Here is a 72,089-nt window from a genome sequence, read left to right as displayed (position 1 = left end):
GGGGTAAAACTACAGCTTTTTTGGTTGTACAGCAAATTCTTTCCAACCATGTCAAATAAATTATACTGGCTTGCAAACTAAAAATGGTTTGGGCATTGGAGGAATTCCCAGCAATAATATGCAAAGGTTATTACCCTTGATAGTTAGAGGGTGTTATATTTTATAGTTGGTGCTATTTGAATATTTCCTTCATAGGATGCTAGCAAAGCTACATTCCAACCTTGTACTTTAGTAAACTATAGACGAATTCCTTCCTCATAGAATTCGTTTTAGTCCTTGTGCTATGTAGGTATATCATGTTTTGTTCATGAGCTCTGGCATGTTTAATATACACATGTGTATATACAGTTATTAATCTTGATGTTATACATTTCCTTTAGGTGGGTGATCATTTGTTATTAAATTATATACCTCTATTAATGCCAAATCTTTTAATCTACTTTGCCCTTCATTATCAAAATTGCCTCTAATTACTCCCTAAGCCAAACAAAATTTCAATATCACAATTATTTAAGTCCTGACTATTTAATTACCAGTAACCTTTTACAAGTGTGAACATATTAAACTGTAGAATAATTCCTAAAGAATTTGTGAAGTTAAATTGAATGCTTTCAGAAATTTTAAACAGCAGCCAGATGCCAACCACTAGAACTTCTAGGTAATTTTGCCTCCTTAATAATTTGAAAATAATAATAAATACCGTAAATAAATTATAGATATAGATATATCACTTAAGGAAAGCTGAGATCTACACTAATTGGAAAACTAATAAGAACTTTACAGAAATAAAATTCCTAGCAGGCTTATTATTTAAAACATAGCAACCAGGATTGAGTTGTTGTTTCTGATCTTTAATTTCTTTTGTTTCCCGTGTAAGCTGATGCTCATCATTTTTACAGCCTGTCAAGTGTACAAAAAAGCTTCCTGAAGAGCTAGTCTGACAATATTATATTCCATGTCTGCCCTGAAAACTTGATGTGTAAAGTCATGGAAGTCACTAAAATTACGCTCCCAGGGTATGTGCAGTCAGAAAGCAGGATATATTTTAAGCTGGATTGGGCCCTAAAGTGTTATAAAAAATAGCTTTTCCTCCTCATTTTTTTTATCACTGCAAGTCCATGCAGGCAGAATCAAATTGTTTATGTGAAATCTACTGTTCATGCCTTGCAATATGGTTTCTCATTGGGCCCTTGAGTGTAGTTCACTTTTTGTAGTATCATGAAATATCTGTTTGGGCTTTTTTTTAAAAAAAAATCCACCCTTCCTTTGTTCTCTAGTTTGAGATCACCTATTTTTAAAATTAAATTTAAGAACTGAAATAAAACTGGAACAGATTTCATATATGTTGCTTTGAAATCAATTGCCTTGTATTTTGACCTTTAAAATTAATGAACATGCCTAAATTAGGTCCATTAATGTCAATACACCTACTCTAAGTAAAACTTAGAGTTGAATACCACCCAGTATTGGGAATAACTACCATTGAGTAGAAGTGCATAAGATCCAGCTGCATGTTCTATTTATTTCATGGTACTTTCATGTTGGGACACAGGTGGCGCTGTGGGTTAAACCACAGAACCTAGGGCTTGCTGATCAGAAGGTCGGCGGTTTGAATCCCTGTGACGGGGTGAGCTCCCGTTGCTCGGTCCCAGCTCCTGCCAACCTAGCAGTTCGAAAGCACGTCAAAGTGCTTTCCTCCAGCGGGAAGGTAAACGGCATTTCTGTGTGCTGCTCTGGTTTGCCAGAAGCAGCTTTGTCATGCTGGCTACATGACCTGGAAGCTATATGCTGGCTCCCTCAGCCAATAACACGAGATATGCGCCGCAACCCCAAAGTTGGTCACAAAGGGACCTAATGGTCAGGGGTCCCTTTACCTTTACCTTTACTTAAGTGTTCTTGTCCCTTTTAATGAGTTTTCAAATTGGTGATGGACTGTGGCCAAGGTCATATAGTTTTAGTCCTTGCCCCAAGCACATTGCAAGTCATCCTCCAGTGAACTCCATATGTATTTTCACTGCTGATTGTAATACTGTGAGTCCTCCATCTTTGGCTCAGGTTGCATATACAGTATGTGTAAATAAACCATATATTTTAAAGACACCACAGTCTCTGCTGTATTTCATTTCGAAAGGAAACACAAACCCTCGGTAAGTGCCTGGAACCCCTGGAATCTGACAACCCTTGTGGAGGTTTGTCAGAGGTGGTGTTTGACAGTATGTATGTTTGTTTCTAATATATGCAGGAATTCCTGTTTCTGCTGATCTGTAGCTTATGGAATTGTGAATCATTATGGCTTCACATATTAGACTTCATGTCTAAGAAAATGTTAACCAAGTCTGGTGCTGAGTTCATTCCCCTCTAACCACAGAGATAGCTTAAGGATGGATGCCATAATGGCACAACATTCACATTCTCTATTATAAGATGCTGTGTAAATGTTTCAGTTGAATATGTAGGCTGCCTAATTAAGATTTTTGGTCATAATGTTTTCCATGGTTGTCTTAAAACACTAGTGGAACTGAACATTTCATTCACATTTCTGCTGAGCACAACATTTAACACAATAGTTCTCTTGTTGATAATTGCCTAATCAGCATCATTATAATTTGCTACGCTAGCAACATCCTGAAACCAGAGGTGGTTCAAAACAGTTAGTACTAGTTTTATTGTGGCTGATTCCCATGTTCATTCTCATTCATTCTCTTATGTTAAGGGGTGGGGGATAAATGACAAGATGTTCTTATATAGTTGGTGTTTAGGTCTTTCCAGATGATATAATACAAAATTTTATCTTTAGTGGTGTATTTGCATAGGCATAATTCCAGTGCATCTTTTTCATATATTGTCCCTGTATAGTGAGTCATTTAATTTCCAGTAAGTGCCTTGGAGAAGCACAGTGGCCTTATATCTTGGCAAATTCCCTTACTCATCTTCTTAAGGTGACCCCACTAAATGAAGTCTGGTGGGTGCTTACCAAAGAAAGGTTACCAATTGGCAATGATGCCCCAGCTGTGGAATGCTTTTTCCAGAAAGGCTACCTGGCACCTGTGATATGGTTTTTTTGGCACCAGGTGAAAGAGGCCTCTTTCCCCAGGCATTTAAATATCATTATTTATTCAATTCTATCCTGCCATTCCTCTCAAAGGAGCCCAGGGTCTTAAACAGCAAATTAGTAAAAACAAAACAATTAAAATAAAATAAAAAACATTTAAAACAACTGTGAACATCTAAAGGTAAAGGTACCCTTGACCATTAGGTCCAGTTGTGGACGACTCTGGGGTTGCGGCCTCGCTCTATAGGCCGAGGGAGCCACCGTTTGTCCAAGGACAAAGGTCATGTGGCCAGCATGACTAAGCCCCTTCTGGCGACCCAGAGCAGCGCACGGAAATGCCATTTACCTTCCCGTCAGAGCAGTACCTATTTATCTACTTGCAATTGATGTGCTTTCAAACTGCTAGGTGGGCAGGAACTGAGACTGAGCAATGGGAGCTCACCTCGTCGCGGGGATTCGAACAACCGACCTTCTGATTGGCAAGCCCTAGGCTCTGTGGTTTAAACCACAGCACCACCTGCGTCCCTTCTAAAGCTATTAAGAACACCCAAAACCCTCTAAAATTATTTTATTGTTATTGTATTACTACAATTTATAACCCACCCTTTACCCTAAGGTCTTAGGGTGTGTTACAGCATTTAAACATAATCTTATAAACAGTTTAAAGATCTTTAGGGTATTAAAGTCTGCTGTGCTGGTTGCTACAGGTGGTTTTATTTATTTTCATTTTATACTGTAATCATTTTACACTTTATAATATTTAGTGTTTCGGGGTTTTAGTCAACTAACGTTTACATAGAGTAGAGCCATTGAAATTAATGGCAATGGCTAAATTAGGTCCATTAATTTCATTGAGCCTACTCTGAGTAAATGTTATGCAAATACATCCCTAAGTTTGTTTTTATGTTTGTTTTTGTCTTATTAACAATCCAGTGGACATGTGTGCTATACAAATGCACACCATCTATATATTGAGAAACCAAGTTATTGTTATTCTGTGAGGCTTTCAACTTAACTGGTGTAAAGCATTGCAACAAGAAAAATATATAATTTACATATTAAAGGAATATCCTATATGTACAGTAATCTACCTACTCTTTTGGAAAAGAACATCTATTCATATAATGAATTAATATTTGCAACAGAATCATTTATAAACTTTGCAGCAGTCTATCTCAACACAGAAACTCAACTATATACAGAGAAACAATTACTGGTGCTGTTTGTGAGTCATAATGAAAGCAGGCGCAGAGAATGGGCTTTGAACAGGAAGCCCTTTATCCCAATTTCTGAATTGATGTATGACCTCGAGCGAGTGAGTCTAACCTTCTGTTTATATCTATAGCTTTAAAACGAGAACATTGTTCTTCACAGGGGAATTATGAAGAGTGAAGCAGTTACTATGAATATTTGAAGTGTGTAAGTGTTTTTAAATTACATATTTAGATCATATTAATTGCCTGAGAAAAAAACATAAGAAAGCAGTCAATTTTAGCTTTTGTATGTGCTAGCATCTAAATCCAAAGAGACAGGAAATAAATATAATCAAATAATTTATTAGGCACATCTGCTAAAATGCTCACAGCTAGACAACCTGTAGCTTAATTGTTCCTTGTACAGAACTGGATTTATGGATAGGCTTTCTGGCCCCAGTATCGAAAGAAGGAAGCCCTGCCTCAGGCAATGACAGTGTCATACAAGGAACATAGGTAGCACAACTCAGCTGTGTCAAATTAATGTTTCTATCATGGGACGCACAAGCATAATGAAGGAAGACTAAGGGCATTAAGGAGAGCTAGTCCTTCACTAGGACATCCCCTTAGATTTCATCTTGAGTGCACAGAGAAATAATTTCATTTTCCCCCAAAGTGAAAACAGTGGGTTATAGATTAGCTTTGGTGAGAAATGTGACCAAAGGGGACTTGGCATTGCATATTGTTTTTGCAGGTGTCATCCAGTTTGTAACTGGGATGATTTAATGAACATAATAATTCTCTGAAACTTAATGGCACACTAGAAATTGTAGACCAAGAAGAATTCCCAGTTTATACCTTGTTTGCTAGGGCATTCCCTCCTCTGGCCCGTGAAAATTATGTAAAGATAAAGACAATTTAAAGAAAATACTACCTATTTTTTTTCCTGTCAGTAAATCATAATCAAGAGGATCTCTTTGTGTACTTTATTTATAAGATATAGGCATCTGATTATTTTCTTTGATTTTGTTCTTCATAATATGATTTTTCCTTCTGTTCTGCTTACTTACATGATAATGTAATTCTTACACACATCCTGCAAATGGCCATATTAATGCCGTACACTGGATTATCTTGGATTTGTGTGCAGATTTACCTTACAAAGTAGTGATAATTACATAAACCTGTTGTAAGGTTGTCTACACATTACTATTCACTCCAGTTCTAATGTGCTCCCTCCTCTGGTTTTTGAAGCTGGGTACACATGACATTAGCCACCATCCATATGTATCCTGTACTTTATTGGGAAATACTGCTGTCTGGTGCATCTGATTTGAAAACATAAACCTCAAGCTGAGGTGTGTATACTTTAGACATTCTTGATTCCTGACAGCTTGATTGAATAGCTCAAGGGTTGGCAAACTAAGGCCCATGGGCCAGATGTACCCCCCCAGGCTCATAAATCTGGCCCACGGACCCTGCCGCCTGCTCGGTCACTCCCCGCAACACTGGCACGACTTTTGGGCATGCGGCGCCACTGGTGAGGCTTCGTATTGGCTGCAGGAAGTTCCTGCAGCCAATCCGAAGCCTTGCCGCCCGCCCGCTGAGGTAAACCCAGCGCAGGCATGGACAGAGAGGCGGGCGGGCGGGCTGCGGGTCTGGGCCTTGCTATGGGCATCATGACGGGCGTATCGTGGAGCTTCAGCTGGAGCTTGGTGCGCCTGCTGGCTCCGTGCCCGGCTCAGCACTGCTGCTGGCGGCATGCTTGGTGCAGCTGGAGGGCAAGCTGTGCGTCGCCTGTCCAGTGCTCTGCGCACGCCGCCTGGGAGTTCCTGGGGATGGGCCAATAGAGCGGCTGCTGCTCGTCAACAACACCGGTGAGCGGGCACCGCCGAGATGCGCTCCTGAACACGTGCACAAGTGTGTTCCTGAGTCCAGAGGCAGCTGCGGGACCGGCTTGCAGGGTATTTATATTTTTCAAAATATAGTCCCGCCCCCCACAGGGTCTGAGGGACAGTGGACCAGCCTAATGGACAGTGGACCCTAATGAAAAAGTTTGCTGACTCCTGGAATAGCTGTTTGAGGGAGTAGCAAGTGCAGGGGAAACAAATCAGGTAATGATGCATACAGCGATGTAAAATGCAACTTGAAGTATGTAGAGGAGCAAATGACCTCACTGTGTGTTAAGCTGCTCAAGTGTACGTGCCCTAAGATAGCCACTTACAACTGCCCGTATCTCCCCAAACAGTACTAAAGTTGCTTAGTACTGGGCTATGCAGCTGGCAGTTGTAATCCAGGCTTGCATGCATCCTATATAATAATGTCCATGTTGTCCCTGCGTCCAGTTGTCCCGTGTGTCCCTGGGTCACTGCGCATGTGCCCCAGGGATACAGGGATTGGACGGAGGGACAACGGCCAACCGCCGCTCCGCCAACCGCCGCTCCGAAGCCCAGTCTCATGCTGGAGGTGCGCGGCGAGGCGGCGGGGGAAAGAAGCGCTCCCCCCGGCAGCCTTGCCGCGCACCTCCGGCATGGGACGGCGCTTCCTCGGCCGAAGCGGCAGCGGGCGCCGAGGGAAGCCGGCTTTGGCTTGGCGGCGGCGGGAAGAAGAGGAGGAATTCCTCCTCTTTTTCCCGCCGCCGCCAAGCCAGTCCCCAAGCCGAAGTGCGGCGCGGCGAGGGCTTTTCACTGTTGAAGGGAGGCAAACGGCGAAAAGCACCCGCCGCGCCGCACTTCGGCTCGGGGACTGGCTTGGCAGCGGCGGGAAGAAGGGGAGGAATTCCTCCCCTTCTTCCCGCCGCCGCCAAGCCAGTCCCGGAGCCGAAGTATGGCGTGGCGGGGTTTTTCGCTGTTTGCCTCCCCCTGGGGGGAAGGCAAACGGTGAGAAGCCCCCGCTGTGGGGTTGCCGGCTCTGTCGGGTGGGGGGGAGGGAGAAGCAGAAGATCTGATCGGTCTTTGGCTTCTCCCTTCCCCTGCCCAACAGAGCCGGCATTTGGCTCTGTCAGGTGGGGGAAGGGAGAAGCAGCGGATCGGATTGCTTCTCCCTCCCCCCACCCGACAGAGCCGGCAACCCCGGGATCTGTGCTTTCTGTCGGCGGTGGTGGGAGGGGAGGGGAAGGGCTGCTTTCTCTCCGTTCGTTCCTCTCCCCTCACCACCAACAGAAAGGGCTGTCGGCGGCGGAGGGAGAGGAAGGAAGGAGGAGAAAGGGCTGCTTTCTCCTCCTTTGTTCCTGTCCCTCTGCCGCCGACAGCAAGGACAGGTCCGTGGCGAGGCGGCGGGGGGGGTGAGAAGCGCTCCCCCCCGCCGCCTTGGCACGCAGCGCCGGCATGGGACGGAGTTTCGGAGAAGATCTCCTGCCCCCCCCCTCGCCGCGCACCTCCCGCATGAGACGGGGCTTTGGAGACCTCCGAAGCTCCGTCCCATGCCGGCGCTGCACGAGAGCAGCGTTCTAGCGCCCATTTCTAAACGGGCTGAATTCCACTAGTCATACATAAAATGGACCAAATTATGACCAAATGCAAAACTGCTTCAGAAATTTCACACATTTGAATTCCATCCATCTATGGTCTTTCCCAGGATACTCCCTTCCTGGTTTTCCATTTTCCCACAACGGTGAGTCCTTATTCCATTGTTCCCTAGTAGAGCCAGCCCAATATATTTTTCTGCCTGAGGCAGAGCGGTAAATAGCATCTCACCATCATAAAACATGTACTACCCAAGGCAACCAAGTTAGTGTGGATCCTGAGGTAGAAAAATGTCACAGGCACTTGTCCTTGTTCTTGACAGTAAAAATACAAACATGATGAATTAAATAACTAACAATTTTCTGCCATTCCATGATACCCAAAATCGGCTGCCTAAAGTGGCCATCTTCCAGAGCTGCTTAATAGAGGCAGACCTACCACTAAGCACGCTCCGTCTGCACCCAGTTTCCTCACTCACCCCACCTCACCTGCCTGTCTCCGATGCTTCCTTCACTCTGGAGCATGCGCAGTGTATCAACAGTGTGATGACAGAATAGTACAGAGAGAAAATTCTGTCAAAATTCAGATTGAGTTTTATATTGGTACCACTCCATAGACTTTTACAGAGGTACTCTTGGTGTATCATCATGGCCCAATATGAAAGGACAAATTATGTGGAAGAAATTAAACAAGCAGCTCTATTCCAAGCAAACCAGAGAAAATTCGGGGGGGGGGGGGTTGAGTAGCTGTAGGGAATAAACTTGCACTACAAGGGAGATAGGAGTACATGATTTCCTGCTGCTGATGAATGATTACAAAAATAATGCCATTTTCTGAATGTTGTAACATTTGCATCACAAATGTAGGAAATAGACTTAGGGAAGAGCTAACAGATTGTCATTGCCTGAAGCACTGTTGTACCAGTGATTGCTCCAAAACAACATATTTAAATATATATTTTTCTTAACCCTTCTTATGCCTTCAGTACAACTTGGTCAAAAACCAGCTTCATGGACGGTGAAGAAGTATACTTTAGACAGAGACCAGCATAATTTGAACCAGTTATATCAATCAATTTTCTTTCTTTCTTTGGGAGTGGTATATGGAGATATGTGGTATTTTCAGAGTCACTTTATGCATTATGAGTTTTATGTGGATCACTTCATTCTCCATGCTGTAACAGCATTCAGATAAATGCTTTCATATGTGTAACTATTTATACCATGGTTGAGTTAACTACAAATCCAAAGCCCCTTACCTGTGAGGGGAGCTATGGTAAGCATCTGATCCATTTGTATGCATTGTTTTTTTTTTTTACACTTGCAACAGTATTTGCGACATGACTGGGAATTTGCTGTGTTATGGGCATGTTTGGTGGGAATGACCAACAGTGAGGTTTGTATATGGGAGAGTGCTATGGATATGTTTGGGAGATGATTTTGTGAGAAGTGCAGGCACAGCTTCTAAGTAAGTTATTTTTTTTAACTGCCAATGATGTTTTAATATGTGGATTTTTTATTGTATTTCTGTATTTTACTTTTACTAGTACTGTTTTTGATGTTCAAGAGAATGTTTTGTTGAAGAATTGATGCTTTTGAATTATGGTGCTGGAAGAGAATCTTGAGAGTCCCATGGACTGCAAGAAGATCAAACCTATCCATTCTGAAGGAAATCAGCCCTGAGTGCTCACTGGAAGGACAGATCCTGAAGCTGAGGCTCCAATACTTTGGCCACCTCATGAGAAGAGAAGACTCCCTGGAAAAGACCCTGATGTTGGGAAAGATTGAGGGCACAAGGAGAAGGGGACGACAGAGGACAAGATGGTTGGACAGTGTTCTCGAAGCTACCAACATGAGTTTGACCAAACTGCGGGAGGCCGTGGAAGACAGGAGTGCCTGGCGTGCTCTGGTCCATGGGGTCACGAAGAGTCGGACACGACTAAATGACTAAATTGAGAACAATTTATTGTAAATACAGGAATACTGGAGCACCCCCTTTATTTACTGCATATATCTCCTTAAGACGGAACTACAAACAACTATTAAAGAAGAAAAAACAAAAAGCCGAGCGAATCGCATGGCAAAGCCTGTTCAAGGCTTCGCACGAGAAAGACCCAACTTGCTTTTGGCATACCATATCTGGCCTACTGGAACAGGAGTGTAAAAGACTCATCTGTACCGTTGAACCCAGAGAGTGGACCCGATATTTTCAACCATTGTTCTATGATAAGGAAGCTCAATATAACAAGCCAAGCATTCAACCAGAGGTTTTACCTCACTGGCCACCTGTAACCACAGAGGAGGTAGAGAAATTAATTGCACAGCTAAAGAACAACAAGGCCCCAGGCATAGATTATATTCCCGCAGAACTTTTGAAGACCAACATTGTTTTTTAGGCCCCCCTGCTGGCAACAATATTCTCCCACATTGATTCAACGGGCCTACTTCCCGAAGGGTGGGCCGAGGCGATAATCATCCCAATTTATGAAAAGGGCCCCACATCGGACCTGGCGAGTTATAGACCTATTTGTCTTTTACCTATAACTAGCAAATTATATGCAAAACACCTCTATATCAAATTAAGTAGCTGGATGGATGCTGAGGCAATCTTGGTGGAGGAGCAAGCTGGATTTAGGCAAGGCAGATCTACCATAGATCATTGTTTTGTCTTAGCACATCTTATCGACAAATACGCCAAGAAAACCCTTGGGGTCCTATATGCAGCCTTCATTGATTTGAAGGCTGCCTTTGATTCAATTTCACGAGTAAGACTCTGGGTCAAATTGAATACATCCAGCATAGATAAAAGATTATTATTTTTGATTAATGGCCTATATAAAGATACTGTGCTGTATGTAAGATGCTCCACAAATGGTCAACTCATTGGCCCTGTACCAGTCACCAAGGGGGTTAAGCAAGGCTGTATTCTAGCCCCGGCTTTATTTAACCTATATATTAATGACTGAGTCAAAAGCCTAACATCTCTGGAGTTCCATGCTCCAAAATTGGCCGCAAAACCAATCTCAGTGCTCTTATATGCTGATGATGCAGTCCTCCTATCCAGAACAAAAATAGGCCTAAAATAGGAGAATTCTCAGCATACTGTACTACTAAACAACAAAATACTACTTTAAATGTGAATATTTATTGCATTTTTGTATTTGATTTTATTTCTAATGTAAATTTCATTTGATAGTTAGAATGTACATGTGAAAGGACAAGAATTTCTATATATATTTTTAAAAAATAATTTTTCTAATATTTATCCAATATTACCACAGTTTTGCCAATTATACAGATTCCAATTAATATCAAAATAATTCGTTATTTCCAAATTTATACAATTTAATCAAAGTGGTTTCCCGTGCTCCTTGATCATTTTTTTTGTCCAGTTCTATACTGTTGTGGTTCATATTTTTTATATCAGTATATTAATCACTAAGATAACAGTTGCCTTTTTAGCAATTACTATTCATGTTAATACCTTATCTAACTTTCCATAGGATTTCAAATTGGGTGCTCTAATTATTTTCCTTTCTTTGCATTTGTCAATCGGAATATGTCCAATTATAAAGTCCTTGGCCTTTGTCTGCTGTCCCATTCTTGAAATGCTTCCAGTTGCCTCTCAGCGTAGCTGGGGTGGGGCTATAATTCTCCCATCCCATCGTGCTCTCAGCTTGCTTGGTGTTTCCGGACAACATACTCCCAACAGTCCACTCTTTCTCACTACTCAGTCAACATCTAAAAATTTCCACAGCCTAGGAAAGAGGGATCCAGCTTCCGCCGCAGGGGATCTTGGAGTACTTTTATTTTCATTAATCACCATCAAAGTTTCCATGCCTCCCTTGTCCATGGCACCAAATTCCTTTCATCTTTATGACTGCATTTTGACCAAAGTCCACTTAAGTTGTATCTATTTCTGTTGTTTTTAAGGTGGGTAGAGATGGTATACACTCTAATTTTCCCAGATAATCTATTCCAACATTAGAGCTCTCCCCCATCTCTTGAAGCCACACACAGCTAACTGTTCTTTTAATCACAAATTTTATTCCATACTGCAATCCAACCTCATTTTGAATATTTAAAATGTTGCATCTGGAGTGGGTTGCTGAATCATTACCGGTAATAAAGAAACTCAAAGTCAACAGGAAAGCAGAGGCTCCCCTTTCTGCTATCCACTACCCACACCAAATAAAATATTTTTCTGAGTTCCAAACCTCAGATCAATGCAACTGGGTAATTCTGCAGTTCTGATGCCAACATCTCTCAGAGCATGTCTGACTTTAAAGCCAATTAAAAAATCCAATTAACAGGAGAACCTTTGCTTCTTAATGGTGGCATAGGAGGGTTTTCGCTAGGCAAAGTGCTTTTATACTCAGTGCCTCCCTGCCCCCCACATTCCTTGCAGGAGCAGGAGCCGGAGCCAGGTAACAAGACAGACTGCAAGTGAAGCCTGTTCCTCCCTTCCCTGGGAGGAATTTCCAATGATGATTTACCCTCTTTCATTCTTGTTTTTCTCCACCTTCGATCCCCACGATGTCATGGGGGCTACATCCATTAAGGCAGATAGGAACCGGAAACCCAAAGGACAGGAATTTCTGACTGAAGTTCCCTGTGGTTGTTAGGTTGCTATTCGTTATTTGCCTTCACTGTGGCTGTATAAGGTTTTTGTTTTGCGCTTTTGTAGGAATTTCAATGGCAATTGGCATGGCTTTGTGTTTTGCCTAGAATTGCCTAAGATGGAGATTGAATTTAATGAGGAAACCTCTGCCCATTTTACTTTTATGCCTGTTCCCGTGCCCTCAGAGCAATTGTGACATTTCTACCATTTTTACTGATCAGAACAATTATTTATTGATATACATATGGTGAGATGGGGTACACCCTTGTAGAGCCAAGTAGGAATGAAGAACAATACAAATAGATTGTGGGAATGATGGTTTCTCATGGCATCCCCCTAGAATATGAAACACAGAGGCAAAATAACAGCAGAAATTTCAACTAATTAATTCATGTGCATAGATAACAGGATTGTTGTTAGCTGGCTCTGGAACTGGTGAAGAAAAAAAGGACACCACCCTGCAAAACAGCTTTCTCAGCTGTGTGATACTAATTCATCAATGGACATTAGTTTGGATGTGGTAGATACTGAAGCTTGTGACACCACATGCTTCCCTCTCTTTGCAGAATTATATCACCTTTAGGGGAAGACTATAAGTCAGTAGTAGATGATCTTGCTTGCTTACAGAAGGTCCAGGTTAATTTCCCAGCATCTCCAGGTGGAACTCTCTGAAACCCTGAAGAGCCAATACCAGTCGGTGTAAAGAATACTGAGCTAGGCTGCCCAATGGTCTGACATAGCATAAAGACAGCTTCCTGTGTTCCTACCTTCCTCTACTTCTCGCTTACTGCGAATCTTTGGGAACCCAAAATTGATTTAGCTCATATCGTACATACCGGTAGGAAGAGCCCTGATGGTTCGGTTTGTGGCTCCATCTAATCATCCTGTTTCCATTTCCTGTTTCTAGCCATGGCCAATAACTGGCTATAATAAAATGCATGAACTGATACAGAATGAATTAAGAAATTTTTGTTATTATGTACGTAGGAACAAACTCTGTCAAAGGCGAGGGCACAACCCCAAACTTAAAGTGTTAATAAAGGTCACAGTCCAAACGAATAAGATAATCAAGGAGTACCCAAAGAGAAGAGGTGCAGCAGGTGTAGACCAGGTACTTGTAGATCCAGTTGGGAAAAGGGCGTGGTGAGCCCAGGTCCATGAGATGGCAGCAGATGTATTCAATGGTGCCAGGTCCAGCAAAAGAATACTGAGCTAGGCTGCCCAATGGTCTGACATAGCATAAATACAGCTTCCTGTGTTCCTACATTCCTCTACTTCTTGCTTACTGCAAATCTTTGGGAACCCAAAATTGATTTAGCTCATATCGTACATACCGGTAGGAAGAGCCCTGATGGTTCGGTTTGTGGCTCCATCTAATCATCCTGTTTCCAGCCATGGCCAGGCAAGCGTTGAAGCAGAGCATGGAGGTAATAATTCCCTTCTGCACTGACTTGGAAACATATTGAAATCTGTACTCTGTAGTTTAAATAGCAGCACTCTAAAAACAAATTTCCTTGCTAGAATGGAGACAATACAAAAAATGTGTGTGGGCATTATTTTCCTCCCTAAATCCCATACTGAGGGTTTCTTTGTATGGTTTGAAATGCTGACATAACAGCCTCTGAACTCAGCTTAACTTCTGATTTGTTCACATGTTGACGTGGTGAATCAGAATTGGGAGTAAGCATCCACCAGGAAGTTCAAGATGCGAGTTCGAGCGGATGGGAGTTTCTTAAAGGTGAAATATTGAAGCACAAAGGCAGACAATTCCAATAAGAAAGTAAAATGGGAGACACCTAAAGAAATCAGCGTGGCTGCATGAGGAGCTTACATATAAAGATATATTTTTGTAGTGGACCTTTAAGTGAGTCACCCCAACACCTGCTGTAAATACTGTATTCAGAGAGAGAATAGGAGGTGGCATGCAAAGAGAATAACTACAAAGCAGTCTCCAAAAGAACAGCACCTATGTTCACAGGACATCAGACTTGAAATAAACAGTTTTTTATGGCAATAATTTGTAGTTATTCTGGTACGCTTTAGAGCATGAAAGGCTCTGTGGTTTTATTAAGAAACCTCAATCATGAAAAAGTCTTCACTAAGTAGTCCGATTAAACTACTCCAGAATAGTTTGGACAAAACAGGAATGTCAAAACTGGCCATTTTCCTTGAATCAGCTGCTGAAAAATTCCCATGTCTCACTCACAGGTAGAAAATAATTCCCTCTGTTTCTAATGCTCTGATGCTGTTGCTTATGTAGCTAAAAGAGGATGGTGTCAGCAGGGTTGGAGGAACCCTGAGGTTTGTCAAAGAGCAAGAAAAAATGGGGGGGGGGCCAAGAAGCTGACCAACAGGGGAAAGGCTATAGCTCAGTGCTAGAGCATCTTCACTGCATGTAGAAGTTCCTGGGTTCAATCTCCAGCATCTCCAGGTAGTTTTGAGAAAGATTCCCTGCATGAAACCCTGGAAAGCCACGGCCAATCAGTGTTAAACAATACTGACCTAGATGGGCCAATGGACTGACTCAGTGTAGGGCAACTTCTTATGTTCTGAAACACAGACGAAGGATAGTCAGTGGTCAGAGAATGCTGGCTGGGGTGGGTGCAAGAGGATAGACAAGAGAATGGAATGAAGTCTAGCAGATAAGGGCTTGGCTGGCTGAAACGAACAGCAAATGGGAGCACTACACACTGCAACGTTTTATTGCCTCTCCTACTTGTATGAAATTCCAAACTCACCAGGAAAGCAAGTAGCTGTTTGACAGGACACCGGTAGACTAAAATGCTATGAGTGGAAATAAACGAAGCTTTCAATCACCTGCAGCTCCTCCCTACAACCATTAAATTATGGCCATTTTCAATTGACCGATAGATGGCAGTATCATACTCCTTTTTGTCCTACCAGGCACATTCTCCGTTCAGCAGTTGCACTAGAACCCTTTGCTATGTATCTTAGTTTCTCATTAATCTTTTGTTACAACTTTCCAATCTTCATTTTTGTCCAGTTTGTGCTTCTGCACTTTCAATTCTTTAAATCATGTTTTTAAAAACACTTAATTACTGGGAGTTTTAGATAAACACTGCCAACCCCTGTAACATTTTCACAATGGAATCACATTTAAAATGTGTCTTTAAGCCTACCTATGCTACATTTATCCACATGGGGTAAATTCATGTTTTATCTACATGGGATCCTGCATAGGAGAGAAACCTGGAGAGTGCCAGTTGTTACTCAAAGGAAGGTTTCTGTCCAACATAAGCCATGCATTCAAATTCAAGATGCTGTAAGTACAAATACTGGTTAAGCCATCACATTTCAAACAAACTTAAGTGTGTGTGTGTGCTCACAGCTAGTTGCTTTTACACAGAATAAAGCACATGTGTCTTTGGGTAGCATTATGGAAGGTAGGATGCAAATGTAATGAAATCTTTTTAAAAGATACAAAGGTATTTATATATGTGTGCATGAATCAAGGCACATCCTTGATTCTTTGTTGCTGCCCCATAGCTGCATTCATCAACTACACAGGCCAGTCAGAGGGGAGAATCAGGACAGACTGAACCATGCCTTGTATGGAGTGGATTAATACCCTTAATAAACCCAAATGGACCTTGAGTGGACATGTCCTAAGAGCTGATTCAAACAGCCACTTTTTAAAAAAAAAAAATGATGCTTTTCCTGAAAACAATTTCCTGCATTTTCCTGAGCAGAGAAATTAACAAAAGAGAACAGAAACATGGTAGGAAGAATACAAGGTCAGTATATCACTAAAGGGGAATGTGGTTTTGCAATTTAATCACAAACAAATGTGATTACAAATGTAAGTCAGTCTGATCAGAATGAAATGCTTCATTATCCACAAATGAGACGATTGGCTATCAATCTTCTATACAAGAGTTCAAGTCTAGAGTCTCTACCTGCTGATTGTTTTCTTGTGTATAGAACTCATTAAGCCCATTTTGTAGCTGATTCAAAATGCATCTGTGCTGGAACGAGCCTACTCAAAAGGGGTGTTGAATACCAGCTTTTGCCACCTGAGGGCTCATTCAGCATATCCACATTACACAGGGCCGACTCAGCCCATTTCACAGCCTGAGGCGAAATGAGAAGGTACTGCTCCACCCACTTCTGGCCCAAGCCTTGTTTACTGAGGTTACACAGCTGTGGCGGCTTGCCACTGTCACACAACCCCAGTGCTCCATGAGCACTGCCCTTCAGGATTCTGCTGCCCATAATGGCTGCTTCAGTCCACCTCATGGGTGGTCCTATGCCCAATTAATGTGGGAGGAAGATAGCACCACTGTACCCACAACTAATATGAACATCCGGTTTCAGTGTAAAGCCCTCCTCCCCAATTTAGAAATGGCACACTGTGCGCAAGTGCATTTTGCATGCAAGCCCTCTAGATTCCATCTAGAGTAATAATAACAATTTCATTATTTGTACCCCACTCCTGGGACAGGGTTGCCCCAGCCTGTGAATTCTGTATGGGCTCTTGGAGTGGGTCAGTGTGTGCACCCCTTAAAGTCCTCTTTGACTGAGTCAGCTGTTTGGGAGGATGAGGATGCTGAATTCAGGGCCCTATTTTTCTTCTGCCCTAGCAGGTGATGGGCACCATTAGAGCTTACTTGCAGAGATCTGTGTGCACAGCAGAGTGTGAATAGCTGGTGCTGTACACAAGGATATATGGATTGGAGCCCTGAACTACTGAGAATTAGTCTTTTCAGCCAAGATCCGATCAGGTGTTTCTTCTCATGATTTACATACACTACTTGAAACTCTATAAGTGTCTATATTTGTGAGTGGAGCCTCCTGTAAATTTATTGCTCTAGGCATCCTCCTGCCAGAATTAAATTGTATTTGCTAGTTTTTATTGCCTGTTCTGGTCATAAATCTGTGGCCTAGTCATTCTGGGCATTGTCTATCACTGTTGTTCACACTTTTATTACAGGTTGGGGATTATTATTATTATTATTTCTTTACAGTAATTCTGACAGAGCCTTAACTTGTGCAGGCTTTCTCCTATATAATTTATATCTTTGATATAAAAACCTGTACTTAATAAGCTTGTTACACGTTGACAGTCTTATTGGAATCTCTCTCTGCCAATATATTCTACTGCGACCCTTCTTGCTTCTAGAAGTGTATTTTATTTTCAAGCAGTGTAACTCCAATAGTATTAATGGGGGTACATGTGTGAATTCTGCATGGATTTATAACTGGCAGGGCACTGGCTAGCTCCAAAGATGTGCAGTGCTGTAAATGGTGCTTCTCGGGCTCAGATGCAGTGGCAAAGCTCAAAGGCCCCTGCATCCTCATTACCAAGTCTATTTGGCGGCCTTCTTGAATGCAGCCATCTAATCACTTGGTAGCACAAACCATTCTTTTTATATGGGTTATAAAGGCAGGAAACATCTGTGAAAAAGCAAGTGATGGATCTGCCGATAAATAGAAGAGGAAGCTTCAAGTACTAGAATTAAAATGCGCAATTGAGGCATTCCATGGTGTAAAATGTAATTTGTGGGATGTAACAGTTGGGCTACAACACCATTAACTTGAGCAAGCATCAGGTTTTGAAGATTGAAGCAATACCTAATTTTATTATGAGTCTGGGTAGATAAAGCAACTATCGCAGTCGGTACTTGCAAATAGAGGATACCAGATTGGAATATATTCCTCCGCTTGTGTGTTGTTGTTTTTTTAATTTTCATTGTCTCAGTTCTTGATTTGGAAGGGATTTCATTTAGGCAACCCAAGAAACAATGGGTTATGTTCAACTAAGTGTTACTTAGCATAGACCCATTGCAATTAATGGACTATGACTACTCAATACCATTAATTTCAATTGGTCCAGTTTGAGTGATACTTAATTGAATACAACCCAACATTTGGATTGTTTGCATTCCTGCATCTCTTTAATATAAGAAAGAGTGGAGGGGTCAGTATAGTCAGCACACACGATATCACAATCTGTGCATTAATTGTTGATTTCCTCTTACAGAACCATACATGAAACCTCATTAGATGGGTACAAGTGTTGTTGTTTTTTGCAATTACACAGCAGTGTTGTTGTCTGTTGAATACAGGTCACATCCACTCCATACATTTAAACCATACAGCTTCCCACAAAGAATCCTGGGAACTGTAGTTTGTCAAGGGTGCTGGAGTTATAGCTCTGTGAGGGGTATACTACAGCCACATGGGAAACTGCTAGTCATCTGTAGCATATTCCCATATGTCAGAATAATTTTACCAGACTCCATCCCCAATCATAAATCTGGAGAAGCAGAGGCATGATAAATTTATCACCATATGGGTGGCTACCATATGAGAGCCAGTGTGGTGTTGTGGTTAAGAGCGGTAGTCTCGTAATCTTGGGAACCGGGTTCACGTCTCCGCTCCTCCACATGCAGCTGCTGGGTGACCTTGGGCTAGTCACACTTCTTTGAAGTCTCTCAGCCCCACTCACCGCACAGAGTGTTTGTTATGGGGGAGGAAGGGAAAGGAGATTGTTAGCCGCTTTGAGACTCCTTTGGGTATTGATAAAGCAGGATATCAAATCCAAACTCTTCTACTGCAGGCAACAAACTTCCTGTCCACAGCAGGTAGTCACCATTTGGCAAACAGCCGAGAGACCACCACTATCCTTGTGTGGATCTGCCACAGCTCCAGAATAAATGAATGCTGCATGCCTCCAATCATCGACATTGGATTCATTTGGCTCCCTTGGCACCCAGAATCACCAAATTCCATAGCACAACATTGCTCTTTGTCCCCCTGCTTTCCTGCTACTTGGATATTGGTCCCATGTACAAAATCATTTAGCACACAAATGAAGTGCTGAATACAATTAAGCATGGCTTTCTGTGAGTAGTTTTAAACAAGCCTACTTGTGGCTTTATTTGCTCCGTTCTTAAGCTCGTCGACATTAGCATCTGTCATTTTTATACTCATTTAAAAGGAATTTCCTTGTTGTGCATCTAACTGGCCTGCATGTTTATGATTAGAAATGAAATGAAGTGAAATTTGCATTTGTTTTCACACAAAAAAGGCTTCTTCCAAAAAAATTGATTTTAATAAAGTGCAAATGTGCAAATATGCAAGCTCTGTTGTTTTCTTTATCCAAACATACATTCTTGGCCCAGAAAATCAATGTTGAAAATTATTTTGAGTTCTTCAAACATCCATGTGCTTATTATTAATATATATGCAATGCATATTGTACAGATTAGTAACAGGCTGAGTGCTGAGTGACTGAACAAGGGTGTTAAGTTAAAACTACACAGCAGAAGACTGGCAAGAACAGGTGCTTCCTTGAATGGATTACAATGAAGTAAGTCTGAAAACAAAATCCCTTTTCTTAAAGCCTCGTGTTGATCCTGTAGTGGACCCTTCACAGTTCTCCCAATATCCAAATAGTCCAAAAGGACACTGAGTGCAATGGAGCTTATTTGTGTTTGTTATTTTAAAAAACCATTTTTGCTCTGCCTTTCCCATTGTTCAAGGGCAAAGGGCAGAGCAAAAAATGGTCCTCTTCTCACCACTCTATTTGCAGGTGGTAAAAAACTGGAATGGGGGATTAAATTGAATATTCTCTGGGGGAATTCTCCAGTGGGATTTTTTTTTTTAGGGTGCTGCTGTTGCAGTATTAGCAGCAGCAGAGCTTTTTTCTTTGTCACAACCTCAAGTGATAGCAAGGACAAAGGTGTTGGAGGACTGGTGCCATTTTGTATCCCATACAATGCTACAGAGATGGCATTTTCCCAGGGCATCGTGGGAAATAATTGTAATTCTGTGGCGGTTGCCAGTTTCCCCCACAATGCTGCTGAATGGCATTAAGAGTTGTATCCAATAAAGTTGTACAATTAACACAAAGACTTTTGCCTACGCAGTGGCATGTTGTTGGAGATTCATTCCCCATGTCTGCAGTCATGAGATTGTTGTCTATCACATGACGGTGTATGTTTTCATTCCACAGAGTGGGACGTGACGGAGACAGGAGGTTTGTGTTACTGTATTCCGTGAAATGGGATTATTCTCCGTTGTTCTCTCTTTTTGCTGTCTGATGCTAGAGAGAGAGGGAGCCATGTTGCAGTGATCCGTGTGTGTTTATATGCAAATAAAGTAGATTAGTCAAATGCTGAGTTGCTGAGGTCTGTTACGTGAACTGCGAACACTCTGCAGATCCCTGAGTGTGATGAAGTCAGTTGGCATCAGTCGCTGTGGTGTTCGGGCAGAAGAAAGCTTTTGAAGCTCCCGAACGATCGACCAGGAGGGAGAGAACATGCCAGTCGGGCATGTGTCTCTGCCAGGGTCCTACACGAAAGTAGAATAATCCTAACACATGTATTCTTCCTCTCCTCTCCTGTGTGTCCGCTAAAATCTGTTCTGCATTTCCCTCCAACTATCTGGAGCAGATTTGGGTGGGCAAGGGGGGTGGGCACAAGGAGACAGATGAAGTTGCATAGTCTGAGGCATTGTGAGAGGATACGAAATTATGCTGTTCCTCCTGTCAAATGGGGAAGAAAAGAAGCCACATAGCTCCTGCTAGTTGTGACCTCCGACCCCCCAACCAACACCCCCCACCCATATAAGATTGTTTGGTGCAATAACCTTTCATGTGTGTTTCTGTGTGTGGAGCGGTATTGTTGCCCCCACACTCATCTGAGGACTTTAAGCTTAGTTCTAATATAATGCTTCTCTGCTTGGTTCTGTAAATCAAAGATAACTGTGGGCTGGTTCCATACTAACATTTGCCATCTGCACATTTGCAGGTGAGAGAACATAAGAAGCTTGTTTCGTTTCATTTTTTGTTACGCAGGTTCTCTCTTGTTCAGATTTCTTCAGCAGTTTGTTGATGATGTTTTTAATGCTGCTGCAATGTTACTGTATTTCAATCAGAAAATTCAGGGATGTATAACTGATTTTGCAACTTGCCTTGAGTGGTTCCATGTTTAAATTATAAAGGTAAGATCTAAGTAATTCTAATAAAGAAATATATATACATAAAGACATCCTCTGGGGATTTAGGCACACCTATGCTCTGAAATGAGATGAAATGGTTAATGATTGGCTTAGGCCTCTTACTTTATTCTGCCAATGCATTCGCCTTTTGACAGGGTTCTCAAGCTGTCCACCATCTGGGTGCTACTCACCCATCTTGGCTGTCCAGAATTCCAAATGAATGGAGGCCCACCTACAACCAAATGTCCACACATTTTGCAACTTCAGTATGATGCATTATTGAAAGTTGGAATTTTTTTGCAATATCAGTATGATCAGACTCAACGATTTCTGTTTTAATTCCAACTTTCGCTATGGTATCTCAGCAGCTCGGATTTGCCATGTGAAAGATTCTGAAAACTGAGTATGATGTATATACACACACACACACACATTTCTATAATCTTTATGATTTCCCAGTTGTTGCTGTTGGGTTTTGTATGATTCTGGGTAATACACAGCCTGGAGTATGACACTAGTTTGTGACTCATGCCTTTGCTTGTTTTATTCTGCTCTCTGGGGGTTGTATTGGTGATGCACAGTTAAAGTAGGAGGTTGAGCTTTACATCATTAGCACACCCAACCTGTTTATTTTATTTTATTTTATTTTTTAAAGATGATTAAACTTGCCAGCATCAATATCCAGCAACATTTCAGATCTGCCAAACTGGAGGTAGAGAATCCAAAAACAGCAGATGCAGGTAGTGTTGGTCACTGTGGCAACTGGACCATCCTGGTATGGAGGGGAACCAAGAACAGTCCATATTTTGCTATGAGTAGGAATGATGACTCCTGAATTCATATCACAGTTCTGGTGAGCTGATTTTGGCAAGTCTACATCTTCATCCTGAAGGCAGAGTGGGGACTTGCCAAATGCAAGGTGGTTCTTTTAAAATGAGATTCAGAAGTAATACAAAACACAAGTGAGTGAGAAGATTAAAGGTTTTATTCTAAACAGCAAACAATATATATACCAAGCATATATACTTCAATCTGCCACTTGGAAGCCCTCAAGAAGCAGCGACGTGACTTCCCTAGGTAGCCGTCAGTCTGTGCACGAGCCTGTGTGGCTTGCTCAACTGGCTACGTGCAGATCATTCATTGCCACACCTTCCCAATGCCTCACTTTCTCAAAATAATGTCCAACATCAAAGAAGGTACCTAGCACTATCACTGCCTCCCAATTGATTAGGACATTAAAGGCTGTTCTCATGCCACCCAAGAACTTAAATGTGCTCAGGGAGCGGGAAGGAACAGAGGCAGGAAGAGTAATCATGTCAGATCACTAATTCCTCAAAATACAATTTATCTTCCGGGTAGATTGCCCATACAGGTGGTAATATTGGATGGTCTGCAGCAGCAGCATGATGGAAGGAAGGAAGGAAGGAAGGAAGGAAGGAAGGAAGGAAGGAAGGAAGGAAGGAAGGAAGGAAGGAAGGAAACTACTGTAGCCCTGAAACCGAATAATAATAATAATAATAATAATAATAATAATAATAATAATAATAATAAATTATTTATACCCCGCCCATCTGGCTGGGTTTCCCCAGCCACTCTGGGCGGCTTCCAACAGAAAAATGAAATAAAACAAACTATTAAACATTAAAAGCCTCCCTAAACAGGGCTGCCTTCAGATGTCTTCTAAAAATCTGGTAGCTGTTTTCCTCTTTGACATCTGATGGGAGGGCGTTCCACAGGGCGGGCGCCACCACCGAGGAGGCCCTCTGCCTGGTTCCCTGCAACTTGGCTTCTCGCAATGAGGGAACCTCAAGAAGGCCCTTGATACCGGACCTCAGTGTCCATGCAGAATGATGGGGTGGAGACGCTCCTTCAGGTATACTGGACAGAGACCATTTAGGGCTTTAAATGTCAGCACCAACACTTTGAATTGTGCTTGGAAATGTACTGGGAGTAGCCAGATCTGAATAATCCCATTTGTGTTCACCTTTCAGAAAGTGGGCAATATATAAGAAAAAAAGCTGGTATAAATAAATGCAGTTTAGTACGCATCTGAACAGAACAATTAGGTCAGTGATTCAGAATACAGGAACTGTAAAGTTCAGGCAATAAATGACATTAGTTTACATGGCAGGAGCCACACCATTTTATCAGCAATGAATCACATATTCTATGATAAAGAAAATGCCATCCAGTCATCTGTTGTGCACTATCTTTTGCTGACATTTGGACACACCACATTCTGCTGATCAATGTCCAGCAGAATCAGTAGCCCTAGAAACAGTGAGCCTATCTGAAAAGTTTGTGTCATCGCCCTGGCCATGAGTCCCTCATGCTTTTAATACATCCTCATCTCTCTGTGTGAGAACAAAGGTGACAGATGGACTGAAGAATGAATCTCTTCTATCTTTAACAGCTGGGTAAGAGCAGAATTCTGTGTAGATGTGACTTTTGCCAAGAGAAAAGCTTATCAGGAAACAGGGGCGTACCCAGGATCAAAACTGGGGGGGGGGGTGTCAAGCCATGGTCGTTCAGGTTGTGACATTTCAGCACGGAGAAGGCAAATGAAACCAAAATTTTAAGAAAATTATATATAATTATAGCAGTGCTTTATTACGGTACTTATTACAATTATTTGCTCGAAATTTTTTAAAAAAATTATTCTAGTTACCGGTACATGTCTTATACTAATATCATTTTTCTTGGGTTTGAAGAAAACTTGTTCAAAACTTTCGTTTCAATCCAGTCCTGATTTTCCTTGAAGAATTTCCGACTAACGCTCATCAAACACAACCCAGTCAGTCTGTCCTCTCCCATTGTACTTCTGAGCCAGGTCTTTACCCTTTAAATTTTAATTTTCTACAGAAATTACTTAACTTACCTTTTTGGAACCAGTTTCTTATATCCATTTAGGCAGCCTCGTTGTCTTCTAAATGTAAATAAGAAGGTAAACTAATAGCAGACAGCTCGGTTTAGTGACGCGGAACTCACTAGACCCCTCTAGAAGATTCCCTCTTCTCTCTGCTAGAGCCTGCTAGAGACCTCTCCCTCCCTTGAATCCCAATGGCTGGCTGACATAGATTCCTCTACCAGTTGCTAGGTGGCTCTAGATACTTCTCGGTTTTTACACCATTTCAGTGTGGTAAACAACTGATTATTCACCATCACCCTACCTAATTTTGTTTCGTTTCATCACTTTATAACCCCCCCTTTTTTTTGCTTCTAGGGGGGCAGTTGCCCCCCCCGCCCCTCGCTGGGTACGCCCATGTCAGGGAAGCTGCTTTTCATAATTCAAAACTGGCTTGTTTGCTCAGTCATGTGCATGCTTTCCCTCCTATGTGCGTATAAGTTTTATAGAATTAGATCATTTGCCTCTAAATACATATATAATCATTTGCTACAGTTTCGAGTTAGAAATCTGGTCCAGAAAGATAACCCACTCAAAAGCAATCTCTCTATTTATCTCACACACTCTAGTTTGGAGTTAAAAAATGCTTCTACCACCATGGCACCCTTGACATTTTAGTAGCTTTATTCTGCCATATAGTAACATCTAGCTCAGTGATGCCATCCATATATTTGCTGTACTACAACTCCCACCATCCCTAAACATTGGCTATGCTGGCCAGGGCTTATGGGAGCCAGTGTCCCAAACACCACATTGGCTGCCGCAGATCTGGCCCCGTTCCATTAAGCTGGCAAATCTGTTGCCTAGTGGAACGTTAGATCCAGAACCTTGTTTTAATTATTCCGCCTCAGTCAACACAAGCATCATATTCATTTGTCTTCATCTATAGCTTTGGAATTATCTCCATAAATTCTGAGGTTATCAAATGGGAATTTGAAGTTTTCAAACATATGCTCAGAGATCAGCTCTTTAAGCTATGCAATAACTCAAGGATGTCATCATCATATCTAAGCACCCTGAGCATAATTTCTGATAGCAACATCATCAAGGTGCCAGAAAGCCTTTGGCAACTGAATACAATTAAAGTATTTTAAGCAGTCAATCCAATTAGCAACAAACAACTTGCTAGATCCAGTGATCTCGGAGGACTAGGAGCCGTGTTGTATGCTTGAGAGTAGAAAAGGAACACCCACTCTGAATGAAATATGGGGATAAAACCAGATGGGATATTGGAAGAAGATGCATGAACAGATCTGTCCCTGAAGATTTTGAAAAGGTAAAAAAGCACAGTGTCCCCTGAATTAAATCAGGGCTGCAATGCTTGGAAGAAGGGTTAAGCATATTCACTGACACAATTTCCTCAGTTCAAATTATCCAACCCTCTCTAAAGTTGCTATCACATCTGCAGAGGAAAACTTACCAGTGAAGGAGAAATGGGACTTTCAGTCTTCATCTTCATCTTCATCCCCCTTCTTGCTGGATGCTGCTGCAGATTATATGAGGCCCAGGGGTTTTGACCTGTAGCCAGAAGAAATGTTTGGATGTGGTTCAGATCCAGAGGTAGGTTGCCTGGGCACATCTGCTGCTGGTGGTAGTATCTTTATGAAGAATACAGTATGATGATTGCCAGCTGCTGCTATTGTCTCTTGAGCTCATCAAACATTTCTTTGTATGGTCTCAGAGTGTCTGCAGTCCCATAGATCACCTTGAGGCTGCATTCCATGTGTTAGTATTACGTTTTGGTTTAAACTAAAATAGTAGGTATTTAAAAAAGAGAGTTCTCTGGATGACAAGATCCAGGTTTAGGGCAAGTACAGTACTCTTGGTAAGAGAACCCCAGCAGAGATTTAAAATCACAAAATATACAGTAAAGTAAAGCCTTGAAATATAGGCTTGTTGTTGTTTAGTCGTTTAGTCGTGTCCGACTCTTCGTGACCCCATGGACCATAGCACGCCAGGCACTCCTGTCTTTCACTGCCTCTCGCAGTTTGGTCAAACTCATGTTCGTAGCTTCGAGAACACTGTCCAACCATCTTGTCCTCTGACGTCCCCTTCTCCTAGTGCCCTCAATCTTTCCCAACATCAGGGTCTTTTCCAAGGATTCTTCTCTTCTCATGAGGTGGCCAAAGTATTGGAGCCTCAGCTTCACGATCTGTCCTTCCAGGGAGCACTCAGGGCTGATTTCCTTAGGAATGGATAGGTTTGATCTTCTTGCAGTCCATGGGACTCTCAAGAGTCTCCTCCAGCACCATAATTCAAAAGCATCAATTCTTCGGCGATCAGCCTTCTTTATGGTCCAGCTCTCACTTCCATACATCACTACTGGGAAAACCATAGCTTTAACTATACGGACCTTTGTCGGCAAGGTGATGTCTCTGCTTTTTAAGATGCTGTCTAGGTTTGTCATTGCTTTTCTCCCAAGAAGCAGGCGTCTTTTAATTTCGTGACTGCTGTCACCATCTGCAGTGATCAAGGAGCCCAAGAAGGTGAAATCTCTCACTGCCTCCATTTCTTCCCCTTCTATTTGCCAGGAGGTGATGGGACCAGTGGCCATGATCTTGGTTTTTTTGATGTTGAGCTTCAGACCATATTTTGCGCTCTCCTCTTTCACCCTCATTAAAAGGTTCTTTAATTCCTCCTCACTTTCTGCCATCAAGGTTGTGTCATCTGCATATCTGAGGTTGTTGATATTTCTTCCGGCAATCTTAATTCCGGCTAGGGATTCATCTAGTCCAGCCTTTCGCATGATGAATTCTGCATATAAGTTAAATAAGCAGGGAGACAATATACAACCTTGTCGTACTCCTTTCCCAATTTTGAACCACTCAGTTGTTCCATATCCAGTTCTAACTGTAGCTTCTTGTCCCACATAGAGATTTCTCAGGAGCCAGATGAGGTGATCAGGCACTCCCATTTCTTTAAGAACTTGCCATAGTTTGCTGTGGTCGACACAGTCAAAGGCTTTTGCATAGTCAGAAATATAGGCTATTGAACCTTTAAAATATCTCCTTCTAAGTTGCTTCTATAGTTCCCCTCTTCCTTTAGCATAGAAAGAGACCACACATGTGGTAAGTTAAAAATGGTTTACTTACAAACTCTTCAAAGGTCAGATTCATGTGCTTTTCCACACTGCTTTCAGAAAACACAGGCAGTAAAGCTTAGGTTGCAAAGTGATTAATGTTTCTAAATTATTTGTATAGAAACACAAAGCTGGCTTTGTAGAAAAGCTATGTGGTCTGAGTTTGGAGTAACCAGCCCAGACCTCTTTACATGTTGGAGTTCACATGGTAAACTGGCGAAACAATAGATTCCCTCCCAAGGTGAGGGGGAGTGACCTAGCTAAGCCTGGCAGAACAGTTTACTCTGTGGCATTAACCCCTTCATGCAGTAATTAGACTTAAGCATGCTAGTTATATAAGGCTGTTTATTCCACACCATGGAGGGGGACAGTTCATTTGTGCACTTTATGACTTGGAAGAGTTGAGAATATTTGTGCAGCTTCCTTACCATTAATTCACCACCTCCCAAAATCATCACCATCATCATCAGGATTGTTTTTCTTCCTATACAAATAAGTATTCTTACGTCTCATCTCTCGTCTCCTCTTGTCTTGGAATCAGTACAAATTGTGAAAGGAATCAATAGCCCTGAATGCAGATTCACCTGCTGTTGAGCACCATAAAATGTTCACCATATGCTCCAGAAATACGTACTGGTGGTACTCCACATTAATTTCCTCCTTTCTCCTTTCTCCTCTCCTCATACTAGTAAGAATGGAAACTTCAGCATCTTTCAGGCTTTTAGTATAAGGGCCCCTAGAATAGAATATCATTATACTTGATAACATCCTGCAAACCACTTTGGAAACTGGTCTTGTTTCATAACATGATGCGTCAGTGCCCAGGCACCATGGTGATGGTAAGTGCCTAGGTCTGACCTTTATGGTAGATTTATTCGTGGGTAAAAATGCATTCATGTCAGTGGAATTGGTTTTGAGTTGCAGTGGTTTATCAACATAAAAAAAAAATGTTTTCATCAGCATCTCAACCAGTGTTTCTAATTTTTAAACTAAGAGCCCATTGCAGAAGACCTTGGATATTTTGTTGAATAGCCACACACAAAAATATGTACACATCTCCTGCTGGGGGATTCTGGGTATATTAATAACTTTGGGGAGCACGTGGGAAGGGTGTTTTTTTTTTTACTATGGTGACTCACTAACCTTTTCATGGCACTGTGCCTTGGCACTGACAAACATGAATTCTCCACAGCTCAGAGGGACATCTGAACCCCCTGGGGTCTCTCTATTGCCTCAGAAAGAGCTGGCGTAGCTGGCACATTAACAGCATTTGATTCCCACATGAGAATGGGTGGATCAGCTGTTGTCCATCGACACAAGATGGTTCTCCTCATTGCCAGGTTTAGGGAGGTGTGGGCAGTTTACCTGCACAGGATGCCGAGCTGACAGGGTGCAAATTATTGTTGTTGTTGTTATTACAGTCAAACCTCGGTTGTCGAATGTAATCTGTTCCGGAAGCCCGTTTGGCTTACGAAATGTTCGACAGCCAAGTTGCAGCTTCTGATTGGCTGCAGGAGCTTCCTGCACTCAAGCAGAAGCCTCGTCGGACGTTCGGCTTTCGGAAAATGTTTGAAAACCAGAACACTTACCGGTACTTCCGGTTTTTGCCATTCGGGTGCCAAAACGTTCCAAAATGGAGGCATTCAGGAGCAGAGGTTTGACTGTACAGTGGTACCTCAGGTTACAAACACTTCGGGTTATAGACTCCTCTAACCCGGAAGTAGTACCTCGGGTTAAGAACTTTACCTCAGGATGAGAACAGAAATCACATGCCAGCGGTGTGGCGGCAGCAGGAGGCCCCATTCGCTAAAGTGGTACCTCGGGTTAAGAGCGGTTTCAGGTTAAGAATGGACCTCCGGAACTAATTAAGTTTGTAACCAGAGGTACCACTGTACCTATATTTATATGGGTACGTACTCAAAGTTAGGCCCTGGTAGGATAGGCAATTGAGTTGCAGCAACGATGACGTAGTGCACTTGAGAGCATGCGCAGAACAGAAGGTGGGAGGAGGAGAGAGATATTTAGGAATGAGCACCAAATGTTGCCTTTGCTCAGGGCACCATATTACTAAAGTCTGCCCCTGGTTTTCCTGCACCTGCTTCCATTTGTCCTCCTGTTCTTAGGCATGTATGTTTCGCACAACTGAAACATCCTATGAGTGTACAGAGCAGTTCCACTTAGAGAGAGTCCTCTTCTGCAGCCTTCCGCTGCTTAGCTTAGCTTGTTTTATTTTCTCCCTTTTAGCTATGTAAGAAAGAAGATCTAGTAAAAGCCTGAAATATCCACTTGTGCCATAAAGTGCCATCTTCTCTTAAGAGTGCTCACCCACTACATGCTCTTAACCGGAGAGCTGGATCTAATAGTTCTCCATAATCCTAATGCATCTTCTTGTGTTAACTTTGTATGTAGGTCATTGTGTGGCAGACTAATGCATGCATACATAAACTTCTGTTTGTTCATTTTCCAACCAGGATCTGGGAATGTATGTTCTGGTTGGTTTCAGGAAGTGATGGGGCAGTTCAAGCCCAGCGGCACATGCCGTTTTAGGTGCCATAGGGACAGAAGGGGAAGAAGTAGTAGTCTGTGGTGACAGTGGGCTAATTGGGCAACTCCTGCCTAAGAAACAAAAGAGGTCCCTGATTTTACAGCACCCAACAGGGCCAGTCCAACCATTAGGCAGAGTAAGGCAGCAGTCTCAAATGGCAATGATGCAGGGTGGAATGGGCAGCAGCAGCAGCACGGTGCTGGGGGGGGCACAGTGGTGTTCATGTAGTCTGCTCTGTGCCCCTAAAGCTAGCCTGCTGCACTAAGATGGGTTGCCTGTCATCATTGTGTAAGATTCAACTGCAAGCGTGGTTGGCTTTTGCACATGGAATAGGGAAATGGACACCATCTTGTTTGCCTCCAGCAGCAAAATCTCTTGAGCTGGCCTGGCAGCCAAAGCCAAGCTCAGACATTTGAACATTTTTCTCCCATTAATGCACCAATTTTTCGCACCTGTCCCACTGGCTGAAGGACCATGCCATAATTTTATTTGGGTCATGTTAAGGGGTGTGGGGTGGAACACTTTGATTTATTCATCCAACCAACCACTACTTGCAGGAGCAAATGGATCAGCATGAGGTGTGACCTCTCGTTCTTGGATTACCAAGTTGTCCTTTTGCTTTTCATGTATGTGTGTGTTAGATCACACCTTCAATTAAAAGTACCTGCTTTCCTTTAAAGAAATAAAAATAAATCTCACTGCCACCATTTACTTTCATATAAATAATAGCTTAGCTCACTAGTTATCGCATTAGTTAAGACCGGCCATAACATCTCTGCACCAGCTTTATATTATGCAGACACTTTAAGCAAACTGAGGTGCCTTCACCCAAGTGGAAGATGCTTGTGGGTGAGGAGGATTGTAGCAATCAGCCTTCCATTCCTTTTAGGCCCACCTCTGTTCATCCCTCCTGAACTACACACACACACACACACAGCTGCTCTTGGTGAGCCTATCCCAACTCAGGCTGCACAAGTAATTCCTCATGAGTAAATGTAGGGGGGGGGGAGGTTGGCAGAGCACACACAGATCTTCAAGGGTTCTAAATCACAGCGGGACTCTCATGACAAAAAAAAAAGACTTCCCTTTTCAGAACTTATACATCAGCATGTATAGGACTTGCGCCTTAAAATAAATTATCAGAAGACAAAGATTTTTGCTTTTTGGGAAAAACCAAAGATCAGAAACTGGGAACTCCGAGGCCACAAATTAGAACAAGTGTTGAACTATAAGTACCTAGGAATGGTGGTCCAGGCTTCAAAATCCATATAAATTCTATTAGGAGTGTTGGGGAAAGATCTGAAAACTTTGTGCTCTGGGCCCAAAGTCCTCTCTCATTTGAAAAAGCCTTTTTTCACTAGCATCTTCTAAGAAATGTGATGAAACCTACCATGCTATGTCTGTGAGATGTACTTCACTCCCAGAAAGTGTGGATACCTGACCGTTACTTTCTATTAAGAGCCTAGCTGTGAACAAAAAATTTCAGGATACAGCATGGGCGTAGGCAGGGGGGGCAGATGCCCCCCCCCAAGGAGCAAAAAAATTAATGTATTTTACAGACCATAACCAGCACTTTCCCCCTCCAAAAACGGAAGTGGAAAGGGCTTTGCTTTAGCGAGAGCAGCTCTGTCTCCACTTGCTGGGGGGACGGGCGGAACACAGCTGTAACAAAAACACATCAAATAAATAAAGCAAAGTGGCTACCGGTAGTTAAGCAGTTAAGACAATGGAGCAGATATCGCCTTTCAGGCAAGATTTGATAGCTCACCACTTCACCCTATTGTTCTTCAGTGGGAGTTGTTAATGAGCATTCAGGGATCACATTAAGAGTTCTATTGGCGATTTAATGAGGGTGCAGAGGATTCAATTTGACTAAGGTGGCTCTGCAAGGCTAAAAGGACGTGAATAAGAAAAGGGGGGGCTATAGCTTTGATAGACACAGTGATGTTTATAAAAAGCAGTGGTGTTCCAGTCTGCCCCTCCTCCTGCATCTGTATACTGTAAATCATGGGTGGCCACCTCCCAAGAGACTCTGAGCTACTCACAGAGTTAAAAACTGGGAGTGATCTACCCCCTTTTGGGGGGTTCAGGTCAAAACTGTTGAGTTTTTTTAAGGAAGGGAAGCCCTGTTTTTTTGGGTTTAGGTCAAACTTGTTGAGCTTCTTTTAGGAGGGAGGGAGGGCCATTTTTGTTTAGGGCTTCAGGTCATAGTTCAGCTTTTTTTTAGGAAGGAGGAAAATTTTGGGTGAGCTTTTTTTAGGGGTGCCAGTGATCTAGCAGTGATCTACCACAGACATCCAGTGATCTACTGGTAGATCACAATCTACCTGTTGGACGTGCCTGCTGTAAATCAAGCAGAGAGAAAGCTGCTTACAAGGCTCCTGTACAGGCGTACCGGTATCTTCCTCTTGCTGCAGAGTTCCAGCATCACAGCGTCACCCAGAGGCACCCACAAATGTGAGTTATCCCTCTCTCTATTTCTTCCCTCCTTCCCTCCCTCTTCCATCCTTAATAAAATACTGGGGGGGGGCAGATAAGCCCCACATAGAAAGCCCATCAACATTGGGTGATGACTCTTTCAAATACAGTATTTACTAGTAATTGGGGGGGGGAGGCGTTGGCTGCTATGCCTAGGACAATTCAAGAAAGCAGAATGATGCATATGCTATGGTAATATATCAATAGAATCATAGAATTGTAATCGGAAGGGACCACAAGGGTCATCTAATCCAACCCCCTGCAATGCAGGAATTTTTTCCTAAGGTGGGGCTTGAACCCACGACATGGTTGAAATATTATGCTGATATGCAGCAACGCCTCGGAGCCGTCGTGACTGCGGCCATGCCTTGCCTCGCCTTCGCCCGCCCTGCCACCCTATCTCGCCTGCCCGACCCTCCCGTCCTCTCCAGCCAAGCAGGATAGCCGCTGACGCTGCCAGCCCCAGAAGCACAAGAGGGCCGCTGCTGCCGCCACCACAATGTCGTCGGGCCCGCTGGTCCTGTAGCCCTGCCCATGTTCCCACTTTGTGCCCCCGCCCCTCCCGTGCCTTGGCCCCACCCCTGAACGACCATGGCTTGCCCCCCCCCCCAGTTTTGATCCTGGGTACGCCCCTGGGATACAGCTTCAGATAAGGAGCTCTAGTTTGACCGGGGATTTACATCAGGTTTTACCTTCTCCCCCATTCTCATGACCATAATTAAACATTCATCTTAAGTCAGATCGGGGCATTTCAGATTGGACCCCAAACTGAATTGGGGAACATGCAAAGCCCTAATAAGTACAATAAGTACAAATAACCTACTGAATGTTTGGAGACCAGACTATCTGAAGGACCAGCTGCACCTTATGTGCCTGTGCAACGTTTAAAATCACCTTCATTTGCCCTTCTCTCTGGATCATCATTTATTTGTTAGCTTTGTGGATACTAGGCACAGGTCCTTTTGGGTGTTGGTCCCACAGCTGTGAAATTTTTTCCCCAGGAAACTATGCATGGTCCCACCAGTATTTGCATTTAAGAAGATCCTGGGGACTCCCCCCGCCCCACACACTTTTCACTCTGTATTTGGTGGGTGTGTTGCTTCCTGAGTGTACTGTTGTGGCTCATTAATTCCCGAGACAGTTTTAGTAAGCTGCAAAGGTGATTTTGTATGATTTTACTCATCTTTCTGTACAATGCCTTGGAAGTGCTATGCCCTGGAAGGTGGGTTAACAAATCTTAATACGCAAACAAAGGAAAGATCAGGAAACCACACCATCGGTCTCCTGGATCTCATCTAGTTTCACTCCTTAAATAGGACCACTGGACTGAAGAAGTCCCTGGATGCTTTGCAGTGAGAAAAAAGTACATGGAAAACTTCAGAAGCACTTTCTGTTTGGCAGCCCAATCATTTCTGCTCAGAAGTAAGACCTGCTGCATCCAATGGGGCGTAAGTGTGTTTAGAATGTTGGCCTTTATTCTTCTATTAAAAAGCAGGTTCAAGTCCTCACATGCCAGACTTCAAATAAACTCTAGATGTTTGATAAAAGCTAGTGCTTAGTGACAGGGGATAGAACCAGTCCAAATGCTAAATCCCCGCCCCCCTTTTAGCAGCCAGAACTAGACTCTTAATACTGTAGTAGATACAGAGATATATGAAAGCTCTTTTGCTACTATCTGTTTCCCTGCATCAATTCCATTTACAAATAACTCAAGGGCTTCTCTCATCTCTCCATTAATGCACTCCCAATCTATGCTGCAGGCTAATGGAAATAAGAAAATAAAGATATGCAGTGCATGCGCAGAAAGAGCATTCAGTCCCAGACATTTTCTCACCTTGCTCAAACGTGGTGTGATTGGCATTGTTGTAAAATTGATATAAAATACGATATAAATTTGAAATGGCATGAGTCTATATTATCTTTCATTCTGAAAGCAACAGCAAGCATCTTTCTATTGGGTTGTAGCTAATGTTAGAGATACTCAAGAGCAAGACCATTGAAATTAACGAGTATGACTAACTTGGGCTTCTTTATTTCAGTGGGTCTACTTTGAAAATTACTAACTCCATTGATTAAGACTAGCAACTTTAATACTCTGCTCTTCTAACAGCACCTTCCTTTTTTAAAAAGAAAAGAAAAGAAGAAGACATAGAAATCAATTATATTAAAGTAAAGCAGAACAGCTGCCTTGGAAAATGATTTGAAAACTGCATTTGGTCTAGAATAGGGCCACAAGATTATTATCTGGAGCTGCTGCATGGCTTGACCATATTACACCTGTGCTACTGCTTTGTCAGCTACAGTGGCTCCCAGGCCATTTTGGGCCTCAATTTGAAGCCTTGAACTGCTTGGGACCAACTTATCTGAAAGATCATCTTCTTTCAACCTGCACATCAAGACCCTCTTGAGAGGATTCTTCTCCAGGTGCTTCTGCCAAATAAATAAGACTGATAACCAGCAGCATGAGACCTTCTTGGCAGAGGCACCCCAATTTTGAAGAGCCTTCTTTATGGCACCAGGTGAAAACTTTTCTGTTCACCCACCTCTTTAAAACGGCAAATATTTCACAGTCTTGAGTCTCTCCGTTTAGTGTTTTCTTTTCTAAAAATGATTTTTTTGCTACAGTTTTGTGCTATGTTGATAATATTGCATTGCTTTTCATTTCCTATTTTGCATTGTGATCCACCCCAAGAATTTCTGCTATGTAGAAGCTATATAAATACTGTGATATAAATAAATTATTTATAGGGAAATAAAAAGTGGTTTTCCTGGTGCCCAAAGACAACATGCAACACCAGCAAAATGGCTGGGCATAGAGTCCCAAAGCCAGGCCACCACCCCAGAGAAGGAAAATGAAATCAGTGGGCATAAGTTACACACTCTGGGAGTTTGGGGGCAAAGGATCAAAGACAGATTGGTCCATTGTTAGAGGAGGGAGGTCATGTGAGACGGACCTTTTTCTTTTTAAGAAGGTTGGGTGGACAACCCTTCTTTCTCCCATTTTCCTTATCTAACTATTCTGTCCTTTCCTTCTTTAACCCTGCAGTGTACCAGATATTAGCCCTATCACTGCATTATGCCTGAAAAGGATGTGTGTCAGAAGCAGAAGGAATTGATATTCTTTATCAAATTACTTTATCAGTAATTTGTATGAATGCAGCATTTTCACAGGGAACTGTCTGTATTTTTGTAACATTTGTTATTGTTTTAAGTTGTCTGTAGCTGTTTTTGTTTTCAGTACTGTGTGTGTGTGTGTGTGTGTGTGTGTGTGTGTGTGTGTGTGTAGTCTAAATAAGTAACGTGTTTCTCCGAAAATAAGCCATACCCTGAAAATAAGCCATACCCCAAATATAAGCCATGGTGATGGGCAGTTTAACCTTGTGAGTTAAACTGTACCATACATAATAATAATAATAATAATAATAATAATAATAATAATAATAATAATAAAGACATCCCCTGAAAATAAACCACCATGGGTTGTTTTTGTTTGTTTTTTGAGGAAAAATAAATATAAGACGGTGTCTTATTTTTGGAGAAACACGGTAATAAAGTAAGCCTCTTTGCAAGTGGGGACCCCAATAAAGCAGGGTCTCCAGTCATGTGGAAATTCCTCCTGATGTTCAAGAGACATCGGATAAAAGCCCTCATAGGACTTTCCCCCATACAGTACAGGAAGATCAGGGATTTTTAAATACAATTTTTTCATGTGAGTAAAGGCCACCCTATCCTATTCATGCTTCATAGTATAATGGGGCAAAAATGTCAGTAATAAAACTGCATAAATGTTAAGGAAACAGCAAGTGAGGCAAACAACAATTTTGTGAGAAAATTGATTTTATTTCTGATGTTCTAGAATAAAAAAATATTAGCTTATAGGCTTTTTTATTTTTTAAAAAATGCTTTACTTCTAACCCTATGATTATAATAAATAAAAGTACCAACATAAAAAGACCTGTAAGATTAGAGCTTCCCTGCACAGAGTAGAACATCACTTGACAGAAATGGGGAAATGTTTGAGCCTTCTTCAAATCACTTAATTACAAGTCCTACTGAACTCCCATTTGCTTTCAGTTTTGAGGAATGTTACATAACTTTAGCAAAAATGCTCAAATGGCTGTACAAGGGACATATCTGGAAAGCAGGAAGCATGCATTATTTTAATTTTGTCTGGAAAAGGTTTGTTTAAATTCATGTTATGTCCTTATAGAGCAGCATAATCTTCTGCCTGAAGTTTTGACAAGTGTGCAGCAGTGTAAAAAGCTTACATTTGGAAGCTACGAGTTTGGTTCATCACATTGCACTGATGATGCAGAATTTCAGTTTTGTATATTGAGGACAATGCTACTGTCTCAGTGAGGCCCAGTTTGCACATGATCATGCCTTAGCATGAACATGTAAACATGATGGCTCCCAGAGCAAAGATCGTGGCTCCAACCTTCCTCTCCCAGTCCTGCTACTGCTGTGTTACACTTGGCTAAGTATTACATCTGAACCCGGGCTCAAAGAGGAACGATTAGTGCAGGCATAGGCAAACTTGGTCCTCCAGATGTTTTGGGACTACAACTCCCATCATCCCTGACCACTGGTCCTGTTAAGGGGATTATGGGAGTTGTAGTCCCCAAACATCTGGAGGGCTAAGTTTGCCTATGCCTAGATTAGTGTAAACCAGTAAACAACCTTAGCTACAGTCTGTGTTTGGACATAATGCTAAGGCAAACTGTTGCTTAGCCCTTGATAGTGCAGTTGCAACAAGACTGGCAGCAAGGGAATTAAAGACTCAAATTGTGCGATTGGAGCTGAAATAGAATATCTACTGAAGGAATGGAGGGAAGTCGCATGCTTGGCAGAGCAGAAAGTTTTTGCATTTGGTATTGTAATGTTGAAAGGCTGAAATGTTGTTTAAGAATGAAAATAAATAAAAAAATATTTTATTTTATTTTGAAAAGACTGGCAGCAAGAGAGAATGCTGCTTCACCCACTTTTGCTTGTTCACGCTAAACGCTGCTTTGGGTTAGCATGTGCAAACTTGTTCTTGCATTTGGATACAAAATAAGGCTCCTTCCGAGTGCTGCTTCAGAGTTTATATTCTGCTTGCATGCAGTGAAGAACACATGATGTTGCTTTTTGAAATTTCTGTGAAACATTTAAGGGAAGATGTTTTAATGCCAAGTTTGCAAGCTGAGGAACAGGAACCCTGAACAGGAAACAAAGATGTTCTTTGGGTAAATGATTACTAAAAATGCCATGCAAAATATCTCCTTATTATGCAGAAATGAGAAAGAAGAAGAGCTTTTCAGGAATTCTTCATGACAGGGCGGGCACACCCATGAGGCAAGGTGAGGCAATCCACAGGTAAGCAAGATCCACTGTGGCAACAGATCTGGTCACCTGTTGCTGCTGCCGCCCCTACTGGCCAATAGGAGGCGTTGCTGGTCTCTATCCACCCTTGTTCCCTGTGCGGATCTTCAACTTAGGTACCAAAATGTATTGAGCCTGCCTGCCCTGCTTCATGAGATAGCAGAGCCCACTGATTTTCTTCTGGGGGGACGCAAAGCCATAAACATTTTGTGACTCTTTGTACTTTTGTCCATTTACTGTATTTATTCCCCCCGATTTAAACTAATAATAAAAAAAGCACTGGCAGGGCCCATATTGTCGTCTAATTAAAACCCTTAATTACAGGGACTCAGATGAAGGGTCTTGGGCGACCTGACTTCTTTCACCTCACGTGCAGTTACACCCTTACCGACTAGGTCACTGACCAAGCCGCTCTGTCAGCACGATCCCAGTTGCCAAGCTCGTCTCCCCTTCTCCCGCGCATCGCTTGCCTCCCACGTTCTCTCCAGGTGCCGCTGCCTTCCCGGGCGACGTGGGAAACTCACGCGGCAAAAGCATCCTGCAGAAAGGGGCGGAGTCCGCGCCTTCTTTTTCTCTCCGCGCCTCCTTTCTCGGCCAATCCCCTTCCCAGCCCGCTCTGTCCGGACACAAACTTTTACCCAATCCGAAGGCGGCGGGGCGGAGTTTCCCAAGTTGGGACGCGGCTCCCCCGCGGCCAGGCAGCTATTGGCAGAGCGCGACAGCCCCTCATTGTGTCTATGATAATCAGGGCGGCGGAGGCGTGCTGCCCCTTCTCTGCCTCCCCGGGCTGCGCTGCCTCCTCCGCCCAAGGCAAGCCGGCTTCTATTTAAGCGCCACGACGGCTCCCCGAGACTCTCGAAGATGACGGCGCCTCCGCCACTGGCCTCCGCAGCCCAAGGCTCCTTGGCCGAGCCCGGATGGGAGAAGGCATCGCGGCGACCGGCACCGGCGGCTGGAAGGCTCGGCTCCCGCTTCTCCGGACGGTGGCATTAGCTGGTCCCGCGGCGGCTGCCATGAGCTGCTCCGACGTGGTGAGGCACCAGCCGCAGGCGACGTGCTGCTCGCCCCAGCTCAAGCTGCCCGGCGCCGTAGCTGCGTGTCCCGCGGCCCCCGGCGCCTTTCCTGCGCCGCCCTTCGCGCACAGCCAGCAGGTGAGACTCTCGCCGGACACGCAGGAGGCGGGGCAGGTTCCATTCTAGGAGTGGGGTGGGAGAAGACCAGACGGAGCAGCTCACTTTGGATGAAGCGAGCTGCTTCTCCGAGCGACTCTCCCGCTGCTTTTACACGTGTCCGTGATGAACCTGACATACTTGCGAGCCAGGTCGCCAGCTCATGGCCCTGGACAAAGGTTCTTAACTTCGGTATGTGCGAGTGACGGATGCAACGGTCAGCGGGTGATGCACTTGTGAACAAGCCTCATGCGTGCGCGATGACCTAAGCGCGTGCGACGACCTGTGCCTTGAGTAGGCTATTTGTGCCTATAAGCGAATATTGACATAAACGTCGATGTGCGTCACTCCTCGTATCTTAGGAATGTTTATGTCCTTCTTCACGGTCACCAGCTCTTTCTCGCACAGACGCCCGCTTTGTTTCTCACACGTCGCAGGCACATACATTCCCTTGGGTGCGGCACACACTGCCTGTCACTACTTGTGACAGACAATGAATCGGGGTTGTTTGCCACCACACGTGTGTGTGTGTACCCGGGCGGGGTGGGGGAGAGGGGGACAGAGCCCCAGCCCAGGGGAGAATGTCAGGCGCTCCGGCCTATGAACAGAGAGCACACCTGGGGGTTAGGGGTGTGGGGCGTGAGAGAGACTGGGACCTAGACGGAATGGGTTTTCACGACCTCCCGCCCTGAAAGTAGCAGCAGAGGCGCTGCAAGTCACCTTAGGATCTGACGCGGAAGTTTCTTGGCGCTTTCCTGAAGCAGAAACACTTCTTTGACGGGACGGTGTCCTTTAGTGGTGCCCGCAGGATTGCCCCCTCTGGCGAGTTATCTCACTTGCTCGTGACTGTGAGGAAGTGGGTCTGGGAGGGGGAAGACGGCAATGAGAGAGGTGAACGTCTGGACCTCGACGACGCGTGTTTGTGCGTTTTAAAAGCGCGAGCGAGAGCGGGGAAAGTTGGCCGTGCGTGTGAATATACTTGAGAAGGCTTTGCACTCCAGGGTCTGGAGTGTATGTCCTTTTGCGGGTTCCCGTGGAGTGACTCGGGTTGCCCCGACTCTGTGGCATAGCTGCCAAGTTTTCCCTTTTCTCGCGAGGAAGCCTATTGAGCATAAGGGAAAATCCCTTTAAAAAAGGGATAACTTGGCAGCTATGCTCTGTGGCCGGACCCTTGCGGGGCTTGCTTTCTCGACAGCCATTCGGGTTCGAGAGCCTCGCGAGATAAGCAGGAAGCGCTTCTCTACTCAGGTTAATCCTATTGCGCCCGTCCTCCGGCACCTGAAGGCCAGGGCAGCCCCAGCGCTCGGCCCCGCTCCTAGAAAAGATCGCGCGGGGCCGGTTCCTGGCCAAAGTTGCCCACGGGAAAGCGGAGGAGAGCTCGTCCGCGTTACAAACGAGATCGCTGGGCGTAGACACGTTTGGGGCGCCCGAAGATCCCACCTTGGTTTTTCTCATCTGGTTCCCGCCCCCCGAATTCTGAATTAATGCTGGGATGGGATGGTACTCTTAAGGAAGATTGCATTTGTACCCTGACTTGAAGGTATGCTTTCGAAAGCAAGCTCCATTGCTTTCAGTGGGACCTTTTCTAAGATCTACAGACAGTACAGTATTTGTTTGGGAGTTAGTCTCGTTGATTCTAACGGACATACTCGGAACACAGTTGCTTTGAAGGGAGATCTTTATGTCCATACAATGTAAGTTGGGATTGTGGTATGTAAGGGTTTACTTCCAAGTAAACTTGCTATCCTGGTCAGTTGTAGGTGTTGCCCCGTTCAAGAGCATAGCCAGAAAGTCATTTTCGTAGTTGCAGCGAGTTAAATGGGTCTGTGTGTTGGAGCAAAACGTACAACAGAAGAGTTTTGTGGTACTTTAACGACTACCAGATTAATTTGGGTTTACACTTTTGGGAACTGAAGAAAGTCCTCTTCATCAGATGTATCTGATAAAGTGGGCTCTACTACACAAAAACTTATGCTGCCTGCAACAAATCTTTTACATTGAGGTGCCACAAATCTTTCAGCAATCCTGCATAGGTTAACTCAAAAGTAAGCCCTATTAACTTCAATGGGAGTTAAGCCTGTATAGGATTGCAGCCTTTACTGCCTTTACTGTTTTAATTGCTTCAGTTGGGTTTTTAATTGAGAGCATTCCTTTGTGGGTGTAAACAGTGTTATTTCTATACCAAGCATAATTCATTGTAATTAACTATAACAATGGCCTAGTTGTACATTCTGCATATTATTACTATGGCTGCAATCCTCAACACATGTACTGTACTATGTCCAACTGAACACAGTATACAGTAACTTACTTCAGAGTAAACATTCACAAAGTTGCACAGTACAGTATGTCTAATTGGTGTGTAGGACACCTCACTTGATAAAACAAGCCCCAATACTCTGGTTTTTGTTTTTGTTTTTTGTTACAGGGCAGTTTTAAAGTACTAAGTTCTTTTGCAGATCTAAAGGAGAAGAGGGTTGTTGTTTTTTAAAGCCAGCCAAACATCTTGTTCTTCTAGTAAAGCGGCAAGGGCTGTTTTTAACCTTTAACTTAAGAATCTGATGTAACAAAGTAAATCAGGAAATTCTTATCAGGCTGACAGCATTTTTAGACTATGCTTGTGCGTGGGTGAAGTGGGACTAATATTGACTTGGCCCAAATGCAGTCATCTGAGAATACATTTTTTTGGTTGTTGCTGCATTCCATAAGGTTTTATCATTATTATCCACAAAAATTGTTTTCTCCGTACATGGGAAGTGACCCTTAATACCAGCTTGCCTGGGAGACACAAATATGGGCTAAAATACAAAATCCCTTTTTCAAGTTTATTATTTCCTCTTTATTCATTGCCAGGGCAGTTTGAGCAATGCTTGGCTAACTTTTTCAGGTCCATTATACAAGGACAGTAAGAGTGTGTAGAATTTGGGATGTCTTCCCAACACCATCACCACTGAAGTATACTGAAATTTATTTTGCAATCTGGGTTATTACAGTTGCAACTGAAACCATTTTACAGATTTGTAGTTTTACTGTTTAAGCATTCCACAATTTCAAGTATTATTTGCTAAGAGATCAAATACAAACAGATGTTCCAGTTTGCTATCATATTTGGAAATACAGCATGGCAGTGAAAAATGTAGGGTTTATATACCTTAAATTTCTTCATCTCTACTTTTTCATTTTACAGTTCCAGGCTTTGAGCATCTTTTTTCATCCATGTATTTTTAAAATCAAGAAGTCGCTTTCTTTTTAGGAGACTACTGAGTCCGTAGAGTGAAGCATATATTTAAGCAAGTAAATTTCTTTGTTGGCAAATTTTTAGATCTAAATTCTTTTATATGCCATCGTCCCTATGTTTCCCTGCCTTGATCTTTTCTCCTTGGGTTTTTGTTTCATTTTTTCCTATATGAATCTTAACAGCGATAAGAAAACAGTGTTTAACTTTAATTGTTAACAACCTGAACACAATAAAAAAATCCTTCCAGTAGTACCTTAGAGACCAATGAAGTTTGCCGTTGGTATGAGCTTTCGTGTGCATGCACACTTCTTCAGATACAGGCATCTGAAGAAGTGTGCATGCACACGAAAGCTCATACCAATGGCAAACTTAGTTGGTCTCTAAGGTGCTACTGGAAGGATTTTTTTTTAATATTTTGTTTCAACTACAGCAGACCAACACGGCCAACTACCTGTAACTAAACCTGAACACAGGTATGCTTAACTGCCTGAACACAATTTAGTTTAGGAAACACTTTGGCATGTTCTCCCCCCCCCCCACTTTTTTTAATATTTCCAAGCTGGCTAGTTTGTAAAGAGGTGTTGACTCTGCTCTTTTCACGTATTTGTTGATTTCTGATTTAATAAAACCTGAGGGTAATAACTATGATATTGCTTTACTTTGATAAGAACCCCGACTCTCACTGCAGAGTGACTCTAGCAGAGGTCATGTGCCTGGAGCAGCTTCCACATACTGTTTTCTTTGCAGGGTCACATTCCTTGCAGCTTTTGCTGCACCGTAAACATCTTCCCTGTATGGCACCTATGGCTGAATGCTGATACGTTCTGACTCAGTCCAATATGCATCCCTGATGGCATCAGCACGGCGAGGTTGAAAGCACTGGTTCCTTCTAGGGAGAATAGGACCATTCTTGCCTATCCCTCAAACAGGTGACGGGCACTCTCAGAGCTTCACCAACTGTGCTGGTCATCTGTTTCACAGGTGCATGTAGATAGATTTTAATGGAAGTGGACATGCAAGGAAATGTGTCTGGAGAATCCTTGGTCTAAGACTAAAATTGTAAAAACAATCACACTTCCTTTACCTTTGCATACTTGGTGGTTCCAGAATGTCAACATTTGGAGTCAATACAACTCAGAAGACACTGCCGGTGATATTTTAGGGGATTTTGAATATTTGTTTGCCTATGTAATACTTTATAAGCCCGTAGCAGGCAACAAACAAACAAACCCTAAAACAATAACAACCCCTGATTTGGAAGGTCATGATAATATTTTTGGTTGGCACGCTTATTTGTAGTATGAAAAGGTGAAAGTACATAAAGGTTTTACAAACCATATAATTAGGAAAAAATTGTATAGAATATGGGACAAATAATTTTTTTTACTGGAAACTAAAGCACCACTTTTGCTTTCACCTTTTGAAGCCATAGCATTGAAAAAGAAATATGCCGGAAAGTTGGGCGACTTAATAGAAATTTGCTAAGAGAGAATTTAAATTAAAAGGGTTTAAGGATTTACCAGGAATGTTAACAAAATGGTAACAGTATCATCATTTGAATGAAATATTTAGAAAGGATATGAAGCGGGGGTTTGGGGATCAACTATCACAATTAGAGAGAGATATGTTAAATTGTAATGTTAAAGTGATGTCTAAAATGTACAATATGCTGTTGGGATGGGAGACAAAGGATGAAAGATAAAGTGAAATCTTCAATGATAGACTGGGCAATAGATATTAGTCATAATATAGAAATGGAAGCATGGGAACAATTATGGAATACAGGTATAAAATTTACAGCATGTTATGGTTTAAGAGAAAATCATATGAAAATGCTCTATAAATGGTACCTAATACATAGTAGCGGGACGCGGGTGGCGCTGCGGTCCAAACCACAGAGCCTAGGGCTTGCTGATTGGAAGGTTGGCAGTTCGAATCCCCGTGGCGGAGTGAGCTCCCGTTGTTCAGTCCCTGCTCCTGCCCACCTAGCAGTTCGAAAGCACGTCAAGTGCAAGTAGATAAATAGGTACCGCTCCGGCAGGAAGGTAAACGGCATTTCTGTGCACTGCTCTAGTTCGCCAGAAGTGGCTTAAGTCATGCTGGCCACATGACCGGAAAGCTGTCTGTGGACAAACGCCGGCTCCCTCCAGCCTATAGAGCAAGATGAGCGCCACAACCCCAGAGTTGTCTGTGACTAGACCTAATGGTCAGGGGTACCTTTACCTTTACCTTTAACACCTAGTAGATTGGCAAAAATGTATAAATCAAAGTCAAATAGGTGTTGGAAATGTAAACAGAAAGAAGGCACCTTTTTTACATGTGGTGGTCTTGTTAAAGCTAACTGGGAAATAATATATAATGAATTGAAAAAGATGTTTAAGATAACATTAGTAAAAAAAGCCAGAAGCTTTTCTCTTGGGAATTATAGGATTAGAACTACCCAAACAGTATAGAAATTTATTTAGGTATGCGACTATAGCTGTAAATATGTTATTTGCCCCAAAGTGGAAGGATATAGAGGTCCCAACAAAAGAAGATTGGATACAGAAACTAGTCGAGTATGCAGAAATAGCGAAACTAACTGGAAGAATAAGAAATCAAGACAACAAATGTTTTAGAAAGGAAAGGAAGTAGTTTATTGAGTATTTACAAACCAGCTGCAAACAGATCAAAACATTGGCAGGATTATTGTGAAAACCTGCAGTTTTAAAAATATATATGATATATATATGAGAATAGGTGATTAAAAGGAATTTGAAGTATACAGGTAAGGATGAAAATAAATGTAAGGAACTGCAGAAAGAGGGGGAAGGGAGTCGAAGCTTGAAAATGTTAAAACTATGGTTAAATAATTGTTATAATGTATATAAATGAAAATTATAAATACAAATTTAAATAAAATATTAATAACCCTAACCATGGCTTACATAAGTCCTAACATAAACAACAGATTTAGACAGTTTCATTTTTTCCCTTGGCTCTGTCTAGTCTGTTCTGCTTTTGGTGTTGTCAAAATACAATGGGGAAAGAATTCCAAATTCAGTTTCTGTTAATTATAATTTAATCATGAATATTGCCACAAGCTGATGTTTTCTGAACTAAAATTGTACAATAGATTACTCACTACTTTAGCCTTGATCTCGCCAAAGTGAACTTTCAGATGCAACTGATTTCAATTGGGATGCTTCAGCACATGTTTAGATATTTTTCTACTGAGCCACTGGTATGGAGAAGACGTGTACATGTTTAGACTGCAGCATGCCCTAGATGGACAATCTGTCGCCCTCCTTTTGACTATAACACCCATCACGCCTGACTATTAACCATACTGGGTGGGGTTGATGGCAATTCCTTTTGCATGCTTATTAGGATTATTCTTATGATAGGTAGGAAAGAAACTGGCATTCATTTTCCATAGGCAGCAATGGGCAACCCTACTGCTTACCTGCTGCTTACCTGGGTTGGCCATTGCTGCCTTTGGAAAATAGGCAGTGACTAAACTGCACCAGATATGCAGATGACACAACCTTGATGGCAGAAAGCGAGGAGGAATTAAAGAACCTTTTAATGAGGGTGAAAGAGGAGAGCGCAAAATATGGTCTGAAGCTCAACATCAAAAAAACCAAGATCATGGCCACTGGTCCCATCACCTCCTGGCAAATAGAAGGGGAAGAAATGGAGGCAGTGAGAGATTTTACTTTCTTGGGCTCCTTGATCACTGCAGATGGTGACAGCAGTCACGAAATTAAAAGACGCCTGCTTCTTGGGAGAAAAGCAATGACAAACCTAGACAGCATCTTAAAAAGCAGAGACATCACTTTGCCGACAAAGGTCCGTATAGTTAAAGCTATGGTTTTCCCAGTAGTGATGTATGGAAGTGAGAGCTGGACCATAAAGAAGGCTGATCGCCGAAGAATTGATGCTTTTGAATTATGGTGCTGGAGGAGACTCTTGAGAGTCCCATGGACTGCAAGAAGATCAAACCTATCCATTCTTAAGGAAATCAGCCCTGAGTGCTCCCTGGAAGGACAGATCGTGAAGCTGAGGCTCCAATACTTTGGCCACCTCATGAGAAGAGAAGAATTCTTGGAAAAGACCCTGATGTTGGGAAAGATTGAGGGCACTAGGAGAAGGGGACGACAGAGGACAAGATGGTTGGACAGTGTTCTCGAAGCTACGAACATGAGTTTGACCAAACTGCGGGAGGCAGTGCAAGACAGGAGTGCCTGGCGTGCTATGGTCCATGGGGTCACGAAGAGTCGGACACGACTAAACGACTAAACAACAACAAACAACAAACTGCACTAGATTATTTCATATGCTGTATTTAGAATCTCTTGTTCCCTAGACCTGTATTTACTTACCTGTCACGCCTGCTAGCCAGGTGATATTTTCACAGGCTGCATTTAATTGGTGGGAAGGGGGTGGGGGGTGGGGGGTGGGGGAATCAGGTGTGCTGCTGTAGGTGGAGAAAGGAAGGAGAAAAGAGGGTAGAGGAGAGCCTAACATTTGCAATTGCCAGCAGATGGACATCAGCACTGAACCGGACACATTTGGCCTGTGACCTGACCCTCCTTTTCATACCAATGCGAATTTATTCATATCAACACTCACAGGAAGTGTGCTTTAAACTTTGTTGCCGATATCCAGTTATGCCTTCAACAATTTCTGACACTTCACCTCATCGCTAAGAAGTTTTATAAGCATTGATCCAAGCAGTGGCAAGAGAATAATATGAAACTTTAAACAAAAACACCAGTTGGTTATGTCCAGTTATGTACATCTGCTCTTGGAAGGCTTTTTTCCCTTTAGTGGAGGCTTCCGTAAATGAGAGGTGGGAGGAAGAGAGTTTTTGCAAATCACACCTTTCTTTTATAACTGCCCCCCCCCAATCACCTCATGCAGTGCTCCAGAGGGCCTTCCAACATTCTGGAGCAGATTTCTGAGGGGCACAGTGGGCTGCAAAAGGGAAGGCAAATGATCAAATACTGCTCCCCCCTCAATTCATGGAAGCTTCTGCTAGGTTTAAGAGCCTTCCAAGAGCTGTGAAGCACAATAGGCTAAAACTTGGATTATTTTTTTCCAAATACGATGGCATTAAAAATAATGGGGGAAAGCACTGAAATATGTCACACAGTTTGAAAAAAAAGGTTGTAGTTTAAAATTCTCAGTAGTGTAAGTTACAGTATGTGAATGCACTGACTTAGGAATTTTCAGGGTGATTGCACTCGACATGCAATTTGTGCATCACAATTTGTAAACATCTTTCTCTCTCTCTCTCCACACACACACACACACACACACACACACACACACACACACTTGTTCCTGTCCTTTTATTATTAAGTTCATTTTATTGGGGCTGCAAATTGAGCTTGTCCTATTTTTCATCGCTGGAAAGGCCTTAAAGCTTATAGGGATCTGTTTTCAAAAGCTCCAGGATATCTTTGTAATATGGGGATGGACTGTATCTCTGTGCAAGAGGACATGTTTTGCATGTAGAAGGTGCCAGTTTCAATCAATAATGTAGCAGGTGCCAGGAAATAGCTGCATTGAAGGAGGTTGAACTAGATGACCCCCAGGATCCTTTCCAACTGTGCAATTCTATGCAAGGGGAGGTAACATAGTTTGGTGCTTTGTAGTTTAGAAAAAAAGATGAGTAATAGAGACCACGTTAAGAGGTATATACCTTGTGGAGAAAATGGGCCCTCCCACAATATCAAAACATGGGGTCTTCCAATGAAGCTGAATAGTCAAATACACACAATTAAATTATGGAATTTGTTACCACAAGCATTGTGATGGCCACCAACTTTGATAGTTTTGAAAGGGAATTAGACAAATTCATGGAGAATTGGGCTGTCACTTGCTACCAGTTATGATGCCTATATACCTCGAGGTTCCGAGTCAGTGAGGAACCCAGAGCAGGAGACGACTATTGCCTGGCAGGCTAGATAGATCTTTGGTCTGTTTTTATAAGGCATTGTATCAGTGAGGGTGCGTATAGTGATGGCAGAGAGACCTATGGGGGAATAATTCCTAGTTTTGCTCTGTGGCATCTTTGCAAGATGGCTTTGCTTATTTCTGCTGTGCAACATAGCGTGCCCAGCTGCTATTACGGTTCATGCCACAGATGATGTATGGTTATGCTTACAGCAATGTTGACTCTGCAGTATTGTTGCCACTTTGCTGACAAAGGGTCATCTGTTAGTACTGGTCAAATGGCACGGGTTGCAATAGCAGCCATCCTATGAAATGCGCTCTCAGAACTCTTATGTGTACAAAGGCTTCTCCGTTCATTTTAGTCGATTTATTCATTGAAACGAATGGGGAAGCCTTAGTACGTACTCACATCAAGGTGCTTTGGAAGAGGACCATAAGGAATAATTTGCTTTAAAAGTGTTAGCAAAGTTTATTTTATGGCTAGGATTCTCCCATCTCTTGAAGACTGCCAACAAAAATCTAACTTCATGAACAACGTTGAGGCTCAAAGGAATTGTCCTAGTATGAAAACTTTAAGGGGGGGGGGGAATTAATTTGGTTTCTGTTGCTTGAAAATGTATATCAAGTATTACCCTGTTGTTGAAACAAACATTCTATGTATGTGGAGGAAGTTTGCCACTAGGTTGGTAAAGCGTTAGCATCTCAGGATAAAATAGGAATATCAAAGATTCAGCTTCATTTTCTAAAATTAACCAAAACAACTTTCAGCAATAACTCTTGGGATGAGAAACAGGAAAGATTGAAATGCAAATGCTGCGACAGAGCCTTGACCATGAAACGAAGAGCATTCCTGCACAGAGCAGCAGCTCTGGATATGAGTTTTAATTTCCTGAATTCCACCTACTATATACAAACGCTAGCAGACTTCCAGGCAGTAGCATCTGGATCCCAGGAACAAGTTTCCACATTGCCCCCTTGGCCTACCCTTCACATGTAAATTTTCCTGGTTCGCCATTTGAAAATGATCTCAATAAGCTGAAAACTCAAATGGAATACAATAACAATAAAATGAAATCTGCAAAGGGCAGAGTCAAACTGCTACATTTGCGGGGGGAGTGACGATGCCCAAACTGGCCCATGTTGAAAAATAGAGCTGTATGACAGTGAACACTGCAATGCAATTTTCTTCCCGTTGTTGTTTTTTTTTTTAAGCTACAGTACTGATTATTGCTAATATATGACACAGTTTGCCATGTGAGAGGGTGTGTAAACCAGGGGCTGGGGTGGGGAGTGAGTACCAAGGGGCCTGGAGGAAGAGCTACATTTTGCCCCTAGGGCTGTGGTGGCTCCCCCTGTTCTATTGTGATGTGAGTAACAATGTGGTATTTCTAAGAAAGTGAAAATGCTAACTTTTGAATATGGGTCATTGTGATGCTGCTGAGCTGAAGGAAATGAAATAAGTGAAAGTTATAAAACTCGTACTTGAACTACAACTCCCATCAGTTGCAGACAGCATGATGCGCTGACTAGGTCCTATGGCAGTTTGCAGCCCAAAACATCTGGGCAGCACTAGGTTGGAAAAGCCTGTGTCAGGCTAAAATGCTATTTAACAGACTACTTCTTTGAGAGCCTAAGAATGGTGGCAAATGTGCTGCACAGAGGGTGAAGGGGAAGAATGGGAAACACTAAGAGCTTATCCACACTTACCTTTTGCCCCACTCTTTCCAGGCACAGGTCGGCACCTTAAAGCTCCATGTCCCACTGCCCCCCCCTCTATTTTGCTCCAGAGATTTCCCTGTGAAAACCTGCTCAATTGGAGCAAATGTCGGTTTGGTATTTCCACGGACAAACATTTGCTCCGACTGAGCATTAGAGAGTAGATTTTCAAGGGGGAAGCTCCAGAGGGGGAAAAGGTGCTTGGGCCCCGAGCTTTAAAGCACAGGCTGTACCAGTGGATGAAAGGTAAGTGTGGATAATGAGCCCACAGAGAGCTGAGTTAAAAACCTGCAACCTTTTTGATTGCAGCTTGCTTGAGGATGGTGTAATGCACAAGAAGGGACAATCTGATGCTAAGAGCAACTTCTCCTGCAAATAATGGGGAAATTACAGGGTGGGGGTGGTGGAGTGACTTAGAACAGACATACCATGTGAGCCATTCCTGCTGCCTGCCACCACCAAGGAGGGGGGTTCATCTGTCTGCCAGTTCCTGGAAGCCCCTTACTTCCCAAACTATGTTCTGTGTCTAATGATTAAGTGCCAGTTGTAACAGTTAAGAAACAAAAGCACAAACTGCCATGAACCAAAATATATGCACAACAAGTTCATATAAGAAAGGGGAACTAATAGCCCTGGATAATCGACATATGATAGCAGAGTGGGAGAGGAGTTTAGACAAGAATCCTCTGTTTATTCCTCAGGTGGAGACCAAAGCAGAGAAGCCTCCACTTTGGTGTATGTATCCTGGTCCCCCAGCCAACTAGCTCTGCATGAGCAAGTCAGCCAAATGCTGAGGCCTCCATAGCAGGTGGCATGGCTGGCAATTGTACCCTAAGATGAACAGCCACTGGCCATGCAGCCAACAATCACACCCGTTCCCTTCTCTCCCCCATGCTGGGCACAAAGGGATGCTCATTGCCAGAGGGGTGTGGATCTGGGCTTCTTGGAAAAACATTCGTAACATGGAACATCTGAAAAATATGTTCCATGTAAAATTGATCTTCACACTTAATTTATTTTGACATTTTCGTTTGATTTGACAGAAAAATCGTGGAGAGATACGCAGAGGCTTTCATCATCCAACATTGGTTTTAATTATGTTTCTTTCCCCCCTTATGAACTTTAAAAGGGTTTGTTTATCTCACAGCAATCTCATCACATTTAATCATCTTTTATATGCAATGTTTTTATAAGTTGGTGTTATGTAAAAAAATGCAGCATTTGCTTGAATGAGGGAAGAGCACAGATTTGTTTTGTATCTTTGGCAATGCTTAGACTCCCCCTCTCCCCGCTCACAAATGGCTCGATTCTGCTACCCACATCTATGTGTAGCATCCTCCTCCTCCACAAACGATAACTAAGCCCAGGAAAACTATGACAAGTGGAGGATAGTGAAGAATGCCTGAAACTGAATTATAAAGCTGGAATATTTTATAGCGCTTTCCACTCATAAGTTAGGGTTGGGAAAATCCATCACTTGAACAAGAGTAATAGTTCAACAGATAGCTGATTGAGGAACAGTGCAATACCATTAAAAGCATGGTTATTACGAGCAATTCCTGCTGGGTTCAATGCAAAGCTGCCAGATAGGTGTGCAGTAGGGCCTGCACCATAACAGCATGAACTTGAGCCACTTGAGTCATTTAAAACAAGAACCAGCACGACTCTGTTGGTAAAATGCAAGCATAGTCAATGTTGAACCATCAAGTTTTAGTTAGACTACAACTCCCATTAGCTTGGCCAGAATGGCCAATGCTGAGGCATTATGGGAGTTGTGCCCAAAAACATATTGAGATTCCTGCATTGCAGGGGGTTGGACTAGATGACCCCAAGGGTGCCTTCCAACCCGATAGTTTATGATTCCATGAATATCTGGAGGACGCCTCACTGGCCACTGAATAATGGAAGGGGTTATGTTTTGATTTGTGCATTAATCTTGGTGGTGTTTGTTAGGTCAGTTAATTTCATTTGGTCTCCATTTCTACTTATGGTACCTTCATCCCTATGTGACACAATATGAATGGCCATTCTCTGTGGCAGGCACTTACAGAATAGATAGGGCTGGCTACATGGAAATGTATAATAATATAAAATGTATCTCCAGTGCCATACGTTAAATGCATGTCTGTTTCAGTGGTCTGTACTTGAAGTTATCTTACTCTCTTTCTTTCTGTTTTCCCCCCCTTATACCAGAGTAAGCTAGCTGTATACAGCAAGATGCAGGAATCTCTGGAAGTGACCCTTCCTAATAAACAAGAGGAAGATGAGAAAGACCAGCCTACTGATATGGAGTACCTTAACTCTCGCTGCGTCCTTTTCACTTACTTTCAGGGTGACATTGGGTCAGTAGTGGATGAACACTTCTCAAGAGCTTTAAACCAAGCTAGTCACTTCAATCCTGAGACTGTCATTTCAAAAAGCAAGACAGGGCTATGGAGAGGTAAGGTTTATAAGCAAAACTTGGTTACATCTCATTTACTTTATTCCTTTTGTTTTGTGAGCACACAAGTTGGGTTTTATAGATGCCTTCAGGTATACATTCTTTTTAAAGATTAGGTTGCCATACAAGACCTGGATGGCAGGACACAGATATACAAAAATCTGACCTGCAAAACCAGTGTTAACCGTGCCGTCTGACTAGCCACATGCAAAATTTGGAAATTCCTGGGGGAAATTAGGAGAAGAATTCAACATCACACTATTATGATTATTCCACTAGTGTAAGCATTTTTGCTTATCAGATGGAACAATCTCCCCACTCCTCCTGTATGATATTATAGCGGTTCTCCTAACCCAGGGGTGCCCAAACTTTTTTCAAAGAGGGCCGGATTTGATGAAGTGAACATGTGTGAGGGCCAACCAAAGTTGTTGAGGTTTTTTTTTAATTGAACTTGTTGAGCCTTTTTAGGATTTGACCCCAATAAATGAACTGCCACAGGGGCCAGATAAAACTGGCCAGGGGGCCAAATTAACAGACTTTGGACATGCCTGTCCTAACCCTTCTTAGAGCCAATGGGGGGAGGGGGAAAAACCCCTTTGCACTCTCCTCCTGCATGCTATTCTGATGTCTTGCATTGGCTCCCACTAGTGGAACTGTCTGGTTGAAACCAGCCCCTACCTTTTCCCATGAAACGAGATGTGATGCAGGAGATCTGTAACTAGCATTTTCTTCAGTTCCTTTTTCTTAACTACGCAGCAGCCTCATGCAATGGCTTTGATAACTAGAGAAATAGTACTTGGAGAGAGTGCAAAACCCGTTTCTCCTATGCTATTTTACCTTTCTGAATTGCCCCTCCCAACTGTAACTGGAGCAATGGGGAAACCATGCAGGTACCAGACATGTTAACTGCCCCCCTTTGTCCAGCTCCACTTTTAAAATCTTCAGAGCAGAAATATGGGGCTCCCAATTGGTAATAATAAAACCTACAGGGAGATCTTATGCTTGTGGATTTTATGTGTTGCGTTGAGTGTTACAGAATTAGTCTCAGAGAATGGGAGGTTGCTATGTGGAAAATTCTTCAATATTCACACCTTTAGAATTTCACTTTCCTGAAAGCTATTATAGTGTGACAATGCAGGAATTGCTATCTTATCATCATGCTATATAGTCTGGTGGGTGGATAAGCACCATGACTTTGGAAAGAGCTGGCCATTCCAGACAGATGGGATTGCTTAGTATTACAGAATTAATGAAAACTGGAAAATGAAATGGGAGTGATAGTTGGGATGCATTTATTTTTCTCCAAGCAACTGAATACTACCAAAATGGGTATAGACAGTATCAATTTTATTAATTAAGCACTTTATTGAAATCTCAAAACCGAAATCAAAGAACATACGAACACTTAATGCCTGAAATGATTGTGCCCTGCATTTACAGCTGATCTATTACATTGTAGAATAGCTTTGAGAAGGGATTGCACTCCTCTGGCTATCTTTAGCGCAAGTGTGGGCAGACTGCAGGCATATTGAATCCATTTAGGGGTTTGTTTGATTTTTGTTTACTAAAACCCCATGATCCACCCTTAAGTTCTTTATACTTAGAATGGAAGAATTCTGACCTTGGTGACAGCTAATATGAGGATAGGCAATAGCGGATGGCATGATGGGGCTACACTGCATACCTGACCTCGCCCCACCCAGCCAAGACACTGCTGCATCCTGAGCTGGAGAGCAGAAGTGAGGTTGGCAGAGTGCAAATGTGCCAGAGGAGCTAATCTGCTGTTCCTGCTGGTGTGTTTGCACTGTGCCAGTCTCTCTGCTGCCTCACACCTTCTCATCTCAGTATACAGCACAGAATTATGGAGTTAAAGGGACACCAAGGGTCATCTAGTCCAACCCCATGCAATGCAGGAATCGCAAATAAAGAATTCCTGACAGATGGTTGTCCAGCCTCTGTTTAAAAACCTCAGTTTTTCCGCCATCTTCCGCAGTCGCTGTCTAGAAGGGACGTCAGATAAGCCATGCAGCCTGGCCATGTTGTCTGCTACTAAGTAAAGGAACTGAACAGAACTCACCATCCTTCCATACAAAACTCTGCTCCTAATTATCCCATATTTTTCAAATTGGCATTACAATGAGTGAGTCATTTTGCTGCTGCTGCTGCTGAACAATTAGGAGTGATAAATCCTTTCCGATGTACTGCAGCTGCATAGAGATCTACTGGTAGATGCAGATTTACCTACTGCCACCTCTGCTTTAGCATCTTAACTAGCCATCCTAATGTAATTCTCAGGTGACTCTCACCAGAGAGGAGATGATTTCTGATAAATTTAAATATATATATGTAAAAATGCCAAGTGATCACCTCACCAGATAAGGAGCGTCGAAACTGTTCTCCACCCCCACCCCCACCCCGAGTTTTTTTTGTTTAAAAACAACAACCAAAAGATATTAAGAAGTTGTCTCCAAGAATTTGGTTGTGCAAGAGGTGAAATGTTTATGAATTGGGTGTGGAAGCATGATGACATTTCACAAATATTCAAGAATGTTATTTTAAAGCTCTACAGACCTAACATTCTCCATGCACATTTAGCACAGAACAGAGGAGTGCACTTTTATCTCTTGGACACTGAACACCCTTTCCCATCAGTTATATGCGAAGGCAAACTTAAGGCCTCCAGAGTTCCCGAAGGAGGGGAGAAATGGATTTGACTGTGTTGCTTCCCTTTCTGCAGTTCTCCTTCCAAAGCCTTTGTCTGCTCTTGAGCATTCCTCATCAGAAAGTACACTGGGCTAGATAAGGCTTTTCTTCAGGGCATCTTGTAGTTCTATTGAACTCAGGTGTGATAGGTTCTGAGGAGAATGCTTAAGTTGGTCCCTGCACAGCTCTCTACTGGGATACATATGGTGAGGGCCTCAGTGGTGTGCATGTATATTTTTTGATGTACAGTTGATTAACTTGTGTTAAAACTAAAGTGTTATTTAAAAATAAATAAATAAAAGGTCACTGAGGAAATCCATTGAACATTGTAATTTCTAAGATATGAAAGCTCATTAGCTTAATAAAACAAATAAACCTTTGCAATTGCCAGATAGATAGATAGACAGAAAGATAGATATGGGTGGGTCTGATAAACACCCCACTGAAATGTTCTTATTTTTGTGATATTCCTCTGACTTTATTTCCTCACCATCAGCTATAGGCATATTCTTCCATGGTAACATCTCTAGTTTCCCTTATTTCCCCCAAAGCACCTTCCTTTCCTTCCAATCAAGGTTTGGGCAAGAATACTAGTAGTATCTATGCCAACACCATGATTACATAGTAGAATTATTTACCACTCCTTAGAAAGATTGGATTTGCTGATTAGACACTAAAGTGGCCAGTTACTTATGCCCTTTTTGGTGAGCCCTGGGGTCTAAAAATAATTTTAATAAAATAGAAAAAAAATCCAATAAACTTAAGAGACAAACAGCACAGAAACCCAAATACAAAAGCAGCACAATGAAACAATAAACAGCTGTATAGCAAAGAACTTAAATAGCCCTTAAATGCATATATTAAGACTGCCACTTGTGAATTAAACATATATCTTAAAAAGGCCTGGGAGAACATAAAAGTTTTAACCATGTGAGCTTCCCTAGGGAGAGCATTCCATAGTCAGGGGGCCACCACCAAAAAGGCTTGCTTTCTCATAGTCGTCCTCCAAGCTTCAGATTGAGGAGGCGCATGAAGAAGGATTTCTGGCAGGGTCCAGTTACTTGTGCTTTCACCAACATTTTTAAATAGTTGTCTATGGAACTTAAGTTTGTTTCTTTATTCATGTTAACAAAGCTGTTTATTATTCAAGATCTATGGAAGAATTTATCGTCCTTTTGATGTTTCTTTTAAAAGAGAATGCAACAATCGCAAGCCAGAGGAGTGGTTTCCCAGCTTCGTTTTGGACCAGTTCTTATCAAACTCCACCTCCGCCGTGCTTAAGTGGAGTTCATCCTGACTTTCCTGTTACTGCACCAGGCACCTTCTCAGCAGCAGATCCCAGCAGCTGGCCAGGACATACTCTGCACCAGACTGCTCCGCCTCCTCCGCCGAGTATGCCAGAATCTTGGCATTATCCATTAGCATCTCAGGTGAGCCCTTCATATGGACACATGCATGATGTATACATGCACCGCCACCATCCTCATGCACACATGCATCATCATCACCACCCAACTTCGCACCTTGACCCACGGTACAGATCTTTGCTGATGCCTTCAGTTTGCGCAGGCAAGATTCCTCCACCACAGTGTGATGCAACAAAGACAGATCCTACTGCTGTCACCAGTGCTACCTCAACTTGGGCAGGAGCCTTTCATGGAACAGTTGACATTGTGCCAACTTTTGGGTTTGACACAGGTAAGCTGCAGCTTTCTCTTTTACGTGGTTCGTATTTTAGGAAGCGTGTCGTAACCAAGCAAATTCTCAAGACCGCTGCTAATTCGGGGGGGGGGGGGAGTTGGCACTGCAGGTCTTGCTGGGCCTCCTTCTCCCATCTCCCATCAACCAGCATGGTGAGTTGGTCCAAGACCAACTGAGGGGGTCACAAGCTCCCCACCCTGATTCTTTCACCCGATCTGTTAGATATGAATCCCTGATGTAGTTAGAAAGGGTTGAAGTTGCAAGAATGCTAAGATTTGCCATGATGATCTAGAAGAATTAGTTCTTTACTCCCACTGAAATCATAAAGCAGACAAAACATATAACACGCTTAATACAGGCAAGCAATCTCAAGGTTCAGGGCTCTATTGCTTGTAGCAAAAATCTAACCACAAACATCCTGTTATTATATAAAGTCAGTAGGAACCAGATACTGGCTTTCTTGTTTTGCAGTTCTAAATACTCTTCCTTGTTCCTTTTTTTTCAAATTAGACAAACTTAGGATTCTCCTTCCTGTAAGCCTGCAATGAATCTGGTTTCTTAATCAATCCTGTATGAGAATGAGATGTTCTGAATTCACACAATGTGGACCCACGAGATCATGAAGTGTTTTACAAAATCCAACCCAAATGTTAGGTACTATAAAACTTCCCCCAAACAACCCAGCATAAAAGAAAGCTGTCATTCTACAGGGAAGTCTTCCAAATAAATTTATTCCAAGCACAAAACACTTTTTCTCAAATTACTTTTATAGATGGGGCTCTGCTGCACCTATACAATCTCATTTTAGCACTTTGAGATGCTCTCTGAATTGGAAGACAAAAGTTTTTCCCTGTGAACTCCATACTCAGGACCCAGAAACTTTGTACCATTGGAATGACACCTGGTCTCATCCATTACTCTGCTGCAGGCACCCCAGCAGGTCTAGCTAGCATTTGAACCACAAAGAATTGCATATTAAGTATATATATCAAGTTACCTTGTGGTAATTCAATATTCATTCACTCTCTCATGCATTATGTTTCATGGTCCCTTGAAAATAGATTAAAGTGGCCACTTGTGTATTGCTAAAAATGAAGAAGCTATGCATCACCAAAAAAGAGGACAGAGATTTGCATATACTGGATTTAGGGAAAAAGGTAAAGGATCCCTGGACAGTTAAGTCCAGTCAAAGGTGACAATGGGGTGTGGTGCTCATCTCACTTTGTGCCGGCATTTGTCCACAGGCAGCTTTCTGTATCAAGTGGCCAGCATAACTAAACCACTTCTGGCACAATGGAACACTGTGACGGAAACCAGAGTGCATGGAAATGCTGTTTATCTTTCCGCCACAGCGGTACCTGCTGTACATACATGCACTGGTATGCTTTTGAACTGCTAGGTTGGCAGAAGTTGGAATAGAGCAATTGGCGCTCACCTCATCGTGTGGATTTGAACCGCTGACCTTCTGATCAGCAAGCCCAAGAGGCTCAGTGGTTTAGACCACAGCGGCACCACATTTACCTTTACCTATACTGGTTTTATGTATAAATACAAATAATAGAAATATAATGCATCTGGGAAAGACTGTGGCCAGCTGACCAATTTGCCTGCTCAGTCTCCTGTCTGGATGCTAATTGTTGATGAGAAATAAGTTACCAATCTATTGGTTCTTTACCTTTAAACGTGACATGAGAAGACGGACAGACAGCCCTTCAAATAGAGCAGGAGTGGGAAACCTTTGGCCCTCCTGGTGTTGCTGAACTACAACTCCCATCAGCCCCAGCATGCATGATGGAGGTTGTAGCTCAGCAACCTCTGGAGGGCCAGAGGTTCCTCACACATGAAAAAGAGGACTCCTTCATGAGGACTGTCCTTTGACAGCCCTTCAAACAGAGCCATCCTCTATAAAGTATGATACACAGCTATTCTAAAACGGATTTAGAGTCACACTGGAGCTGTGTCTTGAATGTGTACCAACTTTCATTCGGATATCTTTGTCTTCAAGGCAGTTATCATTACCACACACACACAAAACCTGAAGATCCCAAACAGTCAGGTTAAATCAAAGGCCTTACTTGGCTTAGGGTTAGGCAGTAATCTGTAAATCACTCTTAACTGAGAAAAGGAGTTGTTTGTCTCCCAGCAGCTGGTATTCAGCATCATACTGCCTTTGAGTTGAGACATTTCATTTACTTAGCTATCACTGAGCTATGATATGTGGCAGGTGAGTTTGCAGCTGGTTTTGACTTGCAAAGATTTATGCATCTCAGGAGCCCAATATGCTCAAGGATCACCTCTCCTCACACAAACCACCTCGGATCCTGTGATCATCATCTCCATGGGAGGTCCAGAGGGTGGCATCCAATGAACCTTGTACAGTACATCTCCCAGAGTGTTTGAGCACTTGTGCCTGTCTTTTTACACATCTAGTGAAGAACACTAGTATAACTCAATTGTATCAAATGGAGAAGCAGCCATTGCTGACCTGAAAAGTGAATTGGAAAAGGAGGCACATGCCCCATGAAGTAACTCTGTATAGAACTGACCCATAAAACTGGATAACTACAGTGAGCCCTGCCAGCCATGGATCTGGAAAAAGTTGCTTATACTACTTCTCCCAGATCTGGTGTGGAGAAGTGGCAAGAGCCTCAGGTTAAACTTGCTGGGTTAGGACCTAGTTCAAGTGATGCTCAGGCCAAGGACAGATAGGGCAAAAGATCGAGGCTCAGATATAATGTGTAATTCTTGTTTGCCATTGCCTATTAATATACTGTAGAGTAGCAGACTACAGACTTTAGCAAGCAATGCTACGATCTTAAATTGATTTTCCTGTACTTCAAAATAAAACCGTTGTTCCAATTCTCAGACTGCAGTTTTTGCCACCAAGGATAGGAAATCCACCAGGTTTTTTCCATACAAGTCTGACATTACTGTTTGCAGGTTTAATATAAGAGTTTATATGGGAAATAGTACAGTAGATGGCTCTCACAAGTATACTATATATATATATATATATGTTGTACCATTCACATAGCCTTGGATGATGCTCCGTTTCTTTGAATTTGGGTTTCAGAGAACGGAGCAGTGCAAATATCCTGTCTCACATTCTTGTAGTAACTGCTACAACCCAGAAAGCTTCATTCTCACATTCTCCTTTATCGGGGAGAGAGTTAAACAGCGCTGCTTTTGCTGCCTCGAGAAATTAAGAAAAAACAGCACAACTGAATCCTTAAAAGATCCGGGCAATTTTATGGCCATTAATTATGTTTGCAGCTGTACTGATGACACAAGAGTAATTAAATTTCATGCTCCAGGTTGTAAAGTGATCGTCTACTATGACTAGGAGCAATTGTTAGGCCCTTCATGGGGTCTGCCTTTTGGCAAGGTATATTTATGAGCAAATTTCAGCTGTCTATGACTCTTGTCATAGAAGGCAACATAAAGGTGCATCTGATAGCAATTCCAGTATTCCTTGCTGTCTAGACAATTGGATTGTCTGTCCAAGGCTGAATAAGGAATCTTATTTTAAGTTTTTTGTTTTTGTTTTTTTAAAAAGGAAAGGCTCAAAAACCCTGAAAGGGGCTGCAATTTGTTCATGGGTAAGTGAAAGTTGGAAGGAAATGAATTAATATTTTGGGATGGGGGGTGAGTGAGGGATGGCTCTAATTTAACTACAGTATTGTTATAAGAATAGAATGCTAATGGCCCAGTCCAGCTTTTCAGTTTCAGAGCTTGGTACAGGGGTCAAAACTGAGGATGCATCGTCAATGATGGATCGTGGGGCATGGATGGCGCTGTGGGTTAAACCACAGATCCTAGGGCTGCTGATCAGAAGGTCGGCGGTTCGAATCCCCACGATGGGGTGAGCTCCCGTTGCTCTGTCCCAGCTCCTGCCAACCTAGCAGTTCAAAAGCACGTCAAAGTGCAAGTAGATAAATAGGTACTGCTCTGGCGGGAAGGTAAACGATGTTTCCGTGCGCTGCTCTGGTTTGCCAGAAGTGGCTTAGTCATGCTGGCCACATGACCTGGAAGCTATCTGCGGACAAATATAAAGCGAGATTAGTGCCGCAACCCCAGAGTCGTCCGTGACTCAACCTAACAGTCATGGGTCCCTTTACCTGTACCTAACATTTAATTATGCAAGCAGTACTGACTTCAGCTTTACCTGAACACAAAAATGATAATGAACATTTTGCATATTATAGCATGTCATATATTAATCAATTAGCTTGCATTTATTTGAACTCAGGGTAGGCTTTCCCCAGATATGTAAAACAGTGACAAGTTCCTGTGCGTTTACTTTTTATTAATCCTTGAGGGATGGAAAGATGGCGGAAGAGGAACTTGTGGCTCTTTAGGTGTTGAACTAAAAGTTCTACCACCCCTGCCCATTGGACTGGGGCTGGTGGTAGCTATACAATGTTTAAGTGCTCCTTACCGTGTTCATTGCCCTAATCCCAACAGAGCTGGTATGTAGATGTTATATGCAATTGTGATGACTCACAGAGAGCTTTGAAATGTTATGTCCACTCATGGAGCACTGCCTGGGGGAAGGGATTTCCACTACACAAAAGATCTGCAACCATTGAATACACACTGCGGCTCGGGGAGAATTCACACAAACATTTCTGACTGAAGCAGCTGCTCCAGACTCATCTCAGCACACCCATCATTCACAAGTTTTCTTTTGAGTCTGTATCAGTACAGCAAAATCGCCACTTAACTGAATCCATAATGATTGAAAATGAAAACTAACATTATCAGGAGCAAGGCTGCACCCCCCCACACACACATTCTTTCTCTCACTGAGCATTACTGAGGGGGGAAAGTAAATTGTGTCCCATAAAACTACAAATTTGCCTTCAAGAATCACTGGCTAGATTACTCCTAGCTTCTGAGAAGGACATATTCATTAACTGAGGATGCAGCAGGCCAGACATGAATAGCCTTACATGGCCTTACATAGCCTTGTTGATGTTAAAAGATTACAAAACTACACATAAATTAATCTGGGCCAGTTCCACAAAAGCATAAGGAAATTATTCAACAGTAAGTAATTTCAATAGTGTTCCCATCCCATGCCCTTTAGTGCAGGAACTTCAGCATAATCTTTAATTTCGCATAAATGTTTTTAATAACTTGTTTTATTAAAAGGCAAAATAAACCAAAGATAAAGGGCATAAAGAAATACTATTGTTACAGCAGGTTGGGATCAGTATAAGGCTGGACATTATCAATGAACTTGTATGTTCCAAAACATTACAAAAATGTGCCCATTTTTTCATAATAATATCACAGAAATATTTATGTTTAATTTATTAAGATGGAACAGATACCCTGTTTCTCATATTTTAAGACATACCCATAAAATAAGCCATAGCAGGATTTTTAAGCATTCAAGGAATATAAGCCATACCCCGAAAATAAGACATAGGGATAGGCGCAACAGCAATGCCGGCCGCGGCAGGAGGAGGAGGAAAAAAATAAGACATCCCTTGAAAATAAGCCATAGTATGTTTTTTTTAAGGAAAAAATAAATATAAGACATGTCTTATAATATGAGAAACACGGTAATTGTCTTGGCTCTTTCAGTTGTCTCTTTGCTTAAATTTTTCAATGATTGTTAGTGGATTCATCTTTTTGGTAAAGTTTTTGGGAAGCTATTTTTATTTTTTTAATGCATTTGGGAAGTTGCTTGTTTTTTCATGGGCTCTTTCAATTTTTTATTGTGTTGGCCAGCCTTTTATATTATATTTTGTATTGATTTACTGTTTTATCCTTCTATATGTTTTTATGTTTGCTACAACTAAAAATAATTGGGGGGAGGAGAGGCAAAAGTGGTTTGAAAGGCACATTTATGATGGGGTTCTTCTCTTATTAGGGTTGTACAAATACATTTTTCTCCTTGAGGTGAAAGACATGTTGAAGCTCCTCTTCAGGGCCGTCTTAAGCATATTGGGCACCCGGGCGCCTGGTGCGAAGATTGCTCCAGCGCCCCCCTGCCCCGTTTCTGTCTGGCAAGCACAGCGCCACTGGCAAGCACAGCGCCACTGCAGCGGGCGCAGCCATGCGGCGCCCCCCTGGTGGCCCGGCGCCTTGCCTTAGAGCCGGCCTTCTTCGTTACATGCCTCTCTTCGTTACATGTAGAAAAGCAGGTCCTTTGAAGGATGTGTGGCCAATACATCTCTATTCAGTCCTTGTCCCTCAGGATCTGAGCTGGCCCCTTCACTTAGTCAGTTGGCCAGATTTTATCCTACTCTCACCTCTGGTCAAGCAGGCAGTGCAGGTTTCAGAAATAATGCAAAAATCTTCCAAATGTGTGTACCAGAAGCAAAAGTGGGATGGATGCAAATGCAATGGTTCTTCTTTCAAACTACTTTAAACTGAAAATTATCATGCATCTCAGGCACATAAATGTCATTTCTTAATAAAACCAAACTGATGTTTATGTCAGATAATTTTAATCAATATGTTTTGAGTCTAGTACTACTTCTTGAAATTGGACAGGGGGTGGGGAGTCAGCTACAGTACAGTCCAACACGGGTGTAATTAACTTTTGTCCCAGAGTTTGATCTGATGGCACCTGAGGTCACCACCCAACTGAAGCTAAGCAGGTACAGTATGGGCCATACCTGGGAACCACGTGTATGTTGCCTTAGGATCCATGATGAGAGAAAGGTGGGATGTAAGATGATGACTGACTGATCAAATTAAGCCACTCAAACAATGCAAGTTTAAACTTATTTCCTCTTCCCTTTCAAAATAGGCATCCAACATCAGGACAAAAGTAAGGAGACATCATGGTTCTGAAGTACCAAAAAATGGATTTTACCAGTAACCAGTGTTAAAAGAGTTCCCATCTTGTGAAGGAGATACTACAGTATTATTATTTTTTACTGTTTCTTCACAGTGGCAATAAACATTATACTAAGCAGATGATGAGAAAACCAGCCATATGTTTTTTTTTTATGGAGCCTTTACCTCCAGAAGGTCATTTTAAAGTCCCAGGACATTAAGAAAAAAAACCCGAAAACCTTTCTTTTGTATATCATTTGTCATCTGAGCCTGCTGCAGCATTTCTCCAATCTAACTTCTCTATGCTCCTTTTAACAGTGTTTTGCTTAGATGTGTGCCATTGTCTATATACTAATGCACACCCTTGACTGCCAGGAGAGACCTAGCTTTGACCTAGAGTCCTCCTTCAGGAATGCAGTTTTTGTAGTTCTTTGTGCATCTATTTTTGTAGAAATACAGAAAGTTTGCATAAGCACTGGTGGGCTATTTTAGAACAGTGTATTTTTTAAAATTTAAAGTTTTGGAAATTTTAAGTTCTGTTTTAAAGAACTTGCTCTCAGAGACGCACTGGCAAATCTTTTGAAATGCATAGGTTTTTAAATGTCTGATGTGGTTGTATGAGATTTTGTTGTTGTGACCTGAAGTATCTTGTCATGATCAAACAGTTCAACCCCCCATATAACAACCCCACAAGATCTTGAATGTACTTTGCCTTTCGCTTATGCAATTGTTCAAATGTAAAATAGTTTCCACGACAGTGCTCTTTCGTTGAAAAATGACTATTTGCTTTGCTGCTTCTGATGACAACTTTGAACTGGGTACCTGATAAGAATATGTCGCTGAAACAATGAAGTACAGACGTTTTTAACTGAAATCCTAAACAGATGGGTAGCCTTGAGCCTTTAAAGTAATCTCAGCTGCAGTGTTAACATGACAGTAGCTGAAGAGAGATGCAGCACCTTGTTGCTTGAGGTACATACCCTACTTTCCTCCCAACCTCCACCTATAACCTGCTAGAACATAGAGTGGGATTCCAAAAGTAAGTTTAGGTGTGTTCAAGGGACCGTGTGCATCATATAATTTTTCACTGTTTTCCTCTTGAAGGGGAGACTGCTTTAGAAGATCTTTCCCTGGCCATACCATTCTTTGGATCCAGACCAGAACTAGCCAGCAATTGCACCAGTCTATGGAGCATGTTTAATGCCCTACACAAAGACACTAGTTCAGTTGTCTTAACTACAAGCATGAACACAGCACAGTAAGTTATTGCTGGTGCCACAGTTCTGGGGATAGCACCTTGTAGCACAGCTAGGGCTGGGGGCTGTTAGCTGCTGTGATGTTCATAGAAACAGGCTCTTCACTGAAAAATTCATTGGATACCAATGGGGCACACCTAACTTATAAGCAAACATACTACTATTGGGCTGGGTGATTTTTGTTTTTTGTTTTGAGGTAGGGGGATATTTCCAATGAACCATTCTTGTGATGACGGAAAGAAATCTAACAGGAATTATAGTGTCTGAAGCATATTTTGCAAGTATTGATAGGCTGTTGGGGGGACCTTTCCACCAATGGCTTTTGCATTCTGAATCAGCCCTTTTTTGGTGCAAAAACTTTGTATATTCCAAAAAGCACAGTATTTCAAATACTGGAATAAAGCTACTCATTTTCCACAATCAGGTGTCAGCTGGCAGTCCATTGAGTGTCTTCTTCACTACTCTTCAATACAATTAAATTAGGAAGTCATTGGCTAAACCGAATTTACCCATGGATCCATAACCAGCAAGACATTTATAGAATGTGTGCTAAAGTTAAACTTTTGGTGAGATTCTTCAGTAGTCTGAGGTCTAAAGTAGGTACATGAAGCAGCATGCATGCAACACGACTTATTGGGGCTCATCTAGACTTCTGCTTGTGCCACATTTCTAGGCACGGCTCCAGCCTTTAAAGTTCTGTGTCTGAACATTGGTTTTGTTTTTTGACCTGGTTCTTTCCCCGTGAAAACCCACGTTATACCGCTGAATCAGTGCCAATGGCAATTGGGTTTTCCACAGATTACCATTTGCTCCAGTTCGGTGGTAAAATGTGAGTTTTCCCAGAGAAAGAGCCAGGACAAAACACAACTCCACTGGACACAGAGCTTTTAAGCACATAACTGTATCTGGAAAGCGCAGCACAAAAGGAATTTGGATGAGCCCTAAGTGCTACAAACTGCTGTTTCAACTTGAAAGAAATTCCAGTGCAGGGAATGTTCCTCCTGATTGGAAAAATAAAGCAAAAGCTCCTTGTTGTGTGCAGTCTTTTTCTTCAACTTCCTTGGGATGGTGGGTTATTACAATAAATAAATATCACATTCTGCTCATTTCAAGTATGTATATGGCTACATTAGGATTTCTGAGTGTTATGGGGTGTGCTCCTCCTGACCACTTCTTCTCCTCTTCCAGATCAGCATCTCCCCACACCAGAGGGACAGACAGTGGCACACACAATTTGTTTTTCCAAGAAGCTGATAAAAGTTGGGTCCGATACAATTAATCTGAACCTTGAAAAACACACAGGGCTAAAAGGAAATCCAACAGATCATCAAATTCCTCCTCCATCTTTTAAAGGGATAAAAGGGTAACCACCCTTGCCATTCCCTAATCAAGGACAGTGAGCTTAAAGGCTTGCTTAGCACCAGGGAAATACTTCAAAGGCACTACAGTACTGTGCCCAAAGTCACCACATTGACAACTCCTAGTTAGTACATCTTAAATGTGAATCTACTCACCAATTGCTTCTTGTTTGCAATTTTCTGCCAGGTAATTCAGACATATCTCATCATTGAACTGGGATATCATAAATAAAAGTTTATACCATAACTTGTGAAGCAGTATCCTATTTTGGCCAGGCACAGTGGAGTTATACAATCTATCCCACTTGCTTCTGCAAACACCTGAAAACCTCTCTACTTGCATCACACAGTTGTGCCTATACCAAGAAAAAGAAGGCCAGGTCTGTTTCAGTGAACCTGCAAAGGCACAGATAAAAATCCTTGTCAGGATTAAACTTTTATCATAATGGTAGTTTGCAGCTCAGACACATGATAGGTGGTGTCCCTTTGTGCTACGCTAGCAGTAAAAATCTCTGCTGCCCCAGTGCTGACACTCAAAATTGCAAAATTGATGCTACCCACTTGCTGAAGTTAGTGCAAAACTAGGCACTACTTCAATTGTGCAGCTAGAAAGGTTCCCCCTCTCTTTGATTTACAGGTTCAGGGCCCCCTGGAAAGTGAGGTTTAATCCTTTCCACTGAGCCCAACAAATATTTCTCCATGCAGCAATTAGTCTCAAGGAAAAAGCTTACATCGGTGCCCATTGCAGCATGGATGTGTATGTGATTGTTGGGATTGTGGCTTGGATAGGCAAGGGTTCATTTTTTTAATAGACGCCTCTGAGCAGTGTTCAAGAAACATTGCAGACAGTCAAGAGAACACATGAAGTTTCTGGTTTTGATTTTCTGCAAATGTCAAAAGTATAGAATCTGACTGGACCTAGGAAGAGAATCGCTGAAATATCACAAGGAAAATGACTACCAGAGTACTAATCTATTATTATTTTAGAAAAGTTCATTTTAGAGCTTTGTTCACTTCAGCTTTTATCGCTCTGCATCTGGAAATATCTGCCAAGTCACTGTTTTTCCAGTGGTACATAAAGGTCACAAAGGAGCCTGTGTCAGATCTCTGAGGAGATTGGAGCTCTGAATCACCAGCGAGTAGGATCACCTCCAAAGCCTATCTGGATTGCATCAATCTCAATGCACTGGAATCCCTTGCAGTACAGTACTGAAGTACTTTCTCAAGCAGGCTGTTTTGCATTAAGGGAACAATTCATTTGTAGCGTTGTGGTGAAAGCAAACCAAATACCCATTCCAAAAATTCTACTGATATACCCTGACAAAGAGGTTTGGAATGATTAATATTAGACAATACATTTTTCAACAGCCTAAAAAGCATCTCCTCCCCTACATAAACCAGCACACTTTTAAGTGTATTACATCTGGCTTTCAAACTACAAAAATGTTTTGCATTGGCTGGGTGAGGGGGAGGAAATAGATGTCCCAGTAGAGGACATGTAATAGGTGATATAGGTGGCTTGTAAACTTCAGTATGAGACGTCAGCAATTTAAGACATTGCTATACACCATATATAATATACAGAGTCATGGGGGTTGCACATGCTTTGATGGAGGTACAAACCTCATTCTGGAGCCAAGTATGGATAACTACCTGCAGTCAGTTGACAGTGGAATGGCAGACAGTGATTCAGTACACGATAAGCACTGCTTCTGCTTTTGTCACGATTCCTCACAGGAGTAGTGAGTTTTGTGCGTGTATAGGAACTTAATGCATTTATACTTCAGCTCCATACATACATCAGTGCATGTCTGTGGGGCTGTCTGTGCAAGTGGGACCGCTGTTTCAGAGTTGTGAAAGTGAATCAACACAACCAAGCATCAATAAGTACCCTGCCATTTCCCAAAGTGTGAAGAGAAAGTTGCAGGATTACTCAAGAGACGAGAGGAAGGCACTCTGTGCATGCAGAGTCACAGAACTCCGTTTCTGGGTTGTCAGTAAACAGACACAGCCAGAGGATATATAATCATCTCCCCCTCTGCCTTTATCAGGGGTTACAACCAAATCATAGTTACAGGGTTGCAGGCCATGGTTCTGATGGATGCAGGAAGCAGGAACTTCGAATCCAAAGCATCCCAGTGAGAGAACCATCCTTTTAGGCAACTGAATTGCTCTTAGTGTTAATAAGTAATGTTCAATACAAATCTACACTTCTTCAACTTCAAAACATTAGATCTAGCCCTGCTCTCTGGAATAGCAAAGAACAAATCATTGTCTTCATCTGTGTGACAGAGTCCCGCAAATATTTGATGTGCAATCATGTCCCCAACTCAGGTTCTCCAAGATAAGCATACCTGTCCCTTCAACCTTTTCTGATAAGCCTCACACGCCGGACCATTTCCTTTGCCATCCTTTGAACTAGTTCCAATTAGTCTATGTCCCACTTAAAGTGTGGCACACTTGACATGCTTTTCTTCTAGGTAAACAGCAGATTCTACTATGTCAGTATGACACGCTCCCAATGTAAACTTACTGCTGAATATAAGCATTAAAGGGCCTACAAAATGAAAGTGAAATGGAGATATCTTCCTGTTAAATGCTATTTAGGCTACAAGACTATGAACACTTACCAAGGCACAAGACCATAAGATCATAAGTCTTGAGTAAACATACATAGGATCAGATTCTTAAACAGCACTTTCACTAATCCTTTTCCTAATAATGGAGCTGGAAAAATAAATCAAGGCTGTGCTTATAGCTTCCTCCTGTATTTAAAATCAAGGATGAAGAACCTGTGAGCCTGCAGTTGTTCAAATCTATCTCTCATCTGCTCCAGAGATCATGGGCGATGGATCAGTGATGACAGGAGTTGTAGTCCAATAGCATGTTAAGGACCACAAGTTCCCCATCCCTGATTTAAATCACGAAAACTCAAAAGGGCAATAATTGGTTGTGTGTTATACTTCTGTTAGTATCTCAAAATGAATGGTGCAAAAGTACTAATTAAACACAGATGCGGGCTTGGTATTCATTATTCAGAGAGCAGAATGTTCTCTTGAAACGTTTAAGGCACCAGCATAAATAGATGACTAGAGCTGATACAAATATTAATCCAAAGTTCACATTAACAATGCAGGCTTGCATTTGTGATCATCCGTATCATCACTGTAGTGGACACAATTCCATTAATTGTGTATATTACATTCATTCCAAATACATTAATTTGTGAAATAAGGATATTTGCAAATAAATGCATTCACAAATGCTCTTCTGTTGGCCTTGTGAAGCTTTGGATACATGCAAAATTAAAAATATTGCAAAAGGAAACACTGAGTGGTTGGAGGAAACAGTAAGTCTCCAAATTTATGACAGTAGTTGTTGCCATATCATTGACAAATGTTCATGGCTTTGACATGTCGTTTTCAGATCAGCCCTAGAAATCAAGATGCAAAGAGCCCGTAATCCATTTTGACTGACATTTCTAACCTCCTGGTATAAAGGTTGTGATAAACACTACACACATTAATGATCCATGTTGTTCCATGACTCACAAGTGGAGGGAGGAAAAGAACTGATTTTATTTCCACATAAAAATTAGGTCTCTAATTTAGCATAGCTTGATGGGCCATGGACAGCATTGGTAGACTTGTTTCAAAGCCCACTTGACATTTCTATTAATGGAAATAGGACTATGTGAAAACTACAACCGCAACAATAAAATGCCATAGAATCTCATGCACATATCATGCTGGAGATCTTTGCCACAGAAGTTCCCACTGCCAAAGACATAAATATCTCTTGTTTTAAAAGCCACTTGTATCTTCAGCTGAGAATATTGCTACAGTGACACCAGGTGTTTGGCTGAACACATTAAGTGGCCAAAGTGTGGACAGCAGTTTTGCCCCCAATGTCCTCACAACCAACATGCCTCCCTGCTTGGATAAAGTGAAAAGCAGAAGTCCATGTGTGGGCTCCCGATAGTGGAACTAATTATCTGAATCCCACCTTAGGTTGTTGTTGTTGTTGCTGCTGCTGCTGCTGCTGCTGCTGCTGTTTGTATGTGTGACATGTTCTGCACCATGTACATGAAGGTGTCTCCATAATGCACATCATTTATTTCTAGGAACAGACTAAAACACAATGGCTACCCAGAGATGCCATTGTGGAATTAACTGAATTTCAACTCATTCATGTCCCATCACCATCTCATACATAAAGAGATGCATAATATGAGTGGATGAGATTGCAGGGAACTCCGGTGGCAGAGGTTTTATTGATGCTGAATCTGCAATGGGCCTGCAATATCAGTAGGCTGAAAACGAGGCATTTTTGGGTGGTTTGGGATGTGCCAATGCAGACCAGGAAAGGCTTGGATCCAAAAGATCTAACACCTTCCTGATATCCTGGCATACTCCCAAACTGGGGTCTGGGCTATGCCAGCTTGGAAACTTTTTTTTTTTTAAAGTAAAAAAGAGAGTTAAATTTCACAATTACGCAGTTTTATCTAGAAGCTTCATAAGCTGTTAGGCTCTCAGAAACATCAGAGACATCTCTTCTCCCTGTGATCCCAATGGCCTAAGATATGAATTATTCTTTTTAGGGTTATAGTCCATAATTTAAACACCATTTTGCCTTTAACTTGCTAAAACAGTATGCCAAATGGAGACCAAGACATCTGGTAAGAATTCGTCCCAGTCCAATTGTGTTTTCTTTGGGGAATATTGTGATTTGTTGCTTTGGAATATATAGCCATCCTGTATGTTCTGAATTTTCAAGGACGGCATGAGATTCAAATAATCATTTGTTTACATACTCTAAGGATCAGTGATAGAAAGCTTCTGCCCTTGATAATGGGCATGCACTTCGAATCCATGGATTTCAACAGGACCTGCATATGCTCAAATGTATGCTGGATTGTACCCAATATCTGTACATCTGAAACTGGTTTTGTTATTTTGTGCTAGCAGGGGAAAACTGAGTCAAGCAAAACAAAATGGAGAACAGGCTCTGGTGCTCACTGATGCAACTGTAGTATTTTGCATCAGTGAGCCATGGAGTCCGTTATCCTTTTCATTCTGTTCATTTGAAGTGCTTCCCTCCCTTTTCTTTTCGTTTCTTTTGCTCTATTTCTCAAATATGTTTATTCTTGAGATGCTCTCCTTCACATCTCACCAACATCTGAACTGTGTTTGTTTGGTATTCTACTCTGTGGTTAGGCTCAGGCATGCCCTGAAAGAACATAGTCAACTTTGCACTTCTTGCTACGTAGGTGCAGATTGACCAGAAAATAAAATAATTACTTTTAAAAAGCTAATGTACTTAACAAAATATTTATAGCTCCTTGACCCCTGAGCCAATTCTTCTGAAATTTATCTAGAAGCATACCTACCGTATGCTATACATCATATTTATGCAAATGTCTCATAAAACCACAAGGATTTGCATCAAACATAGATAAAAAGTCTCAAACTTTAAAGGCATGTAGTATAAGAACCTCTTCATTTATGTGTTTGAAAACTGTAATGAGAAATTTCAGACCCTCCAAGTGTCCCTATTTTCCAGGGACGTCCCTAATTTAGAGTTGCCACCCCGGTTTCTGATTTGATCCCAGAATGTCCCAGTTTTCCTTAGGATGGCCCTATTTTCATTGGAGAGTATGAAGTTATTCGACCCCTGAGCCATCTGAAGGCATTCCTGTATAGGAAAGGGTTTTTTTTATGTTTAACGTTTTATTATGTTGGAAGCTGTCCAGAGTATCTGTGGCAACCCAGTAAGATGTGTCGGGTATAAATAGTAAAATTATCATTATGGAATGGGATGTCCCTGTTTTCATTGGAGAAATGTTGGAGGTTATGTAATTTCTTTTTCCAAGTCTGCCAAATATATATATATTAAAAAGTTAAAGATATTTGTTGATTCCTCCCTTCCCCCTGCAGTCAGGAGAAGACATCTGAGACTTTGGAGATTTGGGCCCAAGGTAAAACACATTGTTTATCTAAAATGTAAAAGTAGCCATGTTGGCAAATAAGAAAAAAAATCTAGAATCAATATTAGGGCAATAATTTAACTACACCAACCAAAATATCACAAAATAGCACACCAGCTTTTG

General features: G+C 42.3%; 1 protein-coding gene and 1 long non-coding RNA gene across 3 annotated transcripts; one reads left to right on the top strand and one right to left on the bottom strand.

Moving 5' to 3' along the window:
• Nucleotides 1-21,895: 21,895 nt before the first annotated feature.
• LOC148685965 (uncharacterized) lies at nucleotides 21,896-38,270 on the bottom strand. Its single transcript, XR_015949625.1, has 3 exons — nucleotides 38,050-38,270; nucleotides 25,619-25,716; nucleotides 21,896-22,218 (listed from the first exon to the last, which is right to left on the bottom strand). It is a non-coding gene; the product is annotated as an uncharacterized LOC148685965 (long non-coding RNA).
• Nucleotides 38,271-38,389: 119 nt separating this feature from the next.
• Nucleotides 38,390-65,042, top strand: VGLL3 (vestigial like family member 3). 2 transcript variants are annotated; one of them, XM_088667997.1, is made up of 4 exons: nucleotides 38,390-38,812; nucleotides 52,059-52,167; nucleotides 56,065-56,568; nucleotides 63,338-65,042. In XM_088667997.1, exons 1-4 carry the CDS (start codon nucleotides 38,579-38,581, stop codon nucleotides 63,379-63,381), a joined length of 891 nt encoding a protein of 296 aa, XP_088524123.1. In that variant the 5' UTR covers nucleotides 38,390-38,578; the 3' UTR covers nucleotides 63,382-65,042. The 2 variants fall into 2 exon arrangements, with proteins under 2 accessions (XP_088524123.1, XP_034971921.3); XM_035116030.3 differs by having other exon boundaries at nucleotides 51,921-52,167.
• The last annotated feature ends 7,047 nt before the right edge of the window (nucleotides 65,043-72,089 follow it).

This window comes from Zootoca vivipara, chromosome 4, assembly GCF_965207765.1.
Source record: "Zootoca vivipara chromosome 4, rZooViv2.hap1.1, whole genome shotgun sequence".
In the NCBI taxonomy this organism is placed as follows: Eukaryota; Metazoa; Chordata; class Lepidosauria; order Squamata; family Lacertidae; genus Zootoca; species Zootoca vivipara.
Note: the sequence above shows the minus strand (reverse complement) of the source record. Positions and strands in the feature narration are given on the sequence as shown.

Bases quoted from the DNA above. Each gene is read 5' to 3' on its own strand.
- VGLL3 (XM_035116030.3), top strand. From the start codon at position 38,579: ATGGGAGAAGGCATCGCGGCGACCGGCACCGGCGGCTGGAAGGCTCGG. The intron at 52,168-56,064 runs GTAAGGTTTATA...TTCTTTTAAAAG, and splicing joins CAAGACAGGGCTATGGAGAG to AGAATGCAACAATCGCAAGC. The intron at 56,569-63,337 runs GTAAGCTGCAGC...CTTTCAAAATAG, and splicing joins AACTTTTGGGTTTGACACAG to GCATCCAACATCAGGACAAA.